General features: G+C 41.9%; 1 protein-coding gene across 5 annotated transcripts; it reads left to right on the top strand.

Annotated features, from left to right (window-relative positions):
* Positions 1-419: 419 nt before the first annotated feature.
* On the top strand, positions 420-46908 carry LOC134347875 (interferon-induced GTP-binding protein Mx3-like). Of its 5 annotated transcripts, XM_063050434.1 has the most exons (17): positions 420-472; positions 612-679; positions 1746-1810; positions 3749-3824; positions 9300-9494; positions 12973-13165; positions 19376-19513; positions 22738-22892; positions 23936-24074; positions 26168-26366; positions 29046-29124; positions 31010-31132; positions 36825-36969; positions 38441-38599; positions 41342-41418; positions 43846-44046; positions 44511-46908. In XM_063050434.1, exons 4-17 carry the CDS (start codon positions 3762-3764, stop codon positions 44736-44738), a joined length of 2094 nt encoding a protein of 697 aa, XP_062906504.1. In that variant the 5' UTR covers positions 420-472; positions 612-679; positions 1746-1810; positions 3749-3761; the 3' UTR covers positions 44739-46908. The 5 variants fall into 5 exon arrangements, with proteins under 5 accessions (XP_062906504.1, XP_062906502.1, XP_062906503.1 ...); XM_063050432.1 differs by lacking the exon at positions 420-472 and having other exon boundaries at positions 529-679; positions 1630-1810; XM_063050433.1 differs by lacking the exons at positions 420-472; positions 612-679 and adding an exon at positions 884-1227 and having other exon boundaries at positions 1630-1810.
* The last annotated feature ends 14040 nt before the right edge of the window (positions 46909-60948 follow it).

Raw genomic sequence — 60948 nt, 5'->3', positions numbered from 1 at the left:
AAATGGAGTCCAGGTAGGCAGATACAGTTCGGTGGGACAGGAGCAGGCAGAAACTATGGGTCTACCAGGACAGTCAGGCTTATGGATCTTGGGGAGGAGGTAAAACCGAGCAGTGCGTGTTGTGGGAGTTTAGTGGCTGAGGATGGAACGTCTCCGGAGTTGTTAGGGCAGTGATGGTACTGGAGACAATGGTTTGATGTTTTTTTGGTGGGGTCCTGTTCCAGAGGTAAGTAAGAGGAGGTGTCAGCTGCCGTTTGGCCTCGGTGAGGTAGGGGTCTGTCCGCCAGACTACTAGGGCACCACCTTTGACTGTGGGTTTGACGGTGAGGTTGGGATTAGTGCGGAGAGAGTGGAGGGCAGTGCGTTCAGAGGGAGTGAGGTTGGAACAGGAGAGAGGAGTGGTGATGTCTGGGCGACAGTTGGAGATGAAAAGATCGAGTGCAGTTAGAAGGCTGAGTTCCTCCAGCTTGTTGTGAGTGTTGTCTTACATCATTTAGTTTCAGTTTCGATTAACCAAAAGCAGAACACATTACTTTCCTATTCCGCGGATTTTCGTGGTATCTGTGTGCAATTAATTGGTTCGTTCTTGTTCCCGGATCGGCCACGTCCAGGTATTTAAAGACTCATTGGCTGAGAAAGGCGTTTTAGTGAGACGCGCATCCACATCGGCGAAATACAGGTACGTGCTTATTGCAACTAAGCGGATTCATTTAGGTTTTATTTTTATGACCGTTTCTCAATTATTTCCAAACCAACCCCCACAAAAAATATTTACTGTTATTTGCAATATTACATTGAGTTATATAATGCATTATATTATACGTTAATTTCCTTGTGATATCCACTTCTCTTGTTCTAGTATGTTCATTCGTGGTGAATCTCCAGCCAATGTTGACTCCGAGGGCAAGTTTTATTCCAGCAGGGGGTGTCTTTGATATAATTTGATTCCGGGAGATGTTTCTTATCCGTTCTCTTGGGGTTGGGGTGGTGATTTTTCAGTCGCGACAGAACTCCTGGGAAGTGATGTAGGGGGTGTTGTATTGAATTTGAGAGTTTGCAGAGAGACAATGGAGAGGGGAGTGTGCGTGTGCCGTTGGTGGCTGCTGTTCAAGTTCCAGTCTGGATTAGCAAACACGAAGAGATGGCTGTTAGAATCGTACAGCACACGGAACAGATTTTAAACTAATGGGTTACAGCCTCGCAGCCGGTACAGAACCCCTGGAGTAGGTCCGTGTTGAAATAGTGAGCCCACCTTGCCCGTGCTAGTGGGTGACAGGGTAGCGGTATGGAGAGGGGCCCGTAAGCTTGGGGCACAGGGGCAGTGTTTGTGAAATAGATAGCAGAGACCATTCATGAAGAACTGACGTGGGGTTGGTCTGGAGTTCAGAGATGTGGACTAAGGTTAGTCGGGCTTTGCTCCGGGGTACCTGAGGACATTTGCAGTGATGTGTGGGGTGAGGGTGCAGATTTTGATAGCTGGTTGATGTTGGGACCTCTTTCCTAATGAGAATTCACAACTTCCTTCTTGGAAGGAGCAAATGGCTGGGACTCAACAACATTCAGGGTCTTAATCTTCGTCCGGCAGCAGTACTTGTTCAAAGTGTAATGCGTCTTTCAACTTCCTTGCAGAATTCGGATGCGTGATTGACTTGTTTTTCTTTTAAAACGACTGCGCGAGAAGCCGACTCGTAAATCTTAAAAATATTATCAACAATTTTAGTTCTGATCTGAAAATGGTTCTTTAGGCGCAAAATCTGAAGACGCCCTCTTGTGTCGAAGATTGAACCCTCGCTCTTTGATTTGGTGTCAGGTTAGTTTACATCGATGAGTAGTCCGTTTGCCGGCCTCCAGTAGTACCAACACCATTTTAACTTCTGCGTTTACATAGAAACACCGGGTGTATGTCCATTGTCTTCTGCTGCTGTAGCCCATCCAATTCAAGGTTCGACATGTTGTACGTTCAGAGATGCTCTTCTATACTTAAAGCACCCCATCTGAATGTAATCATTCCACAGTCAAGGTCACATTTCTTCCCCACTCTGATGTTTGGTCTGAACAACTGATCTTCTTAACCATGCCTTCATGCTTTTATGCATTGACTTGCTGCCACGTGATTGGCTGATTAGATATTTGCATTAACGATCAGGGGTACAGGTGTACCTAATAAAGTGGCCACTGAGTGTACAGTAGCGGAATAATGATAAGGGAGTAGCAACCCAGCTGAAACTTGCCAAGTCATGGGGAGAATATGCAAATAACACCGGAGATAAGGATCAAACCCACATACCTGTATTTACAGGGGAAATAACAGCAACTGCTGTGTTACCATGCCACCCGATCACATGGTAAACAAAGCACAACAGCATTCTGCTTCAGCTGCGTGGGCATCTATTTACTAACATACAGCACGGAATAGGCGCTTCCGGCCCCTCGAGTCACACCGGCCAGCGATCCCCAATTTAACCCTAGCGTTGCTGGGCATGGGTGAGAGAGCACAAGTCCTGGTATTTTTAGCGTTTTTAAGGGGTACAGGGTTTTTTTTTATAGAATATGACGAATAAACAGGAATAGGATACTAGGATGGTCAAAGATGGGAGGGTGAAGTGTAGGTTTGTGTGTGTGTGTGTGTGTGTGTGATTGGGTGAAGGGATTTAGAATGTATGTATAGTGCACATTCTGGAGCAGAGGGTGGCGGTAATGCACCATTAAGCTGGATGCCAACCACCGTAAAACAAGATACAGACAGACAGACAGAATTTAACCCTAGCCTAATCACGGGACAATTTATAATGACCAATTAACCTACCGACCAGTATGCCTTTGGACTGTGGGAGGGAACTGGAGTACCCAAAGGAAACCTACGCGGTTACTGGGAAACCCATGCTACACCTCCAAGATGTACAAACTCTTTAAGCAAATCCTTGCCGCTTATGATCTTAAACTAAACTGCAGGGAGTGGGGATTTCTTTTCCTCATGTAATGTTCTGCTCTGGATTACTTTGCTAAAAATATATTAGCATTTTAACCGTATTAGCATTAGCAGAAAAAGGTTACTCAGTGCAACCTGCAACCTGCCTACGCTAGTGTTGATTCTCCACACAAGACTCCATCTGCCCTTCTTCACCTAATCCACTACCAGACTGATTTAGGGAGTGAGAAGGTCCTTCTATGAGGAGAGAGTAAATAAGATAGGTTTACATTCAATATAATATACCTGTCCTATTATTCAGAAATCTGAATGGTTCAGTGTTTGGCTCCCTGGATGATGTATCACAATTCCCTTTAAGAAGCTGATTTCTTTGCTTCCGTGAATTCACTGTGAATTCTGTGAATTCCAGTGAATTCACTGGAAAATTTGTAGTCCTGCAAAGTCATTTCTAAAAATCAAAGTGAATTAAAAGGTTGTTGTGTGATTAGGATGAACATCCATCAATGTCCTGAGCATTCTGAAGCTTTACTGTATATTAAAATGTATAAAATTCTTCAGTGAACTTGGGGCTAGGATAGAATATCATAGACAATGTGATGGCATGGAGAAGAAGTAAAATTCCTTCATTTGAGTAGGTTGTCAGCCTTTGGACTTTGCCATTTTGCTGAGCCTATTGAATACAATATACTGACAGTGTGTAAACATGACATTTTGTTTCTATTTAAATGATTGAATTAACTTAATAATGAACATCTTGTACACAAGATTATTTGTAATTTAGAAATGAAAACAGAACTGAAATATTTATAATTTCCATAGATACAACAGCAACATGTCCATGAATTCAAAGAATCAAAAATCCCATTCATCGAGAAGAGGTGCAGCAGTGCTGAAGGTACTTCATGTCCAATACACATAGAGGGCATCAAATGGGCAGAGATTGAATGTGGCATGGCAGGCAAACAATCTTTAGCAACCAATTCTGGCCTATTCCCCAGCATTTCACAATAGCATAGCTGAGAATGTTCCTGCCCCAAGTATTCTTGGGCTGTTTGGGAAAAGGGAAGATTAAAATCCAGGCTTAATGCTTTGTTCTCCTGATCTTTGAGGATTTTGGACTTTTACAGGAGGAATCCATTGACCATAAGACATAGGAGCAGAATTAGACCATTCCAGAATGTACTCTACCATTCCATCATCGCTGATTTATTATCCCTCCCAAATCCATTCTCCTGCTGCCTTCTCCACAATCTTTGATACCCTGACTAATCAAGAACACATCAATCTCCACTTTAAACATACCCTATGGCTTGGCCTTCACAGATGTCTTTGGAAATGAATTCCACAGATTCATTGTCCTCTGGCTAAAGAAATTCCTCCTCTCCTCCAATCTAAATGGATGTCCCTCTATTCTGAGGCTGTTCCCTCTGGTTTTAGATTCCCCCACTGTAGGAAACATTCTCTCAACATCCACTTTACTTAGGCCTTTCAATTTTTGATAGGTTTCAATCTAATCTAAACTTCAGGGAGTACAGCCCCAGAGCCATCAAGTGCTCCTCATATGCTTTTTCATTCTCAGAAGCATACTCAAGAACCACCTCTGCACCCTCTCCAATGCCAGCACATCTTGGCTCATATGGGGCCCAAAGATACTCACTATGCTCCAGGTGTGGTCTGACCAGTGCCTTATAAAGCCTCAGCATCACATCCCTGCGTTGTGTTATAATCCTCTTGAAATGAACGCTAACATCACATTTGCCTTCCCCACCACCGACTCAACCTGCAAGTTAGCCTTTGGAATCGGGTTACTAGCTGGTTTTCCTTAACATTTCCTTGAGAGGTAACAGAGTAGCGTTATATTTGTCTCCTAGCACCCTCCTGTCACTTCCTGCAACTGTTTGTGAGGAATTAGTGCAAACAGCAAATATTGGGAAACAAATGTGTTCTAAATTTTTAAAGTCACCTGATGCTTTACCCAAGTACCTTCTACCGTACAGGTAAGAGTGAATGTTGATGTGGCAAGTGCATCCATAGTTCCCTGAACAGGTTGATAGGGCATGCTTGACTTTATTAATCAGGCATTAAGTTCAAAAGTTGGAACTTTATATGCGTCTTTATAAGATGCTAGTTAGCCTGTGTCTGGAGTCTTGCGTTCATTTCTGGTTACGCCATTGTAGGAGGGATAGGGAGGTTTTAGAGAGGGTGCAGAAGAGGATAACCAGCATGAACATAGAACAGTACAGCACGGTACGAGCCTTTCAGTCACTTGTTTAATGCAAAAGTCATAGGCACATGTATGTAGCTGGAGTGCCTAAGACCTTTGCATTGTGCTGTATTTGTCAACGTGAGGTGGGACAGCAAGTTTGTGATCTGGATGGAGCAAAGGATGTTGGAAATGGTGAGGGTGAAGCGACGTGGGAAGGGTGTGGGACAGGTGGCAGAAAACGAGTGCCGGGGCAGTGGCTGGCCCTGATACAGACACCCCCAGTCCCGGGACACCAGGCAAGATCATTTGATTCCAAACAATTGGTTTATTGATAATTGCCAATGTCTCCTTGGTGCAGGGGTTCCCAACTTTTTTTGTGCCATGGACCCCGACCATTAACCAAGGGGTCTGTGAACCCCAGACTGGGAACCTCTGGTCTCATGCATCCCACTCCCTCCCCTCTCACTTCATCTTCTCCCAGCCATGATTCTCCTCTCCCTGCCCCCTTCTTGCTCTTAGTCCACAATAGAGACCCATATTAGAACTGGATTTATAGGTTTATCATCATTTACATATGTCATGAAATTAGTTTGTACTGCTGCCGCAAATAAACAGTGCATTATATAAAATTACTACAGTACTGTACAGTAGGCACCCTAGCTGAATACAGTATATGTGCCTACGACTTTTGTGCAGTACTGTACTTCAAGTTCAATCTAACGGTTCACTCCCACATAGCCCCCTCCGGTTTTGTTTCATCCACGTGTCTATCTACCAGTCTTATAAATGTCCCTAATTTATCTGCCTCACCCCACCACCCATAACAGCATGTTCCATGCACCCACATCTCTGCGGGTAAAAATAAAACAACCTCCGACACTCTTCCTCTACTTTCTTTTCAACATCTTAAACTTACGCCCCTTTGTATTAGCCATTACAGCCCCGGGGGGGGGGGGGGGAACTATGGCCATCCAATTGATCTATGCCACTTATCTTCTTGTACATCTCTATCAAGTCACCTCTCATCCTCATTCACTTCAAATTGAAAAGCCCTAGCTCACTCAACCTATCCTCATAAGACATGCTCTCTAATCCAGGCACCGTTCAAAACATCTCCTCTGCACCCTCCCTAATGCATCCACACCCTTCCTATAATGAGGTGACCAGATCTTAAAGCAATACTCCAAGTGAGGTCTAACCAGAGTTTTATAGAGCTGCAACATTGCCCCCTGGCTCTTCAACTTGGTCCCCCATCTAATGAAGGGCAACACACCCTCTCAGCCACCCTATCATCTTGTGCAGCAATTTGAGGTGTATATTGATGTGAACTCCAAGATCCCTTTGCTTCTCCACACTATTAAGAATCCTACCACTAACCCGATAATTTGCCTTCAATTTTGATCTTCCAAAGTGAATCACTTCACACTCTTCCAGCTTGAACACCATCTACCATTATCTCAGTGTACATCTTCATGCTGTCAACGTCCTGTTGCAACTTTCAATTACCTTCTAAACTCTCCACACCATCAACCTTCATGTCATCTGCAAACTTATTAACCCACTCTTCCATGTCCTTGTCCAAGTGGTTAGAAAAATGACAAAGAGCAGGGTTCCCAGAACAGATCCTTATGGAACACCATTTGTCACTGTCATCCAGGTAAAAAATGCTCCATCTACCACTACCCTCTGTCTTCTATGGGCAGGACAACTCAGAATCCATGAAGCCAATTTTCACAGCGTCCCATGCCTCCTAACTTTCTGAATGAGCCTGCCGTGGATAACCTTGGCAAGTGCTTATTAAAATCCATGAACACCACATCCACTGCTCTTCCTTCATTAATATGCTTTGTCACTTCCTCTAAGAATTCAATCAGGCCCATGAGGCATGTTTGCCCCTGTCAAAGTCATGTTGATTCCTAACCAGGCAATGCTTCTTCAAGCACTTGTAAATCTTGTCCCTAAGAATTCCCTCCAATAATTGCCCACAACTGATGTAAGCCTCACTAATCTAAAATTGCCACAGTCATCCTGGAGTTCTCCTTAATCTTACTCACCAAGGCCTTCTCAGGTCCCCATCTAGTTCTCCGATGTTCAATCTTAAGCTCCTTTCTGGCTACTTTATAATTCTCAAGAGCCCTCTCTGATCTGTGCTTCCAACACCTTAAGTATGTTTCCTCCTTCCTCTTGACTAGCTGTTCTGCATCTCTTGTCAACCATGGTTTCTTCACCCTACCATTCTTTCCTTGCTTCAACAAGGTGAGCTTACCCAGAACCCCACGCAAGTGTTCCCTAAACACCCTCAACATTTCCATTGTACATTCCCAATTAATGCTCCCAACTTCCTGCCTCGTAGTATTCTAATTCCCCTCCTGCAATTAAATACTTTCCTATACCACCTGCCCCTACCTCGCACCTTTCCAAAATCATCCTCCTGATCTGCACCTCAGTATCTCAGAGGGATCAGTACCCCATGATCCTCTCATATCCCCTTTACCAATCACCTGTCCAGCTCTTGGCTCCATCCCTCCCCCTCCTGCCTTCTATCATTTTGGATCTCCCCCTCCCCCTCCCACTTTCAAATTTCTTACTAACTCTTCCTTCAGTTAGCCCTGACGAAGGGTCTCGGCCTGAAATGTCGGCTGTATCTCTTCCTAGAGATGCTGCCCGGCCTGCTGCGTTCACCAGCAACTTTGATGTGTGTTGCTCTCAGTATCTCTTTTTTTTGCGGGTATATAGAAAGCTCCAAATAGAGTGGTTGCTCTTTTCCTTATTTTCACCTGCAATGACTCGGTCGACAATTCCTCCAGGATGTCCTTTTTTCAGCAGCTATGATACTATCCCCGATTTCCCCATCTCTTTTACCTCCTTCCTCGTCCCTTTTGAAACATCTAAACCCTGGAACATCTAGCAGCTACTCCTGCCCTTGTGACAGCCAAGTCTCTGCAATGGCCACAACATTATAGCTCCACATGCTGACCCATTGACCCATGCACCAAGTTCATTGGCCTTGTTGCTGATATTTCTCGCATCAAAACAAACACATTTCAACTCATTCAACTGCAAATATGCTCTTTCTACTGGCTGTCCTTCCTCACATTCTCTCTGAAAGCTGCATATAACTTTTGCAACATTGCTCCATCCTCTGACCTAATCACTCTGGTTCCCAAACCCCTGCCAAGCTAAATTAAACTCTGCCAGATGGCTTTAGCAAACCTGCCCACAAGGTTATTGGTCCCCCTTGAGTCAGGTATAACCCGAACCTTTTGTACAGGTCATTCCTTCCCCAGAAAAGTTCTCAGTAATCCACAAATCTGAAATCATACCCCCAACACTAATTTCTCAGCCACACATTCATCCTATTCATACCCGCATTGTTGTGTGGCACAGGCAGCAATTTAGAGATGGCCACCCTTGAGGTCCTGCTTTCCAGCTTCCCACCGGGCTACCTACATTCAGGACCTCGTCCCTTTATCCAGCTATGACGTTGGTACTAATATGTGCCATGACTTGTTGCTGCTCACTATCCTCCTCAAGAATGCTGTTGACCTGATCTGAACATCCTTAACCCTGGCGCCTGGGAGGCAATATATTAGGATGCTGCCTAGATTAGAGAGCATGTACTATGAGGAGAGCTTAGACAAACTTGAGTTCTTATTTTTGCAGTGGCAAAGGTTGAGGAGAGACCTTATAAGTTTATCAGAGGCATTGATAAAGTAGGCAGCTGGTATCTTCCCCCCTATCCCAAGATTGAAATACCTGATACTAGAGGGCATGAACGTAAGGTGAGATTGGTAAGTTCAAAGGAGATGTGTGGGTTAGTGGGGAGTGCCTGGAATGCATTGTGGAGCTGGTGGTAGAGGCAAATATGACTGAGGTATTTAAGATGCTGTTTGATAAGCACATGAATATACATAGAATGGAGGGGATATGGACATTGTGTCAGCAGAAGGGATTAGTTTAATTAGTCATTTAATTTCTAGTTTAATTTGATTGACAAAACATTGTAGACCGAAGAGCTTGATCCTGTACTTTACTGTTCTCCGTTCCAGGGTCTGTCTCAAAAACTGGAGCACAATACGGGCTAGACAATAGAACAACTGCTTGATGATCATTCAGCATCTGTGACTATCGTCGTGGAGCTAATGAGTTGCGTTTCTATTTTAGGAACAAAAGGATGTTGCATTCATGCCACAGTCAGAGAGTTTGTCCATTGAGCTGTTTGTACCAGATGAAACAGCCAATAACCTGATCCAAAATGGAGACACAAACAATGGGCCACAGAAGGAAGTCTGGTTCAATGCATTTGGTGTACCAGAGGCACGTCAGGCACGGAAAGAACAAAGAAGTATATCAGTTAAGGTCAGTCACCGTAATTTGTGAAAATCCCAATGAGATTATGCCCCTAAACTGCCTTGGAATTGTAACCTCGCTTGTTACCTTTTTCGGAACAAGTGCTACACATGCCCTTACACTTCCTCCCTTACCACCATTCAGGGCCCCAGACAGTCCTTCCAGGTGAGACAACACTTCACCTGTGAGTCGGCTGGGGTGATATACTGCGTCCGGTGCTCCCGGTGTGGCCTTCTATATATTGGCGAGACCCGACGCAGACCGGGAGACTGTTTTGCTGAACACCTACGCTCTGTCTGCCAGAGAAAGCAGGATCTCCCAGTGGCCACACATTTTAATTCCACATCCCATTCCCATTCTGACAAGTCTATCCACGGCCTCCTCTACTGTAAAAATGAAGTCACACTCAGGTTGGAGGAACATTTTTTTCTTTAGGAGTTCAGTGAAACCATCGTTACTTTTTTTCCTGATTTTTGTGGCCAGTGTGGTAAGTTAGGGGTCAGTTTAGGAGAGGACACAGGGATGAGGGGACTGAGAGGTCGGGGTAGTAAATGAAGAGTTAGGGGGAAGGAGTCGGAGGTCAGGTTGAGTACTCTTGAGGTTGAAGGCCAGCAATTCCTGAGGTTGGCGAGCCCTGGGGTCAGAGTTCTGAGGTCAGTGTATCCCGAGATTGGAAGCTCAAGGTCAGTCGGCAAGTCCTGATGTCGGAGTTCTGTGTTTGGTGACTCCTGGGGTTGAAGCCCATAGGTCGGTGAGTATGGAGGTTGAAGACCAGGGGTCGAAGCCCTCAGGGTAACGAGTCCTGAGGTTGAAGCCTTAAACTCATTGATTCTGGATATCAGGCCCTAAGTCTGTGAGCCCAGGGCTAGATGGGATGGCCTGTCCTGGGGTGGGGGTGTGTGTATGTATGTGTGTGTGTGTGTGTGTGTGTGGTGGAGTGATGGAAAAGGGTCTGTTTTGCTGCTGCTGCTTGTTGTACAGTTGCGTGTTGTTCTGCTGAGCATTTGGCACCAGAGATTGTGGCAACAAGTCTCAATTAAATTCACCCTGAGCTTCATTCGTTGCAAAGAAAGATCTTCCCTTCGTAAATACAGGTTTCCCCCGCCATCCTATGAAACGGTTCATAAGCCGGAATGTCGTAAAGTGAAGAAGCAATTGCCATTTATTTATATGGGAAAAAGTTGTGAGCGTTCACAAACCCAAAAATTAACCTACAAAATCATGCCAAATAACACATAAAACCTAAAATAACAGTAACATATAGTAAAAGCAGGAATGATTTGATAAATACACAGCCTATATAAAGTAGAAATACTTTTCTGCAATCATTGCAGCACTGTCCACTGTAGTGAAAATCTCACGCAAGCACTCTCGGCAGAAATACTCGGTGCAAGTGCTCTCGGCAGAAACACTTGGCAGAAGCACTCTCTCCAGTAACCTTTAAGCTATGAAGCTGCCAAATCATACCAAATAACACTTAAAAATACACAGCCTATATAAAGTAGAAATAATGTATGTACGGTGTATTATCACTTAGCAGAATCGGGAAGACAGCGAGCACACTAATGATGGTGTATTAGGCTGGGTCGTCGGAGGTTGGGGTGGTGGGATACTGGGGTGTCATCTCATCGTCATCTGTTTCCATCAGGGTAGGCAGGTCATCTCCTATTTCTGCCTGCCGCGATGTCGAAGGTCGAGGTTTGTCATCTGCTGTGGCTGATGTGGAAGGCTTGCTTGGCTGCTTAGCCTCGCACATTTTTCTATCATACAGTTCTTTGTAAGTACTCAAACCATCTTGCAAATATGCCCTAAACTGACGTACCTTTTCAAAATTAAAGTCGTACTTTAACATTGCAGTGAAAATCGCACGCAGTTGCTTCACGTTCAGTTCCTGGACGACTTCACTTTTGGTCTGTTCGCTACTGCATTCGGTTTCGATTGTTATCCTTTTCTCTTCCAATTGCACCAGCTCTTCATCTATCGGTTCTTGGTCATGGGATGCCAAAACCTCTTCAACATCATCTTCGTCAGCTTCCACAAGCCAAACTCACTTTGTCCTTACTTCGTTCACCATGATCAAAACGCTTGATTATGTCTAGTTTTACGCTAAGTGTAACACCCTTACGAGCTCTTTTAGGCTTTTTCAATACCTTAGAACTCATCTTGCTAACCGATGCTCAAAGTAAATCGACATGAAGAACAGATGCTCACAGGCACGTGTTTAAGCAATGCCGGCTAGCATGCAGTTCCGGGGGAGGAGCTTGGCTGTTCGGGGCACACGCTGCCTTTTTTATTACCTGTTTTTTAGCGAAAACAGGTAACTAATGTAGGTCTTTCATAACAGCGAGGTGTCATAAAGCGAACGTTCGAAAAGCCTGTATAATTTTCCAGACTGAGCATAATCTCTTTATGTATTCATTCTGATTATTCTATGCCATTTCACAGTCCTCCATCTTACTATTAATGCCATTATCACCTGTTATTTTTTTTCTCTGGAGACTGAACAAAGTATCCACTTGAAATAATGGAGACACAAAGACTGCAGATACTGTTACAGGGGGCGAAAAATCTGCTGGACGAACTCAGGGGGGTCAGGCACCATTGGTGGGGGCGGGGGTTGGTTGGAAGGTTCAGGCTGAAACACTGCATAAGATCTGATGCAAGGTCTCAGCTACTTGTAGAAACATAAACTGTCCACTCCCTTTCCAGATACAACCTGCCCTTTGAGTTCCTCCAATAGATTGCATTTTGCCCTTAGAATTATATAGTTCATATCTTTGCACACAGGCTGTAAATTTGGACATCAATTGCTGCTTTCTTTGCTTTGCTATCTCTTTGCTTTTTGGGTTTATAAATAAAATTCCACAACTTTCTTAATTTTACAGACCAATCTTTTGTCATGTACCCACATTGTCTTCCTAATTTTCTCCTTTACTTCACTTGAACTATGTGTGTGTGATGTGACTTTTTCAATGTACCTGTGCATACATGTACTTGCACATAATGACAATAAACTTGACTTTTGTCCTTCCACTCCCCTTCAGGCTGTTTATACTGTCGATCACAATAACTACATTGTAAACCTAACTTGTACTCTTGTCAATGTCAACACTGGCTTCGCTTTGAAAGTTCGCTTTTTTTTCTTTTTGGGAATATTTTTGGTCTGAATCCACACTAGTTCTCCTTAGAAATTTCCTAACTACTCAAATGTTCAAGTTTCCAGTTGGATTAATCATACTTTTAATTGGTAAAAGTGGTCTTGGTTCACTTTATTCCTGGTGTGCTTGGCCCATTGGCATAAATCCATTAAGTTTTATGGAAGGGGGATTTTTACCACCAAAATGGTCTCCATGGCCATTCTTTGCAATGACCCAGTTCAATCCTCAAACTGCTTTTTATTCTGTTAAAACAATGTAAAGTGCCATTTTTATTTTATTCTGAAGGCAGCTCTAGAAGATTACCTCTCTCTTTCTCCCTGTCTCTTTAGGCAATGGATACTCCATTGTCCAGTCAATATGAACAAGAGGTACGACCATGCATTGATCTCATTGACTCGCTGAGAGGATTTGGTGTGGACAGAGATCTAGGGCTTCCAGCCATTGCAGTGATTGGTGATCAGAGCTCTGGGAAGAGCTCAGTTTTGGAGGCCCTCTCTGGAGTGTCACTTCCCAGAGGGAGTGGTAAGAGACTGTTGGAGTCAATCACTAACTGTTTGTCTGTAGATTTATTTGTTGTATGTAGATGCCCAACTCATAGTTGTGAACTATATACTGTATGTTTGGATAGATGTGGTGCTACAAATGCATATTGAAGGAGGCTTGGGTGTCATAAGAGGCCAGCCTTCACCCTTCTAACTACTTTATTACTTTATGGTCGCCCAACAATTGATACTAGAGCGTACAATCATCACAGCGATATTTGATTCTGCGCTTCGCGCTCCCTGGAGTACAAATCGATAGTAAATATAATAAAAATTTAAATTATAAATCATAAATAGAAAAGTGAAAGTAAGGTACTGCAAAAAAAAAATGAGAGGCAGATCCAGATATTTGGAGGGTACAGCCCAGATCTGGGTTGGGATCCATTCAGTTGGAAAGAAGCTGTTCCCAAATCTGGCCGTATGAGTCTTCTAGCTCCTGAGCCTTCCCCGGAGGGAAGAGGGATGAAAAGTGTGTTGGCTGGGTGGGTGGTGTCCTTGATTATCCTGGCAGCACTGCTCCGACAGCGTGCGGTGTAAAATGAGTCCGAGGACGGAAGATTGGTTTGTGTGATGTGCTGGGCTGTGTTCACGATCTTCTGCAGCTTCTTCCGGTCGTAGACAGGACAACTTCCATACCAGGTTGTGATGCACCCTAGAAGAATGCTTTCTACTGTGTCTAATCTTCCATTAAGTGGAAGGGGGCTTTGAAGAAAATACCTTTCCCTCAAAGGCAGAAAGAAAGAACATCGAAATGAAAGAAACACTGGCTGGATCTTTGCCAATAAACATGTTCTTGGATCAAACTACAAGAAATTTGTAAACAATTGCAGAGATTATCTTTTAAGGGAAGGATTGACAAAGATTGGTCTGATCAACCACCCGTCTCTGTCTTGTGTTTTCACTAGCCCTGTAACAGCTAATGCCTTACCATATAGATTTTTCAAACCTGCCCAAAGAAATTGTTCACCCTGATCAATTGTTCCCAATACTCCACATTACAATCCTAGAATCACAAAGCATTTATAAACTTGCATGCCTAATAACGTAATCACATAGTTCACATGTGCATTGAATATTCCATTAGCTTCCATTATTTCTTCCAGTTACCTCAAAAGTATCTCCTTCCATTTTATGGTGTATTCTTCTGTTGAGTCTGTGCTGAATCCTAATCTATCCCAATCTCCCTTATCCCCACATTTCCTCACAACCCTGCAAATTGATCTCTCTCACGCACCTCTCTAGTTCCCTTGTGAAGCTACAACTGATTCCGTTTCCACTTCTCCTGCCACCAATGGGTTCCTGATCATTTGCTGAACCTCATATTTAAGAAATGTGTTCTCATTTTTGTTTGTCCAAAATTTTAATTATGTTCACATAGGCCTTTGAAGTATCTGCTAAAATGGGAAAAATCAAGGTGGTGGGAATGTCAGTTTTTGACACCCAGGAGGGGATCAGATGTATTGATCAGTTGTTAGAGAAGGCCATCACAGCAGCCAGTTGAAAAAAGGTTAAGAAGTAGGTGGACATCTTTCCGGAAAAAAGAAAGAAATGAAGGTATGTAGCCAGATGACGATGATTGTAATCAAGTCTAGCTGGGTATAATTTGATTCCTTAAATGTCTCTAAGGGAGAAATGTGTCTTGTGTGGTTACTCTAAGTCAGCAATATTCCATCAGCATCCTGTGTGCTCTACCCAAGAAACAGCACCTGCAGTGTTGGCCCTGCTATCCAAAACAAGTTCCTTCTTCCTGTGTTCCAGGCAATTGTCCTCCTAATAAACATTTGAGAGCAATCATATACAGAATTACATGATCAAATCTGGTTGAACCAACTCAATTGCTGAAGTGCAATAACAGCATCTAAAGTGGAAAATATTTCAGTCCTTCTATCTGCTATTCCTTTGCAGTACTAAAAGTGTCAATTAAAGAAATGTTATTAAATAGGAAGTTATTTTTAAGGTAATTGCTGGAAATAATGGTGGCGTGGCAAAGCAGTTAGCATAACACTACAGCAGTAGTGATCATGATCAGGATTCAATTCTTGCCACTGTCTGTACATTCTCCCCGTGAACGTATGGGTTTCCTTCCACATTCCAGAGACATGTAGTTTAGGGTTAGTAAGTTGTGGCCCTTCTATGCTACAGCTGGGAGCATGGTGAAACTTGTGGGCTGCCCTCATCACATTTTTGCACCGTGCTTGTCTTTGACAAAAGAGATGCATTTCAATGTATGTTTCGACATACATGTGACAAATAAAGCTAATCATTATCTTCTTCAAAGAATAAGTATCCAAGTTGTACATTTCTACTATCAGATGCATAGCAAGTAGGTTTAGTTTTTCTCAGTTCCTTTGCCTCCCCCACATCTGTTCCAGGATGCAGCTTCCCATTCCAGGACATCAGAGATGTCATCCTTCAAAAAATAGGGTTTCCCATCCTCCGCTATTGATGCTGCCCTCACCTCCATTTCCCAAGCATCCGTGCTCACCCCATCTTCCCGTTGCCTTTACAGCGATAGCGTTTCTCTTGTTCATACCTACCGCATCCAACACATCATCCTGTGCAGCTTCTGTCATCTCCAAAGGGATCCTACCACTCTGCATTTCTTTACCTCTAGCCACTCCCCCAGCTTTTCACAGGGATCACTCCCTCCATAATTCTCTCGTCCATTCATTCCCCCCAACCCACTAATCTCCCTTCTGGCACTTATCTCTGCAAGCGGCCTAAGTGCTACACCTGCCCATACACCTCCTCCCTCACCTCCATTCAGGGCCCCAAGCAGTCCTTCCAAGTGAGGCAACACTTCACCTGTGAATCTGCTGGGGTCGTCTGTTGTGTTCGGTGCCTCCAGTGTTCCCTGCTATACGTTGGTGAGACCTGTCGTAAGATTGGGGGACCGCTTGTGGGACTTGCTCGCGGCCAAATGTTTTAATTCCAATTTCTATTGCCATTCCGACATGTCAGTCCAAGGTCGCCTCTTGGACCAAGGTGAGGCCACACTCTGGGTGAATGAACAACATCTTATATTTCGTTTGGGTGGCCTCCAACCTGATGGCACGAGTATCAATTTTTTTTTTCCTTCTGGTAATGAAAAATTTGTCCCCTCATCCTCCCCTCTTCCTCTATTCCCCACTCTGGCATTTTACCTCTCCTCACTTCCCCCTGGCTCCCCTCCTCCTTTCCTTTTGCCAATGATCCACTCTTGTATCAGATTCCTTCTTCTCCAGCCCTTTACCTTTCCCATCCACCTGGCTTTCCCTAACACCTTCCAGCTGGCCTCTTTCCCCTTCCCCCACAGCTTTTTATTCTGGCATCTTCCCCCTGTTTTCAGTCCTGAAGAAGGATGACAGCCCAAAACATCAATTTAAAAAAAAATATTTTCTATAGATGCTGCCTGATCTGCTGAGTTCTCCCAGCATTTGGTGTGTGCTGCTTTGGATTTCCAACATCAGCAGACTTTCTCATGTTTAGATTAATGAGAGTACTGATCAGCCATAGTAGATCTGATTGGCCAATATCCCTGTCAATCAAGTATATTGACACATTTTTATTTGTTCTGAGAATATAGACCTCAGTGGCAGCCATGGCATTGAACTGGTTTATTGGGCATTTTCAATTAAGAGTCAAATATTTTGGCATATCTGGAGTCACATAGACATCAGGCTGAGAAAGGATAGCTGATTTTCTTTCCCAACTGTAAAGATTCAGTAGTTTCATGATCACCATTACTAATACCCATTTTATTTCCAGACTTGAATTTAAAATTTATTAGCAGCTATGGGAGTTCTGAGTCTCTGGTCAATATCCCACATGTTTTGGAATTTCATCCAGTAGTTAATTACTATGGTTCTACATTCTGATCTTATGAACATTTCTAATATAAACATTCCCCACCCGTGCATTTTGCAACAATAATTATCGTGGTTTTATGGGACGTTGTTTCAAAGGTACAATTTAATGTCCGAGAAATGTATACAATATACTTTGTAAATCCTGAAATGCTTTTTCTTTGCAACCATCCTCAAAAACAGAGGAGTGCCCCAAAGAATGAACAACAGTTAAATGTTAGAACCCAAAGTCCCCCCAGCTCCCCTCCCTCTCGTGCGTAAGCAGCAGTGAGCAATGATCCCCCTCTCCCACCTGCAAAAATAAACATCGGCACCTGCTACCGAGCACTCAAGCGTGATCAAAGCAACAGCAAAGTCACAGATTTGCAGTATGCCAAAGACTACTCATTCACCTGGTATTCACCATACCACAGGTTCTCTTTCTCCCTAATAAGGGAGAAAGAGTTGTCTCCATTTTCCCAGTTAGCGGGGAGACATAACAAACAACTTGCTGGTTTATGATGTTTAAAGTCCGTTACGTCACTTTTTTTCAAGCTCTGTTCCCAAAAATCTGGGCACACAGCCATAGCTATTCCAACTTCCTTGACGACACGAGTCTCCTGCCATGACACTGACCCTGGATCTGCCCGTCTCCAGAGCCCCGAGATCCTAGGCTTCCAAATCTGAGCCGGACTCTTAGGCCAAGCCCTTGGCGTGCGGAATAACAACGGCCAGTTATGAAACCCCGAGAGTGGGTCCCATTCCCGTAAAGAACCATAATCAGCGTGCAACTCCCGGTCAGGGACTTCAAAAGAAGCCTGAAAGGGAAAGATAAAGATATTAATGATGGGAATAGAGCTGTTTCTGAAGATGCAAGCAAAGGCGTTGCCATTTAGCGCCATCATCACTCTGCTCCACCTTCTACATTCTGGGCATTCTTGAGTCTTTGTTCGCAAAATATATGGACATGTTTCATACGCAATAGTTAGTTTGCTGTGAGTCTTATGCCCAGCCCATCTTGAACTCACTGATTGACGTGGTGTTGTCAACGCAATATGTTTAAAGGAATACGTTTTGTAAAAAGCTAATCTGAAGACAGTATCATTAGGTCCTCAAATCCCAATTAATTTTTCAGTTAAGATGGTTTTTGAGAAGTAAGTGGTATTCTGTTGACTATTTGTTGGACTGACTTGTTTTCAATAAGACCATAAGATCTAGGAGAGAAATTAGTCCATTTGGCCAGTCCGAGTCTCTCTGCTATTCCATCATGGATGATATATTATCAACCCTATTCTCCTGGCTTCTTCCTATAATCCTTGATGCCATAAGACATAGGAGCCGAATTAGGCCATTTGGCCATTGAATCCATTCCGCTGTTCCATTATGGTTAATTTATTATCCTCTCAACCCCATTCTTTTGCCCTTTCCCCATAACCTTCTATGCCCTGACTAATCAAGAACCTATCTTTAAATCTACCTATTGACTTGGCATCCACAGTTGCCTGTTGCAATGAATTCCACAGATTCACTACCCTCCAGTTGAAGAAATCCCTCCTCTTCTTTGTTCTAAATGGATATCCCTCTATTTTGAGGCTGTGCCCTTTGGTCCTAGATTCTCCCACTACAGGAAACACTCTCCAAAGATTCACTCGATCTAGGCCATTCAATATTCGGTAGGTTTCAGTGAGACTTCATTCTTCTAACCTCCAGTGAGCACACGGCCAGAACCATCAAATGCTCCTCATACTATATGTTAACATTTTCATTCCCAGAATTATTCTCCTGGACCCTCTCCAATGTCAGCGTCAGCACACCTTTTCTTAGATAAGGAGCCGGAAACTCTCACAATATTCCATTTGGTTTTCCAATACCTTATAAAGCCTCTGTATTACATACTTGCTTTTATATTCTGGTCCTCTCAAAATAAATACCACTGTTGCCTTTGCCTTCCTTTTCACCAACTCAATTTGTGATTTAACCTTCAGCGTATCCTGCACAAGGACTCCCAAGTCCCTTTGCACCTCAGATTTTTGAAATTACTCCCCATTTAGAAAATAGTCTGTCTCTATTCCTTCTACCAAAGTGCGTGACCATACACTTCCCCACACTGTTTCTCATTTGCCTCCTCTTTGCCTGTTCTTCTAATCTGACTGAGACCTTCTGCAGACTCCCTGCTTCCTCAATACTACCTGCCCCTTCACCTATTTTTGTTTTACTGTTTGCAAACCAGGCCACAAAGCCATCAATCCTATCATTTTCAAACCAGGCCACAAAGCCATTATTTTCACCACATTCCTCAAAAGCATTCCCTTCCATAATCACTTTTTAGTCCAAATTAATACCTTACAATGTCTTCCTTGAAACAGGAATTGTAACCAGATGTCCATTGGAACTGAAACTAAAAAGAGTTAAAAAGGAGAATGTTTGGAAGGGGAGAATCAGCTACAGGGATTATTCAAAGAAACTCAGCTGCACAGCTGAGGTTGAAGAAGAAATTGTCAAAGGTATGTTCCAAAACATTGCTCTTTAGGACCATTTGTGGATTAATGATGCATGATAAATTGGGGTTTAACATATTATCACAATACTATAAAGAGTAGTTTAAAGGAATTGCCAACAGTATCGTGAGAGCTAGCTAATTACCTTGTGTTTCAAAGTTACATTTTTACTTATTTTCCTAAATATGGAAAATACAGCTCTTCAGCCAATAGCAAGTTCACCATTTTCATTCAGAAAACATCAATAATGTCAGGAGAAATATAGTTTGGGGCGTTGATGTAAATTCCCTTTCACAGAGTCAGTCCATCAAATGCATCTTGTGGTAACCAGTTCCCAATATGATTGTCTCTCAAGATTCAAACGTTCAAGGTACTTTTATTATCAGGTACATATGCAGCATACAACCCAGAGATTTGTCTTCCCCACAGTCAGCCATGAAGCAAAGAAAACCATTCAAAGCAAGACATCAAGACCCCCCCAGCCCTGCAAAAAAAACAAATCGTGCAAACAGCGCCAAAAAGAAGAGCAAAAAATATAGAATATAAAACGCAAAATCAAAGTAAGAGTCCAAGCATATTCACTTTAGTTCAGGGTTCATTATCTGCAGACCGCCCTAATTCAAAGTCGTCCAAAATAGCAACAAAAGAAGGAGTGACCAGAAAAACATCATAATGTGAACTACAGTGGAATCCAGAAACCGCACTGATGAAACCTTGCCCAAGAGCCAGGTTTATGGTGTCATCCTCTGACAGTAGTAAGGGAGAAAGAGACCAGTCAAACGCCAGGACCTTCCTCCGGGAATTGTGAGCCAGAGGGGAAGAGAGAAACCGTCGCACGCAGACACCTTTTTCCGGTGAGCCAGAGGAGAAGAGAGAGACCGTCGCACGCAGACACCTTTTTCCGGGGCAGCAGCAAGCGAGAGGGTGGTAGACGGCGCTGAACACTTGCTCACCTTCCACACTCACCTCAATGATTTCAATCTTCCTCGGCACTTTAATCAGCGAGAGCAGATGGAGACAAACGTAGACTTGTGCCCCATCTCCAGGCTTCTTGGCCTTGAGGCCAAGCACCTCGTGGAACACCTTCGGAGATCGCGAAGAGCCAGACTGCTCAGTTGGCCCAGAAACACACTATCAAACCGTCATTCACGCAATCCAACAGTAGCAGAGCCACAATTGAAAGACAGAAAAAGGAGGTGTAAAAGAAGTGGAAAGAAGTTTTGTGAACCATCTGGAGGAAGTCATCCTTGGTTTTGGTGTACGTTGACGCCATCTCCATGACTAGTGTAAGGCTAACTGCTCTCTAAGAAAAGATAAGCTGAGGTAATATGAAAAAAAATGAAAGCACTATGACAAGGGTTTTTCTGGTCCGAACGTATCCCATAAACAATGAAGAACAGGAAAATTACCTCAATCATCCTGCTGTTTCACACAACTGCAGTATATGCAAGTATCTGGAAGATTGCCCCACATCATATGCAAATTTACTTCTCATCATCAACGTGGAGTGGTGAAAAAGTCGAGGGTAGCAGGAGGGAAATAATTTGGGAATTCTCCAGCCTTCTTAGAGATTGAAACCAGTCTAGCCCTCAAACTTCTACAAATATACTGTAGCAAGCAGTCTGACTGACTGGATCACTGTCTGGTATGGTGGGAGGGGGTTTGGGGGTGCTACTGCGCAAGATCGAAATAAGTTGCGAAGAGTTGTAAAATTAGTCAGCTTTATCATGCGTACCAGCCTCCATAGTATCCAAGACATCCTCAAGGAGCGGTGCCTAAGGAAGGCGATTTCCATCACTAAGATCCCCACCACCCAGGACATGCCCTCTTCTCATTGTTACCATCAAGGAGGTACAGAAGCCTGAAGGCACACACTCAATGATTCTGGAAGTTTCTTCCCCTCTGCCTTCTGATATTTAAATGAACACTGAACGCATGAATGCTACTTCAGTACTTTTAAAATTTTTTTTGCACTACCTATTTTAGTCTATTCAATAGACGTATATATACTTAATGTAACTCAGCTTTTTCTCTATCATTGTACTGCTGCTGCAAAGTTTCATGACATATGCCGGTGATACTAAATCTGATTCTGATACTGAATTCTGAATGCTCTCAATAGATTAGATTATGAAGACACGCAGTCCTCTTTTATTGTCATTTAGTAATGCATGCATGAAGAAATGATACAATATTCCTCCGGTGTGATATCACAGAAACACAGGACAGACCAAATCCGAAAAACTAACAAAAAACACATAATTATAACATATAGTTACAACAGTGCAACAATACCATAACTTGATGAAGAACAGGCCATGGCACAGTAAAAAAGTTCAAAGTCTCTCAAAAGTCCCACATCTCATGCAAACGGGGGAGAAGGAAGAAAACTCTCCCTGCCATGCCCGACCACAGTCTGACTCTGAGTCGTCCAAAAACTTCGAGCCTCCGATCAGCCCTCCAACACCGAGTACTGAGCACCATCTCTGCCGAACGCTTCAACCTCAGCATTGGTCGCCAGCAGCAGGCAAAGTGGGGTATTTTGGGGCCTTCCCTCCAGAGATTCTCCATCGCACAGTAGCAGTGGCAGCGAACCGGGCATTTCAGAAATTTCTCCAGATGTTCCTCTGTGCTTCTCACATCTGTCGCCATCAAATCAGAATTGTGCACAGCCCCTATTTAACAAATATGATATCATTTCACTGGAGAGCTGCGCACGCTGCGTCACGTCGTCATCTTCTCCTCCCGCCATATAGAACTATGAACTAGTAAATTCAAGAATATCAGTTGTAGTCATGTACTTAATATTAAACCCCATGTATAAAAAGTTTAGCTGAGGTGCTTTCTTGTAAATTTTTATATGTTAATCAATAGGATGTTAATTGCAATGAACAGCAACATGAACAGAAGGTCAGTACAGTCACCTTTGACTGTCATCACTGGGCCTTGCTGCTCACCAAAGACATTCTGTAAGTCTTTGCTCTGAGACTGTCCCTACAGTGGGCTCAGGCATACTGAAGAAATGGGAGTCAGTGCCCCTGCAGATAATGACACCAGGGATCACGCTGGAATGAACAACCATTCCCCTGGTTTTTGCTGTCAATGTCGGGGCAACACAAGATCTGTCTTCATTTTACAAGTTTAGTTTACAAGTCAAAGTGTCTTGATTATTGTCTCTAAGTTTGCTAATTGTTTATTTTTATTAAAATGAATGTGATTTGTAACTGCAGCCCAGAACAGTATTGCCGGGCAAGGAGTAGGAATCAGCGATGAATTGATCAGTCTGGAAATTGAGTCCACCATTGTCCCTGACCTGACCTTGATAGACTTGCCAGGAATTGCCCGAGTAGCAGTTGGTAACCAGCCAGTTGATATTGGAGAGCGGGTAATGAGGCCTGATTTCTATCTGATGTTTTGAAAAGTACCCCCAAGTTGTTTGTGGAATCTGTATCACAATTATCTTCTGTATTTCCTACTTACAAGTGAAATTGTTCCAAGAATATTTTTAATTGCCTCTAAACCACTTGAGAGTATCCTGAAGTTATGAAATTTTGGATTTCCTTTATATTTTGTGTATTCACTAGGCTTAATGACAAGACCATAAGCCCATGAGACAGTAGCAGAACTAACCATTCAGCCCATCGAGTCTGCTCTGTCATTCCACCATGGCTGATCCCAGATCCCACTCAACCCTGTACACCTGCCTGCTCACCATATCCCTTGATGTCCCAAGCAATCAGGAAATTATCAACTTCCTCTTTGAATATACCCACAGGCTTGGCCTGCAGTCTGTGGAAGCACATTCCACAGATTCACCGCTCTTTGAATTAAAAAAATTCCTCCTTACTTCTGCTGTAAAAGTTCACCCCTCAAATATTGAGGCTGAACCCTCTAGTTCTGGATACCCCCACCAGAGAAAACATCCTTTCCACATCCACCTTATCTGGTCCTTCTAACATTCGGTAAGTTTCAATGAGATCCCCACACATTCTTCAAAGTTCCAGTTGAGTACAGGCCCAAAGCTGCCTAACACTCCTCATATGCTAATCCCTTCATTCCTGAAATCATCCTCGTGAACCTTCTTTGGATTCGCTCCAATGATAAAGTATCCTTTCTGAGATAAGGGGCCCAAAACTGTTGGCAATACTCCAAGTGCATCCTGACTAGTATCTTATAAAGCCTCAGCATTAGGCTAAGTATAGCACAATAATTTCCTAGACCAAATCAACTTACCAGTATATTGATGCACCTTACATCATTGTACATCAGTCTGCACTGAGCGTGTCACTCTGTTTAACCTCGGAACTCCACTATGTTTTACTCATTGCCCTGTTGTCCATTGCACATTTACCTGAATTTGGTTACTTTAGAATGTGTCAATGTCAACCTTTTTATGATTACACAGTTTTGTGGTTTGTTTTATTCCAGATTAAGAAACTTATTAAAAAATTTATTCAGAAACAAGAGACAATTAATCTTGTAGTTGTGCCGTGTAATGTCGACATAGCAACCACAGAAGCACTGAAAATGGCTCAGGAAGTGGATCCTACCGGGGACAGAACTCTGGGTAATTACATATAAATATAGAAGGATTTTCTAACTTCCGACCATCGGGGAAAGTCTTAGCATCGATGGCGGAGATCCTCCTGGTCTCAATGCACTCTATAAGACATAGGAGTAGAATTAACCCATTCAGCCCATCAAATCTGCTCTGTCATTCCATTATCCTCCTCAAACCCATTCTCCCGCCTTCTCCTTGTAACCTTTGATGCTCACAATAGTCAAGATCCTATCAACCTCCATTTTAAATATACCCAATAGATGGCCTCCACAGGTATTCCACAGGTTCACCATCCTGTGGCTAAAGAAATTCCACCTCAGGTTCACCACCCATATGTTCCCAGAGCATAAAACACTCCACTCTCCCATCACCTTTTACACAGCCTGTGGACGGTAACATAAAGCAACCTGTCTTTGAGGTCATCTTAAGCAGTGTATTCAACGTCACTGTCCCTAATGCACCATGAAATATTACTTGCTATAACAGTCTTGTAGATTATAGTATTAAATAAAATTAAAAATCTACCTCCATCTAATTATCAAAAGTGCTTAGATTTGTTTATGAGCTTCAACCATACCTTGTGTTAGTCGCTTCCAATCCTTTCTCTCCATTCTTACTCTCCTTGTGGATTAGACTCAAACTATTCCAGTGAGCAGGAGACACGGTAATGAGCCTACAAGCACAACCAAAGTAGATGAAGCCAAATTTATTATCATAAAATAGAAAGCACAAAGAATCCACCCAAAATACTACATAGTAAGTCACAAAGATTTCAGGTCTCACAATACCTCATTGTTGTTGGGGGAACTCCCAACGTGAACGCAGCCTGGTTTCATACATTCAAACAACTCATTTTCTTTAACGTTGCTCAATAGTTCAATAGTTCAATTTAATATCCGACAAATGCACACAATATACAATCTGAAATTTTTCACAGATATCCATAAAAACAGACGAGTGCCCCAAAGGATGAATGACAGCCCCCCCACTCCCTCTCCCACGCACAAGCAGTAGCAAAGCAACAACCCTCCACCCACCAAGCAAGCAATAGCAACACTCCAATAAAGACCATGATCTACAGGACAACCAAAACTAATCGTTCACCTGCCAATTCAACATGCTACCGGCTCTCCCCCCCTCCCTAATAAAGGGAAAAGGAGGTGTCCCCTTTCACAGTGAGAGGGGAGACATAACAAAACAAAACATTGATTTACGGTGTTAAAAGTCTGTTAAAAGGGGCGGGGGGAGAGAGAGAGAGAGAGAAAAGAAAAAGAGAAAACAGCCTCCCACAGCTGGTCTGCTGTTCTGATGTTCCGTTCTCTTCCACAATGCTTCAGTTGGTGGCACCAGCTTAGAATAAGCCCATCCCCAGGGCCGCGAGACCTCGGAACCGCAAAGGCATGCTGGTCTTCAAGGCCCTATCCTCGGGATATTGAAAAGTGGCCAGTCATGAGCCCCACAGAGCGGTTCCCACGACCACAGTGAACCACAGTCTGATTATAACTCCAGGTCAGGGTCTTCAACAGAACTCTATCCACACTGAAAGGGAGAAGGAGAGATGTCAAAGGTGGAAATTAAGCTGCTTTCATAGATGAATGTGAAGGAATCACAATTCAGCACCATCATGACTCTGCCTCCACCTTCATTGTGCATATTATAAATCAATTGAACACTTTAATGGTCACTCCTTATCCATCAGTCCACTAATGTTTTCGGCTTAATATTTCTTTAGTTACAAAATAACGTTAATATTACATATAAGCGATAAGACTGAATCCAATAAAAGGATCCATCAAGCCAACTTGATGAAGTATCCATCACCCTAGCTCTCAAAGTGACCAACAGTTATTACAGACATTCTCATGTTAATAATGCCTGAGACTAAGAAAGAATCCAGCTGCTATCAGCGAACATTAGACAGTAACAAACTTGTGGTGTATGATTTGTACAACTACGATACATGCTGCAAGCTCACAGAGTTACATTCACCCAGTATTTTACAAAGTTTAATACAGCTCACTTCTCAAAGTCGATCTTAACACTCCATCAATCAAAACAAATTAATTGTATCACCTTTTCTCTTTCTTTACATTCTAAAGGCATTTTAACTAAACCTGACCTGGTTGACAAAGGAACAGAGATGAATGTGGTGGACATTATGGAGAACTTGGTGGTGGAACTGAGTAAAGGTTACATGATTGTTAAGTGTCGAGCCCAGAAAGATATCAATGACCAAATAGCACTCAGTGATGCTATTTTGAAGGAAAAAGCTTTTTTTGAAGACCATGAACAATTCAGGTAAACGATGGGAGACTCATTTTCAATTAATCTCTCAATATTTCTTATTAACTCCTCCATCTTGCTATTTGCTCACAGTCCTTTTTCATATTCTGATTTTATTGTTTATATTAGTGGATTTTTATAATGTCTTTCGTCTCCTTACTATCGGGAGGCAACTTTAGTTTCACATTGGAATGGTCAGAGGTTTAGAGTCAAATGTATGTTATTCCCTGGATTTGAACCATTTTGCACTAAGATGGATATTTGAGGCTCTTGGAAATAGTCTAAATTGACTTGGAATAATATTGATATTTCTCCAAAGTCTGACAAAAAAATCAGCCAATAACATGATTTCAAACCATATTTTAAAAAAATACAAATGGCATAATTTATACACAGCAGGTGAGGACAGTGTGGGCTAATGTTGAGTAATGAATTTGCTTGTCATTCAAAAGGAGCGTGGCAATGGTAGATAAACTCTCTGGGAAAACAAACAGTGGTTTTCAGGAATCAAAACCACTCAGTCTTTTCTATGTTACATTAATTTTTACTGCAAGGTCAGAGAAGTTTACAAACCAGAAACAGGCCCTTAAGACCAGCTTGTCCATTCTGGCCTGAACTGGTCCCATTTTCCTGCATTAAACCCATGTCCCTCAACTTTCCCTATCCAGCCATTTGTCCAAATATCATTCAAATTTTATAACTGTACCTGTCTCTACCACTTCCTCTGGCAGCTTGTTCTGTACACCCACTATTCCGTGTGGGAAGAATTGGCCCCTCAGATCTCTTTTAAATCTTTCCCGTCTCATCTTAAACTTCTGTCCTAAGACTTTGACTATCTACCATATCCATACCCGTCATGAATTGTAAACAAGGAATAAAGATACCCCTCAGCCTCCTTCACTCCACGGAAAGCAGTCCCAGCCTATTGGGTCACTCATTATAAGTCAAACTCTCCAGTCCTGGAAAAACCTTTGTGAATCTTTTTTCCACCTTTCCTAGCTTAGTCACATCTTTCCTGTAACACGACAAACAGAACTGCCCAGAGTACTCTTAAGTGTGTACTCTTAACCGAAGTTCAAAGTCAATTTAACATAAATGTCACCTGAGATTCATTTTCTCGTGTGCAATCACAGTAGATAAAAAGAAACAAAACAGGATCAATGAAAAACTACACACAAAGATGGATAAACAACCAATATGTGAAAGATGACAAAAAGTGCAAATACAAAAAGAAAAATAAATAATGATAAGTAATAAATAATATCGAGAGCATGAATTGTAGAGTCTTTGAAAGTGGGTTCATAGGCTTTGGAATCATTTCAGTGTTGTGGTGAGTGAAGTTATCCATGCTGGTTCAGGAGCCTGAAGGCTGAAGGATGATAATTGTTCCTGAATCTGGTGATGTGGGACCTCAGGCTCCTGTACCTCTTTCCCGATGGTAGCAGTGAGAAGAGACCATGGCCTGCATGGTTGGGTCTGTTGTATATTTAATATTTCAGTAATATTTGAGTAATCTGTGTGTGTATGTGTGTAAGTTGTGTGTTATGTGTGTTATATATATATATATACATTTGATTAAGTATTTCTGTCTGTTTAAATAATTAATTACAGGTTATATGTAAAAATACATTAATTGCATAAGTCATCACAATAAGTGGGCGCCTCTCTTTAAGTTAACTCAAATTTACACCCATATTTCAGACTCCTTGTACCTTTCTTTGAATTAGTTTAATGTCTTGAAGTTACAAAACATAACCGGGTCCTTGAGGGTTGAAAGTTGCTACATGACATCCCCACTCCCATTGTCAGTGTCCTCACCATTGAATGCAAGCTTGCCACGTGCCTCATTCACTGCTCTGTCTATCAGGCAGTACATGAGCTGGTTGACTAAGGAACAAAGTTGACATGGTGCAGAATGTGATGATGGAGCTGAGGAAGTGTTACTTACTGTGAGATGGGCAAAATGAAAGGTGTAGATTGCCCAAGTTTGTCAGTTTTCATGCACAGAGAATCAGAAGGAATACACTGGACCTTCCCAGTCATTTATTGCTGGTGGACAATGGGGAGAAAGTGAGGCAAGAACAAAGCAGCAGATGCTGGAAATGTGAAATCGAAACAGCAGATGATAGAGACACTCAGAGATGATCTGGTTGTCTCTCTTGCCAGGAAGAGAGAGAGAGACAAACAGAGCATCCCCAGTGGTTTCTGATTTGTGTAAATGGATTGTGTTCAGCCATAAAAGTAATGCTTGCTCTTCCATATCCTCCTTTTCTGTTGGAGTTCTGTGCTCCAATAGCTTACCCTTAGAAACTGGGAATATTGCATTACTGGTGCTGACTGATACAGAGTGATAATATTGACTATTGTATCCCACATCCGTAATAAATATCCTTCAGTTCAGAGTTTATGAGCAGCATGCGGAGGACTCTAAAATCAGTGCTAGGGTTGTCCAGAGTGGAGATGATCCAGAGTGAAGGAGATGCACAGATTTTTCCATGCCTTGTGGTATTACCTGGATCATGGGCGCCTGGCTTATGTTGTTAGCATATTATCATGAGGCTTGTTAGTACAGTCTCCACACTTCATAAACATAGCACTTCCAGTTAAAGCAAACAAAAATAGTTGGATTATTTTGCCATTATCTCATAAAATATCAGTCTTGACTATGACATTCTTTAAAATTTTATTAACTAGGCAATTTTTTGAAGAAGGAAAGGCTGGTATCTCAAATTTGGCTGTTCGGCTAACAAAGGAACTTGTTAACCACATTAATGTAAGTCTTATTCTGTAAACAATCTCAATTTTTGATAATATACATTATGCTCAATTGTATATTTAAGGTAATTCAGCGTCACTACCATGAATTTTATGGGGAACTTCGATGAGCCGAAAATCGGTTTTGTTTAACTGGAGCATATTTAGTCCAAGTCAAAGTTCAAGTTTATTGTCATTCAATCACATACATGTATACCACCAGATCAGTGTACAATGCAGTACATGTAACTTACACACAACACAGAAAGTAATATTACCACAAATAATAAGGTGCATTTCAGGAATTCTTTTGGATATATTGCAGTTTGAGATCATCTTTGGATTTCTGAACAGTAAGCCTGAATTTGTGGCATTTAGCTGATTAAGAGAATCTTTCTGCTGGTGAGTGTTATTCCCTCAGCTAGTGTGAGATAACAGGTTAGAAAAAAAAATTGAAGTAGAAGTGAAAGGTTAGTTTTATTTGTCACATGTACATCAAAGGGCGACACTGTAGCATAGTGGTTAGCACAACAATTTGCAGTACCGGAGTTGAGGAGTTAAAACCATGAGTTGAAAGTCAAAGGGCAAAAGTTTAGGGGTAACATGAGGGGGAACTTTTTTATTCAGAGAGTGGTAGCTGTGTGGAACGAGCTTCCAGCAGAAGTGGTTGAGGCAGGTTCGATGTTGTCATTTAAAGTTAAATTAGACAGCTATATGGACAGGCAAGGAATGGAGGGTTATGGGCTGAGTGCAGGTCGGTGGGACTAGGTGAGAGTAAGAGTTCGGCACGGACTAGAAGGGCCGAGATGGCCTGTTTCTGTGCAGTAATGGTTATATGGTTACCAGCAACAGGGGTTCAATTCCTGTCACTACCTGTAAGGAGCGGTGGGAATTGTATGTTCTTGCTGTGACCGCATGAGTTTCTCCCACAGTCCAAAGATGTACCAGTTGGTGGGTTAATTGGTCATTGTAAATTGTCTTGTGATTAGCCTGAGATTAAAACGTCAAAACATAGTGAAATGCATTGATTTGTGTCAGTGACCAAAACAGTCCACGTATGTGCTGGGGGGGGAGGGGGGAGCCTGCAGGTGTTAACATGCTTCTGTCGCCAACGTTGCATAACTTACTAACCATAATCTGTATGTCTTTGAATGTGGGAGGAAATTGGAGCACCTCAAGGAAACCCAAATGGCCATGGGTGGAACATACAAACTCCTTACAAACAATGCTGGGAGTTGAACCCTGATCTTACAGCTGCTGCTTCTTGATAGAGAAGTGGGAATAGCAAGTTCCTCTGAAAAGGAAGACCCAAGCATAGGACCAGGAATGTGGGATGGGTTAGTGGGATCAAGGGATGGCAGGAAGCGGAAGTTGACATAATCGTGCAGAGGTGCAAAGACTGAGAGTCAAAGATGAGTCATGCAAAAGTACACGTATGCTTAGGTGCAATGAAAAAAATTACTTACAGATCATCAGGTAAGTGGAATATTACTGGAGACGGTGGGCAAATTAGACAACATTAATGGACAGAGCAAGGTTTCTTCTCACTCTCTGTGCTATAGTGACAATAAAAGTTAGAGAATCAAGTGTCATATTAGAGGCTGGGGATCTGCACTGAGACACTACGGTAGAGTAGGAATGAAGTCATTCAGACGAGATGATAAAATATGCTCTCTCAAGTGGCTTGCCATTGTATGAAATTACCTATTTAATATTCAAGTTCAAAAATATTGCACTGCATCTCAAAACACTCTGGTGGCCATCAGCTCATGCTACAAGCTTCCCTTCAGAGAAGGGGATTGTGGAATAAGCTGGGAAGTAAAAGTGAGGAGTTAGTATGAGAACTGGCAGGCTCACCTTTCCACTTCACACATGGTGATCTTTGCGTAATCCGTCTTTCCAAGAAATCGCTGCCTCAGTTGCGACTGGACGTGGAGAGCAAACTGAACAAATCGTTGGAATCTATGAAGATGCACAACTCTGCGGTCCCCTCTTCTTACAGTGAGAAAATGACATTCATAATCGAGGTAAGGCTCCCTTTATTTAATGGCTACGTTTGGGCTGTTCAACAGCAACATTTGTGAAACACAGAACAGAAAAGCACGGTACAGTCTCTTCAGCTCACAATGAACTTTTAAACTACTCCAAGGTCAATCTAACCCTTCCCTCCCTCATAGCCCTCCATTTTTCTACCATTCATGTGCCTATCTAAATATCATAAATGCCCCTAATATATCTGCCTCTACCACCACCCCTGGCAGTGCAATCAATGTACTTGCACTCTCTGTAAAAAGAAAACTGTCTCTGACACTACCCCCGTACTTTCCTCCAATCACCTTAAAAGTGAGTCATCTCATGCTGGCTATTGCCACCCCGGGAGAAAGATGCTAGCTGTCTCTATCTATGCCTTTTATCATCTTAATCACTTCTATCAAGTTGTCTTTTACCCTAGTTCACTATAAAGACAAAACCCTAGCTCAGCCAACCTTTGATCAAAAGAGATTATTTAATCCAGACATGATTCCGGTAAATTTCCTCTGCACCCTCTCTGGAGCTTTCACATCTTTCCTATAATGAGGTGACCAGAACTAAATACAATAATCCATGAGTGGTCTAACCGGGGTTATAGAGCTGTAACATTACCCCATGGCCCTTAACTCAGTCCTCTGACTAATGAAGGCCAACACACCATGTGCCGTCCTATCAACTAGTGCAGCAACTCCGAGGGGGTCTATGGATGTGGACATCAAGCTCCTTCTATTCCTTCACACTACTAAGAACCTTGTACTCTTCCTTAAAGTACAACCTTCCACAGTGTATCATTTCATAATTTTACAGATTGAACTGCATCTGGAACTTTTCAGCCCAGTTATTAATGTCCCGCTGTAACCTGTGACAACTTTTTGCACTATCCACAACACCAGTGACATTCGTGTCACCTGCAGAAGTGCTAACCCATCATTACACTTCCTCATTTAAGTCATTCATAAAAATCACAAAAAACAGGGGTCCAAGAATAGATGTCTGTGGAACACCACTAGTCCCAGACCTCCAGGCAGAATATGCTCTATCTACTCGTACACTTTGCCTTGAATTCAAACAGTCAAGTGTCCCTGGATCTCATGCCCCCTGACTTTCTGAAAGAACCTACCATGATTAATCTTGTCAAACATTTCACTAAAATCCATATACACCACATCCACTGCTCTACCTTCATCTATCTCTTTGGCCACTCCCTCAAAGAATACAATCGGGCTTGTGAGGCACAGCCCACCCCTCACAAAGCCACACTGGCTCATAGATTCTGTCTCTATTCTCTCCAATCATCTCCCTACCACTGGCATAGTTTGATGTATAAACTTTCTTGATCGAAAGAATAACATTTGCCACTGTCCAATCTTCTGGTATTACTCCTGTGGTCAGTGAAGTCACAAAGATCAACTACTAAATTGTAGCAATCTCTTCCCTCACTTCCCATAGTAGCCCGGAGTACATCTCTTCCAGCCCCGGAGATTTATCTATCCTAATGCTTCTCAAATTTTCCAAGCCAACCTCTTTCTTAACTTCAACATAATAACCCCTCCATGCTGATCTCACATCCATCAACATCCACCTCACTGGTGAGTACCAAGGTAAATTTTTCATTAAGGACCTCTTTCTTATCTCCTCCAACTCATAACACATATTCTCTAATCCAGGTAAATAGTCTCTGCACCCTCTCTGAAGCTTGTACATCCTTACCGTAATGAGGTGATCAGAACTGAACATGATACTGATCACAGTGGGGTTTAACCGGAGTTCTATCGTGATGCAACATTACCTTAGGTATTGAACTTGATCCCCCAGCAAATGAAGGCCAGGTTCCAGTACATGAATCTGTTTTATACTGACCTCACATTTGTCAAAGACGTACACTGAAGCAAAGTATTCATTCAGGACCTCCTTACCTCCTCTAACTTCAAGCACATGGTTTCTGATCAGTTCTACCCTCACTCTAGTCTTCCTCCTGTTCCTCATGTATGTGTAGAATGCTCTGGGGGTTGCCATAATCCTACTCACCAAGGACGACTTATGTGCCCTTCTAGCTCTCCTAAGTTCTTCTTAAGCTCCTTCCTGGCTACCTCCCAAGAGCCCTCTCTGATTCGTGCTTCCTAAATCTTAAGTATGCTTGCTAAGGACTATTCATAGCCCCTCCTGATTTTCCTAATTCCCTCCTTTAGTTCCTTTCTGGCATTTACCCTTCATGTGCTTCATTTGATTCTAACTTCTGAAGCTTTACATACTTTTCCTTCCTTTTTGAATAAATTCATCACCTCTCTAGACATCCCAAGTCCAAGGTTCTCTTATCTTTCCATCCCCATCCTTCCTTCTAACAGGAGCATACCTTTCACATACTCTGTGCAATTGATCAATAAACACCCTCCACATGTCTGATATGGACTTGCCAGAGAAAGGTGTTCCCAATTAATGCTTCTTAATTCCTGTCTAATGCCCTCGTAATTTTGTCTGACTCCAATTTAAAACTATCCCACTAGGACCATTCTTGTCCTTATCTGTAACTATCCTGAAAGATAAGGAATTGTGCTCTCTGCTCCCTAATTGTTCACCTATTGAAAAGTCAGTTACCCAGCCGGGCTCATTACCTGACACCAGGTCCAGTCTCTTTGGACCATCAACAGATTGATTTAAGAAACCTTCTATGATATACTTAACAAATTCTGCCCCATCTAAACTCCTTGCACTAAGACGGTTCCAGTTTAAATTAGGGAAATTGAAATCTTCCATGACAACAACCCTGTTATTTTTATACATTTCCTTCATCTGATTACTTATCTATTCCTCAATGTCCCGGTGGCTATTTGGGGTCTGTAGTACAATCCCATCAGTGTGATTGCACCCTTCCTGTTCCTGAGTTCCACCCAAATGGACTCAGTGTCTGACCCCTCCATTATGTCTCCCCTGAGAGCAGCTGTGAAATTGTCCCTGATTCGTAGTGAAACTCCACCTCCCACTTCTCTTACTTCCTCCTCTATCTTTTATAAAACTTTGAAAACCTGCTACATTAATTACCCGTTCCTCAACCAAGTTTCAGTAATGGCTACAGTGTCATAGTTCAATGTACTGATCCATGCTCTAAGTTCATTACCCTCATCCATTAATATTCATAGTATTAAAATATGCACACTTCAAACTATTGGACACTTCATACCTGTTATTTCGATTTTGGCTTTCAATACTTCCCCTGACATCTACCTTCTGGTCCGATCCTTCCCTTACTGACCTGGGCTCCAGTTTCTAGACAGCTGCAAAACTAGATTAAATTCTCCCGAGTAGCATCAGCAAACCTCCCGGCCAGGGTTTTGGTTCCCCTCAAGTTCAGGTGTAACCTGTCTCTCTTATACAGGTCACCCCCTTCCCCAGAAAATGCTCCAATGATCCAAGAAGTTGAAACACTGCCCCCGCACCATTTTTACAGCCACTAAGTGCAACTAAGCTAAAAATGCTTTGTTGATGATTTTCGTTTGTACTCAGTGCCTGAGGCTGCTCACTTAAAGTGTCCAACAAAAATCAGCCAGCTTTGATGGATTCGAGTTGCCCTGATACCGTTCCTCCATGACTGCAATGTCCTGGCAAAACCTTTCACCACGCTCGTCACTGACAGCTCCAAGATTTTCAGGGAAGAAGTCTAAATGGGAATGCAGAAAATAAATCTTCAGTGAATGTTGCACTTCATGGTTTTTATATGTTGTACATAGTGGAACCAACTGCATGTGGTTTGGTGCTCTGTAGACGCTAAGAAAATTTTCAACAGCATCCTTGAACACCTTCCATGTGATTTTCTGTGGTTCCACTAGAAATTCTTTGAATTGCCTATCATTGATGAACTGTTTTAATTTGTGGACCAACAAAAGTGCCTTCCTTAATCTTGGCATCAGTTATTCTGACTTGAATTATAAATTGAAATAACAAATATGGGCAATTTCAAAAAAAGGATGCATGTTGGGGAAATTCCATGTTGATTTTCATGATCAGTGGCCCAAAATCCATGTATTCAAAGAAATAAGAGGCTTACTGTCCAGTGGGCTTGTATACACCGGAATTTAGAAGGCTGAGAGGGGATCTTATTGAAACATATAAGATTATTAAGGGATTGGATATGCTGGAGGCTGGAAGCATGTTCCCGCTGATGGGGGAGTCCAGAACCAGAGGCCAAAGTTTAAGAATAAGGGGTAGGCCATTTAGAACAGAGTTCAGGAAAAACTTTTTCACCCAGAGAGTGGTGAATATGTGGAATGCTCTGCCCCAGAAGGCTATGGAGGCCGAGTCTCTGGATGTTTTCAAGAAAGAGATGGATAGAGCTCTTAAAGATAGTGGAATCAAAGGTTATGGGGATAAGGCAGGAACTGGATACTGATTGTGGATGATCAGCCATGATCACAGTGAATGGCGGTGCTGGCTCGAAGGGTCAAATGGCCTACTCCTGCACCTATTGTCTATTGTCAATGTTATCAGTTACTCCAGCCCTTTTGGTCTTGCCCTACTTTGGAAACTTTTTGGAGAGATATTTTCAATATTATTTCTAAGGTATTAAATATAGATATCTCTCCTCACCCTATTACTGCTATCTTTGGACTACCTAAAATTTCTAGTAATCTTTCTCCTTCAGCCCGTAGAATGATTGCATTTCTTACTTTAATGGCGAAAAGATGTATTTTACAACATTGGAAAGAGCTTAATGCTCCAACTACCTTTTTTTGGTTTTCTCAGACGATTTTATGTTTGAATCTGGAGAAAATTAGAAGTAACCTTTATGATTCTTCATTTAAATTTGAACAGATTTGGGGACCTTTTATTCGATATTTTCATTTAATGTAATATTTACCCTTCTTGTTTTTTTTCACTGTTTTTAATGGAGGTCGGGATTGAGGACGTGATTTTAAGTTTAACTCTGTTTGGTTTCAAGTTAGCCCATTGCTTTGCCTTGCTTTTAATTAGTTGCACGGTGGGTTTTTTTTTGGGGTTTTTTTTTTCTTTTTTTTCCATTGATATATATAAAATTTAGTATACTATTATGTTATCTTGGTTTCTTATGTTTAAATTACATTGTTTGTAGTATTGTTTTTGGTATTGATACCTTTTGGAATTTTATTATACTTTAACATTGTATTAATGTTTATATGGCTTACCTTTTTTGTATACTTACTCAATAAAAAGATTTAAAGTTACTCCAGCCCAATGCTCTTGAGCAGAGCCACTGATGTCCCCGGGTACGATAGGGTCTTTTAAAAGACTTTTGGATAGGTACATGGAGCTTAGAAAAATAAGGGGCTATAGGTAAGCCTAGTAATTTCTAAGGTAGGAACATGTTCGGCACAACTCTGTGGGCTGAAGGGCCTGTATCGTGCTGTAGGTTTTCTATGTTTCTATGAAATTCTCCCTCTGGGTACCAAACTACCCTCTCCACCCCACTTTTCTCTACCCATAATCCATTAACACAACCTATCCTCATTAAATTGCATGTACTAGTCACACAATGAATCTCCCACCATTGGTCAGCCTGCAGTCTGAAAGCCAATGATCTCCGGACATTCAAGTCTTAAAAGTTTCACTTGGAAAAGGAGTTCTGGGTACAACAATGCCTTGCAGTGGTCTTTTTTGTTTTATTCTTTCCTTAATGGTTATGCCAGTAATTTTACAAACCTTGTCATTTCATCACAGAAAATCAATGATTTCTGCAACCATGTAAAAAGTTTGACTTCAGGGGAGGAGCCACATGACCAGACAAAAGGAGAAAGGTACATCACCAAAGTGCGGAAGGAGTTTGCGACATGGAATTCATTCCTGGCAAAGAGAATGTCAGACTGTGAGTAGAATAATCACTGGAGTTACCTTGTTTAATTGACTATTGTGGCTGTATGATCTAGTTTTCTGATTAAATGTAATCTAACGGGCTAATGTTGAAAGGTATCTCACACAATATGCTGGAGGAATTCAGCAGGCCAGTCAATATCTATGGAAAAGATTAAACAGTTGATGTTTTGGGCTGAGACCCTTCATCAGGACTGGGGAAAAAAGATGAGAAGTTAGAGCAAGAAGGTGGGGGGAGGAGAGGAAGAAGTACAAGGTGGTAGGTGAACTGGGAGGGGGGAGGGGTGGAGTGAAGAGCTGAGAAGTTGGTTGGTGAAAGAGGTAAAGGGCTGGAGAAGGGGGAATCTGATAGGAGAGGGTAGAAGACCATGGAAGAAAGGGAAGGGGGAGGAGCACCAGAGAGAGGTGATGGGCAGGCAAGAAGATGAGGTGAGAGAGGGGAACAGGAATGGGAATGGTGAAGGAGGAGGCAATTACCAGAGGTTTGAGAAATCAATGTTCATGCCATCAGTCTGGAAGCTACCCAGATGGAATAGAAGGTGTTGCTCCTCCAACCTGAGTGTGGCCTCATTGTGGCAGTAGAGGAGGCCACGGACTGACATCTTCCTGCTTCTGGTTATTTGTGTTGCAAGGGTCATTTGGAAAAAGGTCAGGGGGAGAGACATTCTGTATCAATCATTAGGAAAAACAGGGAGGCGCCTTACCTATGCTTGTTTCTGTCTGGCTTACCCTGCCCTGAGGCGCTACCTAGTACTCTGTTAACCAGGGCAGCTCGTTCCGTGCCTGAATCATCAGTGAGTAAATCAGTGCCCTCTCAGGGTAAGGAAGGAATGTACACACACAGATGCAAGTGATTCTGCAGGCATTGGAAATCAGGAGCAACACACACAAAGCGCTGGAGGAGCTCAGCAGGTCAGATTCAGATTATTATATATGTTGAAACATACAACATATGTGTCATTTGTGTTAACCATCACAACCTAGGGATGTGCTGGGGGCAGCCTCCACGTGTCGCCACACATTCCAGCACTGAGGTCAGTATTTTTAATGAGGGGTTTTGCCCGAAATGTGGACTGTTCACTTCCACCCATTGACCTTCTGAATTCCTCCAGCACTGATTTTTGACAATCCTGCCTCTGTAGGTAGTTGATGAAAATTGTTTTTACTGTAATTACAGAAATTAAAGAAATAATTTTATTTGTAGCTTTAAATAGTTTTAATTTTTTTTTGCAATTATTTGTCACTGCTTTGAATTTGCTGTCCCTATTTTCTTTCACTGTGCACCGTAAATCAAAATTCATTATAATTTTTATGTAATGACCGGAAAAGGAGAGGGGATGCTGAGTAAGTGGTCTGCTGCCAAGGGGCAGTGGCCAAAAAAAGTTTGGGAACCACTGATCTATATATTGCCTTTTGAATGGAATATTGTAAAAGAATATGAGTCTTACATCTTCTTTCGCTGTCAGTCCGAGACTATGTCCGTGACGAAGTTCTCCAATATGAAGATCTTTACCGTGGAAGAGAGCTGCCTGGATTCATCAACTACAAAACCTTTGAATCTCTTATGAAGAAAGAGATTGCACAACTGGAAGATCCAGCGATTAGAAAAATGAGGCGTATTACTGGTATGTGACTGCTATGCATGAGGTGCACAACTTTGAACTGTAAGAATACTGGCTATTCTAATGAGAATATTCATCAAAGGTTTTGGTAATTGCTTCATTCTTGTCACATGTACCAAGAAATAGTGAAAAGCTGTTGCTTGGATGCACTTCAGTCAGGCCAGTCCATGGATCAAGGCAGTACAAAAGTAAATGATATAACAATGCGGAATATAGCATTATAATTTTCCAGAAAATGCAGTGCAGATAGAGAAAGCACATGGGCCATGATGAGGTGGACTGAGGGATCAAGAGCTTATCATGCAAGAGATCCTTTATCATTCAAGAGTCTTTTAACAGGGTAGAACCTGTTCTTCAGGCTGATGCACTGTGTTCTCAGCTTTTGTCTCTTCTCTCCAATGAGAGAGGGGAGAAGAGAGAATGAGCAGGGTGGAGGGGTCCTTGATTATGTTGTCCACTTTCCCAAGACAGTGGAAAAAGCAGACTTAGTCAATGGAGAGGAGGTGGATGTCACCACCTAAATTCACCAGTGGTAGGTGTACCTGGGCTGAAATTTACCTTCCTGTCTACGTATTGACCTCATTGGAAACAAATGTGGGAGTGACGAAAACCAGTGGCTAAACTTCTCATAGTTTTTTAACGTTAGTGGCCAAAGACCCCTCCCCCCAGAATCATATTAAGAAGGAGCCTAAGATTTCTTCAACTCCTTAAAGGAGCTTTCCAGCACATTTCATCTTCCTCTCTCCAGCAGATCCACTAGCTTCAGTCTTAGTTCATTTATTCTTGCTGAGATTGTTATACTGAAGTAGTTGAACCTGTCTTGTAGACCAATATCATCTCAGTCTTGTGTTCCTTCTCTGTCTCTACTGGGATCTCTACAGCGATATACCCTTGTGCAGTTGACCTTTGAATGTCCACGGAGAGCCCAGAGTAATAATAAAATATTCAATGATATGGTCATAAGACATAAGAGCAGAATTAGCCCATTTGCCCCATTTGTCTGTTCTGCCATTCTATTATGGCAATTTTATTATCCCTCTCAACCTCATTTTTCTGCCTTCTCCCAGTAACCTTTGATGCCCATATTAACAAGGACTTAGCCACCTCCACTTTAAACATACCCAATGCCTTGATCTCCAGAGCCGCTTGTGGCAATGAATTCCACAGATTCGCTACCCTTTGGCAAGAAATTCCTCTTCATCCCTGTTCTAAAGGGGTATCCTTCTATTCCTAATCTGTGCCCTTTGGTCCTAGACTACCCCACTATAGGAAACATCCTCTCCACATCCACTTTATCTAGGCCTTTCAATGTTCAACAGGTTTCAATGGAAGCCCCCTCATTCTTCAGAACTCCAGCAAGTACAGGCCTAGAGCATCTGACACCCCTCTTACATTACCTCTTTTATTCCTGGGATTAATCTTGTGAACCTCCTTTGGACATTCTCCAATGTCCACTCATCCTTTCTTTGAAGAGGACCCCAAAATTGCTCTCAGTACTCCCAAGTGTGAGTAATATCAACATTAATGTCATTTTTTTAAACTAAACACAAAATAATCTGCAGATGCTGGGGTCAAAGCAACACTCACAACACGCTGGAGGAACTCAGCAGGTTGGGCAGCATCCGTGGAAAAGATCGGTCAACGTTTTGGGCCGGAACCCTTTGTCAGGACTGTAGGGGGAAGGGGCAGAGGCCCTATAAAGAAGGTAGGGGGGAGGGTGGGAAGGAGAAGGCTGGTAGGTTCCAGGTGAAGAACCAGTAAGGGGAAAGATAAAGGGGTGAGGGAAGGGAGGCAGGGAGGTGATAGGCAAAAGGTGAAGAAAGAATAGGGAAACACAATGGGTAGTAGAAGGAGGCGGAACTAAGAGGGAGGAGGTTGGCAGCTGGGGGAGGGGGCAGAAACCCGACGCAGATTGGGGGACTGCTTCGTCGAGCACCTCCGCTCCGTCCGCCAAAAGAGACAGGATCTCCCGGTTGCCACCCACTTCAACTCTGCTTCCCAATCCCATTCAGATATGTCCATACATGGCCTCCTCTACTGCCATAATGAGGCTAAACTCAGGTTGGAGGAGCAACACCTCATATACCGTCAAGGTAGTCTCCAGTTCCTTGGTATGAACATAGAATTCTCCAACTTCCGGTAATTCCCTCCCCCTCCCTTCCCCTATCCCTATGTCACTCTGCCCCCTCCTCCAGCTGCCTACCTCCTCCCTCTTGGTTCCGCCTCCTTCTACTACCCATTGTGTTTTCACTATTCTTTCTTCAACTTTCCTGCCTATCACCTCCCTGCTTCCCCTCCCCCACCCCTTTATCTTTCCCCTTACTGGTTCTTCACCTGGAATCTACCAGCCTTCTCCTTCCCACCCTCCCCCCACCTTCTTTATAGGGCCTCTGCCCCTTCCCCCTACAGTCCTGACAAAGGGTTCTGGCCCAAAACGTCGACTGATCTTTTCCATGGATGCTGCCCGACCTGCTGAGTTCCTCCAGCGTGTTGTGGGTGTTATTTTTTTAAACTAACCATTTGTTAGAATCAATTAACCTGTCGCTATGAACAAGGGAGGGTGTACAGAAGAAAAAACGTGAGAAAGAGTTTTGTAAGGGAAATGCATTCAAATTGCTATTTTAAGCCTTTACTCGCATCATTTGCCAAAGCAACTAAAACAAAATGGTGACATTTTCTTTTAGTTGATTCAGGATAACTTGGCGGTGGGTTTGAAAGTGACTTTTGTCCTCTGTTCTGTTCTAGAGATCACAAGGGAAGCTCTTTTACATGTCGCTGAGCAACATTTCAGTGCCTTCTACAACCTTTACAAAGTTGCCAAGGTACAGTATTTATGTACACGTACCTTCTGCCTACTGTTAGCCAGAGAAACAGGGGAGAATTTGAGGAATGGGTAGGAGGGTGGTAGAAGTTCCTGCCAATTGCAAACCATTTCTTGCCCAATTACATTCCCATTGTTTTCTCCATAGGAACATTGGAACAAACACAGGCCATTCATCCCATTGTTACTGGCCCCCTTTTCTAATGCTTCAGTCAAGTCAATGACAAAATAAGATGAATGGCTTCCCCCATGTCATAAATTTCTATGATTCGATGGCTGTTCTCTACCACAACTCCATATACTGCCCATGCTTCCATATCTGTCAATAATGCTACCCAACAAATTTCAAATCATCTTGATGACATGCCCTCATTTTATTATCATGCGTGAATCAATCTCTCTCTCTCTCTGTCTCTCTCTTGCTCTCGCTCTCTCTCATACCACATGCTCATCACATGCCAACCACACACACTGCAGGAAAGAGTAGAATTTCTCAATGCATGTTACAATTGCATAGAGATGCTGGGCTTGATTTTTCATTTTGGCACTTTTGGCAATATGCATGAAGACTTCAAAATACAAAATAGAGTTTTTGCATTCTGATCCTCAACCAAATCATTGAAAAGATGAGGCACCATTATGGGTCCCTAGAGATCAGCTAGTGCCACCCCTGCACCCTCAATCATACTGTAAATTCCTTAACCGTGAATCAAGTACATCTTCAGTGTTGAGTATTTGTATTATGGAAAATGGGCTGAGGTGTTGGAAGCTGAAGGCTCACACATACTTTAAGAACAGCTTCTTCTTACCATCTGCCGTCAGATTTCTGAAGGGTCCATGAACCCACAAACATCACCCTGCTTTTCCTTTGACACGAAGAAATCTGCAGATGCTGGAAATTCAAGCAACACACAAAAAATGCTGGTGAACGCAGGAGGCCAGGCAGCATCTATAGGAAGCGGTACAGTCGACGTTTAGGGCCGGGACCCTTCGTCAGAACTAACTGAAAGAACTAACTGTTAGTCCTGATGAAGGGTCTCGGCCCGAAACGTCGACTGTACCTCTTCCTATAGATGCTGCCTGGCCTGCTGCGTTCACCAGCATTTTTTGTGTGTGCTGCTTTTCTTTTCCTTTTTTTTTGGTGCATTATTTATTTATTTATTTTGTCATTTATAGTAATTTTGTCTTTGCACTGTACTGCTGCCGTAAAATAACAAATTTAATGTCATTTTAGTTAGTGATAAGAAATCTAATTCTGATTTTAAACTCTTTTGCTCATCCTATTTGGATGTAATTGGGCCAAAGGCTTCCATGTCTGGCGAATATATGTGTCTGTCCAAATGCCTGTTAAATGTGCTAATTGTATCTGATATCACCATTGAATTTTCCATCGGCAGGTAATGTATATTCTCTTGTGTTCTCTTTCAACACATTCAGCTATCCACCTAGATTTCTTGTCCTTTTCTTTTCCCATCCTCTCCTCACAACCACCCCCTGCTTTGTTCCTTCTGCTCATCACCCTCCCTACATCTGGTTCCACCTGTCATCTGCTCTTTTCTTGTACTGCTAAATTCTGGCAATCTTTCCTGTTTCCTCAGTGCCTGTGGAGATTCTCAACTTGAAACATCAACCTGTACATTAGGGCTCCAGGAATGCTGTATGACCTTAAGAGTTGTTAACGGCATTCGGCGTTTCTTCTTAATCCCTAATCAGTGGTTCCTTTTCTAAATAAACTTAGATCCTGTTCCTTACAACTTCCTCCAACTGTCACTGGTCTCAGGAGCCTGTCATTTCATCTTCTGGTACCTCACCTGTAGTTAATGAAGATGCAAAAATCTGTATCAGGGATCTAGTTATCATGTTCCTCTTCCCGCATGGCATTTTGGGATAGATCTTACTTGGTCCTGGGGGTTTGTCCAACCTTGTGTGTGTTCCCAGACCTTTAATGCCTCCATCTTCTAAATTTCCTGTTCTTAAGTATTCTTTCCTTCTCGGTCACAAGTTGCTTTTCAGTATTGATTTTTCAGTACCTGCACCTTGCTATCAAGGTCCTTGAGCAGGTCGTAGAGAGTTACCTTATTAAAACTGTACATTGTTTCTGGTGAGGGTTCCCCCCACCCAACTCACTGCCACCTTCCCATGGTGGTGTTATGACAGGAATTCCAGGATTTACGATGCTGTCCAACTCAGAATGGGAACTGTAAGCAGCAGTGTTAACCTACACCCCTGGTCCTTGTTCCTCTTGGTGATAGAGATGGTGGGAAAGGGGAGGAGCTGTTGGAGTGGGCTGGACAGGTAACTGTGATGCATTGTGTTGATGGTGGTTTTCCAGTTTCGTAGAGCATAAAACTGTTTTAGACACTAAATTTTCCTGCTGGAAAGTGGGCCTTGAGCTGACTATTTCTGCTATTTTTGTCTTTGCGTACAGGTCAAAATTGCAATTCTCAGCTATGAGCAAGAACATGAAGCAGAGAAGTTTCTGCATGCCCAGTTTAAGGTCGAGAGCACGGTGTACTCTCAGGATAGTCTCTATAGCGAAGGCCTGAGTAAATTGAAAGGCAACCAACTATGGGGCCATGGAAATATCAGCCTTAAAGAAATGTCATTTCATTTAGAAACATATTACAAGGTAAACATAGCATAATAATAATGAAGCACATTTGTAACTGTTCAGTGTGTTCTAGCTACTGGTGGGCTATTTCCTCCTTGCTCACAGTAATACATTGTTGAAAGAGCTTGCTGTGACATGAGGAAACAGTTGCATTCTACACAGTGAGTTGAATTTTCTTGCATTGATCTGCTTAGAGGTTAACAGCAGATTCACAGGAACATAGGAAGAGACTCCCAACTCTGTTCCAACTGCAGCTTGTGGTCTCCTACTCACCTCTGACCCACATGCCCTAACACCATCCTTTATAAAGAACTATCAATGCCATCCACAAAAGGAAGCTCCAGATTATATTAGCCCCTTTGTAGGAAAACTCACTCTTGAAAACTTTAGCTCTGAATTTAGGACTCGCTAATCTGTAAGAGTGCACAGGGAAGTTTTGCTTCATTTTCATTTTTCCATTATTTTTATTCTCAACTCCCTAGATTGCCTCAAATCGACTGGCTGACCAGGTTCCCATGGTCATACTTTGCTACATTTTAAATGAAATGGCGAATAAGGTACGGATGGCGATGCTACGGCTCATCCAAGAGAGGGATCACATCAATGAATATCTGATGGAAGATCAAGACGTACAGAGAAAGAGAGACGACCTTAAATGCAGAATAGAGCGATTGAGAAAAGCCCAGAAGATATTGCTTGAATTTGGTTAAATAATTTGAATGCAGTCATTACCACGAAAATGCATACATATTTCATTTGCTAATTTCTTCCTTCTGTTTGGTCCTGAAGTCAAAAGTCACACCATATTACAATCCTGTGTAACTGTAAATATTGTCAACCTATTCACTTAAATTAGAAGAATTTAAGGATCTTCCTCGCCCAATTTCAATACACCTGATCTTCCTTCTGGATAATTTCCTCTTCCTTGTTCTGACTGAAGTTAGCTGACCCAGGAAGTCATAGATTGAATTTCCATTAACTGCATATTGAGCTGCTCAATGTATAAACTAGTTTAAGCTGCCTAGAAACTTTTAGTTATCTTTAATACACCAGATGTAATATCACAGAGTATTCCAAGTATTTACATTCTGTATAATATTTCAGATGTTGCATTGAGGTAAAGACTGAACTTAAAGCAAATAGATAATTATCAGTTATGTTCAGAAGGATATATAGAAGGAGAGTGGGAATTAGTGCTTGACTTGTTTTCTTCATTGCACTATTAGATTTACTGTGGTGTGGTCCCTCTCGATGGGTCGGTAAGCTACTTCTTTAGACCATGATTCAATGTTGCACAAAGCGCTTTACATTTTTGCTAAGTTATAACCGAACATACTTCAATTTCATAATTGGTAATTTTTGTATGTTCAGTGATAAATTGATAAATCCTTGGATCTTCAAGATCAAAAGAAATCAATGTACATTGGGGTTGTGCTGTTTCTTTTTAAGGTCTGTTCAAGGGTGTCAAAATGTCTTTCATCACCAATGTAAACTGTTAGAATCAGGATTAATATCACCGACATATGTCATGAAATTTGTTAACTTTGCGGCAGCAGTACAATGCAATACATAATAAATGTGTGTAAGATAGAGGTCACTTGCAGCACTTACTTCTGCACGTTCAGTTAAACGTGGACAAAGAGTACCACAGGGGACTGGTGAACTTGCACAGATTTGATGACCAAAGATGTATTGTTCATCCACTGACTTATAAAGTACCCACCTGGTACAACATTTATCTAATAGGAGACGGTGTTAAAGAACATTTGCAGTGCAGTTTTAAAAGAGGAAAAAAAAATCTCACTATCTCCAACCTTAAATTTCTGTAACTGGCCAAGTCTTTGCTTCCACATAGGATTCAACATCACCAGATTCAGAAACAGTTATTACCCTACAAACGTCCGCCTCCTGAACCAGCATGAAGATTTTTTGACCTATGCTTAGTAGATCAATCTTTCATGATATGGTGAGACTCTACACATGACTCATTTTGTGATAAACATGGCTATTAATATGTAGTATAGCCAGAACCTTTCAAAAGTTGCATTTAAATAGCATCCATTCTACATCGTAATGTGGCCAGTTTGTACTTTGAGATAGTTGCTTACTGTGCAATTTAAGTCTGTCTTAAATGTCGCACTGGTGATCATAACTGCGTGTGGTCTTGGGAAGAGTAAGATCATGGCCTGCCCTTGAAGCAGGATGAAAGGGAGGTAGGAGAGGGTGAAAGAAATTGGAGAGATGAAAGCACCAACTGATAGGCTATCCTTGACAAGTTATTTGGGGGACAATTTTTTCACCTGGCCCATATGGAGAAATCTCAGGTGTTCTAATGCAAAAAGTGGTCACTGAGTTGTGTTACCTGTGCCAGTCACAATTAGAACAATATAGCATAGTACAGACCATTCAGCCCACAATATTGTGCCAACCTTTTAGCCTGCTTCAAGAGCAATCTAATCCTTCTCTCCAATATAGCTCTGCATGTATCTGTCTTCCATGTGCCTATATAAGAGTCTCTTAAATATCCTTAAATGTATCTGCTTTCACCATCACCCCTGGCAGGGCATTCCATGCACTCACAACTCTGTGTAAAACAGCTTACCTCTGACATCCCCCTTATACTTCCCTCCAATCACCTTAAATTATGCCCCCTCATATTAGTTGTTCCCATCCTAGGAAAAAAATCTCTGGTTGTTCACTGGATCTATGTCTCTTTATTGTACAAATTTCTCAAGTCACCTCTCATTCGCCTTCATTCCAAAGAAAAAAGCCCTAACTCACTTAACCTATTCTCATAAGGGATGCTCTCCAATTTTCAGTAAATATATTTAAGACAAGGTTGGATAGATTTTTGCATAGTAGGGGAATTAAGGGCTATGGGGAAAAGGCAGGTAGGTGGAAATGAGTCCATGGCCAGATCAGCCATGATCTTATTGAATGGAAGAACAGGCTGGATGGGCTTGTATTTCTTATGTTCTAGTCCAGGCAACATTCAATGAACGTGAAAAAGACACTTGAGGGTACTTTGCCTCCCAGGGTCAGGGATGTTTCAGATGAGGCCCATAGCATTCTAAGCGGGGGGGGGGGGGAGTGACCAGAAGTTGTGGTACATATTGGTACTAATGACATAGGTAGGAAATGGGAGGAGGTCCTGAAGAGAGGATATAGAAAACTGTAAAGCAGGACCTACGGGGTAGTAATCTCTGAATTGTTGCTTGCACCACATGCCAGTTAGGGTAGGAATAGAATGAATTGGCAGATGAATGTGTGGCTGAGGAGTTGGTGCAGGGGGCAGGGTTTCTGATGTGCTTATTGGATCTCTTCGGGAGAAGGTATGACCTGTTTAAAAAGGTTATACCTTTGCTAGGGTCTCTTTTAGGGTGTGATTCATTCTCTCAAACATGCCAGAACTCTGAAGTAGGCATGGAATGTAAAACTTACGCTTGGCCCCTAACAAAGAACAAGCCTTCTCGATCACCTTTCCAGTAAAGTGTTTTCCCTGATCCAAATCAAGGCTGGCCGGTACTGCCCACCTGGGGTATTATGCCTCTGCTACTATACAGGATATTGTCTCAACAGAGCGATTCCAACATGGCAATGCTTCTACACACCTGGTGAAGAAATCAACATTTACCAAGCAATACCGTTTACTGGTAAACCAGGTTAACGGCCCTGCAAAATCCGTTTGAAGTTGCCTCCATGTGTCTTTGGGTCATGCCTGATGTCCTAGTTGGATTTTAACTGCTTTTCCTGGGTCTCACCAGTTGTAGGCAGAATTTAGCAATAACTCTCTTCTTCCCTGGCCAACACCAGCTGCATCCTCATTTTAGCCCACCTTCTGTGGGCTAAACTATGGTTGGTTTTAAACAAGGTGTGTCTGATGTATTCTGGGGCTAAAAGCAGAGCTTCACTCCAGTTTTCTCTGAGTTGGACAATCCACATCAGGGGTGCATAAAAAGAGCTACCTTTTAATCAGGAGGGCAATCAAGACTTTAAAGGCAGAGTTTCACGGCAGTTTCTCTGATTTGAGGAGTGACCAATCAGCAAGAAGGATCCATTAGAAGGGGCCAATAAAGATGATTCACATGCAAGTGGAGCGATCACTCATTTGGAATGTGTCAGTATGGCTTTGGTTCATCAGGCGAGATCAGGTTTGGGTGAGGTACATTGTCTTGTAAATTACTCTCTCTGTACTTATTTGTTCACTCCTCATCTGTGAGGCCATAGTAGAGTAGTGAGAATGGTTCCAGGGGCTGTGTGAGGGATCTGGGAAGTCCGTGAGACCTCCTGTCGCCCATATAAACACATCTGCACCAGATGCACTGAGTTTCAGCTCCTGAGAGAATGTATTAAGGAAATGGAGATGCAGCTCGATGACCTTCGACTCATATGGGAGAATGAGGAGGTGATAAACAGGAGCTACAGGGAGGTAGTCACCCCTAGGTTGCAGGAGACGGGTAAATGGGAAACCATGATGACTATGGCCCATTTTATCATGTGCCTCCAAATTCCCTGAAACCATATCCTTAACAATTAACTCCAACATCTTCCCAACCACTGAAGTTAGGCTAAATGGCTTATAATTTCCTTTTCTTCTGCCTCTCTCCCTTCCTGAAGAGTGGAGTGACACTTGTAATTTTCCAGTCTTCTGGAACCATTCCAGAATCTAGTGATTCTTTAAAGATCATTGCTAATGCCTCTTCAGCTACCTCTTTCAGAATCCTGATGTGTACACGATCTGGTCCAGGTGACTCATCTACCTTCAGACTTTTTCCAGTTTCCCAATCACCTTAACTCTAGTAACTTCCATCATACTGCTGGTGTCTTCCACGGTGAAGACTGATGCAAAATTCTGTTTTCACTAGCTCAATACAGCTGATGCCTTCCCATACTGACTTTCAAACTTACTTAAGGGAATTGTTCATGCTGATGAATTGTTCCAAGTACTCATTACAATCATAAAATCGATGACGAGTCCTCCGCTGGTCAGGGTCGAGTATGGATGATGCTTCCTAGCTGTCTAGATAAGCAGAGTCAGGGCAGTATGATATGGAGAGCAAGCTGTTGTCCATGTAGCAAGCTCCCCCTCTCCATGCATCTGATGAATCCAAAGGAACAGCAGAGACTGATATAGTTCGGTACCAGTAGTGTTGTAGGAGTTGCCAGTCTGCGTTGAACTCAATGAAGGGCTGCCCTTGGGACTCCAGCTCCAGATTTTTCCCTCTGGGTTAACTCCCAACCCCTTCCCCATGATTTGGTATAGCTGCAAGGCAGCGGAGGTTTGAGATCCGTTTTTCTTCTCTTAGATGAGCTGCCAACCACGGCTGACAAGCCCCATCAGCCCAATCGCGAAGCACTTATAATTGCATGCCTAGCAATGTAACCACATAGGTTACTTGTGCATCATATAATCTTCCATTATTTCTTGCAGTTACCTCAAAAGTATCTCCTTCCATTTTATGGCATATTCTTCTGCTGTCTGTGCTGAATCCTAATCTATCCCAATCTCCTTTATCCCCACGTTTCCTCACAACCCTGCAAATTGATCTCTCTCTTGCGCCTCTCTAGTTCCCCTGTGAAGGCACAACTGTTCTGTTTCCACTTCCCTTTCCACCAATGGGCTCCAGATCATTTCCTGAACCTCATATTTAAGAAATGTGTTCTCATATTTGGTTGTCCAAAATTTTAAATATGTTCACATAGGTCTTTGAAGTATCTGCTAAAATGGGAAAAATTAAGAAGCTGGGAATGTCAGGTGTGTTTTTGACACTCAGGAGGGGATCAGATGTATTGATCAGTTGTTAGAGAAGGCCATCACAGCAGCCAGTTGAAAAAAGGTTAAGAAGTAGGTGGACATCTTGCCGGAAAAAAAGAAATAAATGAAGGTATGTAGCCAGATGATGATGATTCTAATCAAAAATGGAGTCTAGTAGGGTATAATTTGATTCCTTAAATGTCTCTAAGGGAGAAATGTGTCCTGTGTAGTTACTGTAAGTCAGCAATATTCCATCAGCACCTTGTGTGCTTTACCCAACAAACAGCACCTGCAGTATTGGCCCTGCTATCCAAAACAAGTTTCTTCTTCCTGTGTTCCAGGCAATTGTCCTCCTAATAAACATTTGAGAGCAATCATATACAGAATTACATTTCTTTATTGAACTAACTCAATTGCCTAAGCTGCTGTCATTGCACTCAAGGGGCAAGTCCTTCTATCTGCTATTCCCTGGCAGTACTAATAGTGTCAATTAAAAATGTTATTAAATAGGAAGTTATTTTTAAGGTAATTGCTGGAAATAACTGTAGCATAGCAAAGCAGTTAGCGTAGCACCTCACAGCTCTAGCGATCACGACTGGGATTCAGTTCTTGCCACTGTCTGTACATTCTCCTCGTGAACGTATGGGTTTCCTTCCACATTCCAAAGATGTGTAGTTTAGGGTTAGTAAGTTATGGCCCTGCTATGCCGTAGCTGGGAGCATGGTGAAACTTGTGGGCTGCCCTCATCACATTATTGCACTGTTTGCCGTTGATACAAATTACACATTTCACTGAATATTCCAATGTACAAGTGACAAATAAAAGCTAATCTTTACCTTCTTTTCTTCATATAATAAGTATCCAAGTTATATGTTTCAATTATCGGATGAGTTGCAGATAAGTTTAGAAAGGCCTCGTTTAATCAGAACACCGCGACCAGCCAGAGTAGACCTGATTGGCCTATATCTCTGTCAATCAAGCTTAGTGACATTTCTTTATTTGTTCTGGGAATGTAGACCTCAAAGGCAACCATGGCATTTTATCAGGCATTTTCATTTTTCGTTTATCAGGCATTTTCTGTTAAGGGTCAAACACTTTGGTGTATCTGGAGTCACACAGACAACAGTCTGAGAAAGGATAGTTGATTTCCTTTCCAAAACAGTAAAGATTCAGTAGTTTGATGGTCACAATTATTAATGCCCATTTTGATTCTAGACTTGAATTTAAAATTCATCAGCAGCACTGGAGAGGTTTGAACATTTGTCTCTGACCAGGTTTTGGCCCTAATTGATATCTGGCAGTGTCTTCCCAGTGACAGCAGACATCCCACCCTGCAAAAACTCATTTCAGGGAGGTACCACCCTTAACCCCCCCCTCCCCGCAACACCATACCTACCCCCCACCCGTCGACCTCCAAGGGTGTATGTAATACTTTGTTTAGTGATTTTGTCTGATCTGTAAACCAAGTTGGGTATATGCAGCAAATATGACATTAAAATATGTACTTATATTATCATGTTTATTCTATTACAACTTTAAGCAAGTCTACAGGGAGTTTGGCCTCATCACGTAGGACATCAATAGCGTAGCTCCTTAGCAGCTAGCCAGCTAGTTTAAATAACGTTAGCTATGCTGTAATGACACCTGTTAAACTCACCTCAACATGTCTTTTACATTTTAACCCACCATGGGCAATAGAAAAGTCACTGTTGCAAACAGTGCAACGAGCAACACTGTCATTATTTTTGAGGTCGACTGTAAAGCTCGCCCACACAGAAAACTGATAGGTCTACTTAGCAGAGGTCCCCAACCTTTTTTTGCACCGCAGACCGGTTTAATATTGACAATATTCTTACGGACCGGCCGACCGGGGGTGGGGGGGGGGTTAATCACGACCGGAATGTAGGTGATAAATCAATAGCACCATAACATTATTGGCGGTAATGCACCATTAAGCTAGATGCCAACCGCCATAAAACAAGTTACAGACAGACCGATCATAACATTTTAAGTAACGTTTGGGTACTAAACACACAGCGCATACTTTTATATCGCTGAATCAGTGCGAGCCCTGGGCTTGATTTCCTGCAATAAGACGGTCCCATTGAGGGGTGATGGGAGACAGTGATACTCGAAGGGGGTTCCAGTCTATTCCGCAATTTAGTTTTCGTTGCATTCATTGCAGAAAACTCTGCTTCACCGCGATATAATGTTGGAAATGGAAGCAACGTTTTCAGTGCTTTCGTGGCTATCTCAGGATATTTAGCCTTGACTTTGATCCAGAATGCTGGCAGAGATGTTATGTAAAACAAACTTTTCAGCCAGCCGCCACTTACAAGCTCGAGGAAGTTGATCTCCTTCCCGCGCTGACACGGATGACGCGCGGTTAATGACCTCGCGTGCGTAACGGTTCAACAGTGAGCGTGACAGGGAATGAGGAAATGTGCAGCTGACTCATATTGTTTCATATTGCCAAATCATACTGTTTCCTCACGGCCCGGTGGTTGGGGACCACTCTTAGCACGAAGAGACGTGCTCGCTCTCCCTCTCCCGCTCAAAAAAATCTATTTCTGGGATATTGTACATCATTTCCGGGCGTCAGGGAGCCACTATCGATATGCGGGAGGCTCCCGGATCTTCCGGGAGAGGTGGGATGTCTGTGACGGGAATTGTAACCAGATGCCCATTGGAACTGAAGCAAAAAAAGAATTATAAAGGAGAATATTTGGAAGGGGGAAATCAGTTACAGGGATTATTCAAAGAAACTCAGCAGTGTAGGTCAAGTCAAAGATGAAATTCTCAAAGGTATGTTCCAAAGCATTGCTGTGTAAGACAGACTGTAAATTTAAGATGCATTATAAGTTGGGGTTTAACATATCATGCACCATAAAGATTAGTTTAAAAAGATTGCCAACAGTATTGTGAGAGCCAGATACTTGTTTTTCAAAGTTACATTTTTACCTATCTTCTGAAACGTGGCAAATTCACGTCTTCAGCCAATGGCAAACCATTAATAAGAGGTCAGGAAAAATACAGTTTGGAGCTCTGATGTAAGCCTTTTTGATATATGAGTCTTTCCATCAAATGCGTCTTCTGGTAAGCAATTCCCAACTTGATTGTCTCTCCGTGACTAATGTCCACTTTAGAGTAAAGCTAATTGTTCTCTAAGAAAAAATACTGTTAAGCAGAAATAATCTCTTCTTGGGTGTCCAGCCGGGTACAGATAAAGCCCAAGAAGAGTTTATTCATCATATACACTGGGAAAACACTAGATCCTTAACGGTTAAGTAATTTGGAAAAAAAAATGAAAGCACCATGAGCTTCTCTGCTCCAAACGTATCCCATGAACAATGAAGAATAGGAAAAATATCCTCTGATTCATCTCGCTAGTCCCTCACAACTACAGTGCCTTACACCTCACATCATATACACGTTTTCTTCACTTACATACTTCTTGTTGTTACCTAGGAGAGCTGAAAAGGCCTAGAGCAGCATGAGGGAAGTAGTTTGCAAAATTCTCCAACCTTTTTCGATATTAAAACTAGCCTGGAGGATCACACCAACAAAGAGAATACAATGCAACATATACCGATATTGAACTTCTACTGCTCTCAAAGTAACTCAGGACTAGTGAACTTCAGAGTATTAATTGGTAATCAAATACTAGATATTAAACAGCTTGTATAAAGAGTTTGGTTGCACTGCTTTCTTGTAATTTTTGATCTCTCACTCATCCGAAATCATTCAGTTCAAACTAAAGATACTAACCAAATACAAATATAAATATTTCTATAAGTGTATCAAAACATGTCGCCTCTAACAATTAGCATATTCTCGTAAGTTGGGCGTTCTAGCTCCTGCTTCTTCACCCAGCAGGTAGAAGAGAGAAAAGGGATTGGTCAGAGTGGTGGGCATCTTCAACGATACTATGAGACTTCATGAAGCAATGCACTGGTTGGTAGGAAGTGACGAGCCTGTTGATAGACTAGGGAGTGTTTCCAGCATTGGACTGTGCCTAAATCAATGGCCCCTGCCCCAGTAGGTTGTTGTCATCTCATTTAATGGAAATTCCATCTGGTTTGCCAGCAACCTGCCCGATGTCCCTCAGCCAATGTAAATCTGGCTTTAGTGTGGCAGTTCCATTTAAATGAATAGGAACAACCAACTCGGTGAGCGTACCAAGTAGTTTCAGTGATTTTCTTTAAATTTTTAATGTGTGGATTTTCAAATATTAATCACTGGAATGTTAGTCACAGTGAACGGCAACATTAACAAAAAGTCAATGCAGTCACCTTTGACTGTCATCACTGGGCCTTGCTGCTCGTCAAAGGCATTCTGTAAGTCTTTGCTCTGAGACTGTCCCTGGAGTGGGCTCAGGCACACTGAAGAAATGGGAGTCAGTGTCCCTGCAGATAATGACACCAGGGATCACGCTGGAATGAACAACCATTCCCCTGGTTTTTGCTGTCAATGTCGGGGCAACACAAGATCTGTCTTCACTTGTTTTCACTTGTTTCCTTTACAAGTTTATTTGCTAGTTAGTTTAAAAGTTTAAGTGACTGATTATTGTCTCTAAATACTAAAAATATTCTTATTAATGTAATTTATAACTGTTTGCAGCCAGGACAGTGTTACCAGGCAAGGAGTGGGAATCAGTAATGAATTAATCAGTTTTGAAATTGAATTCACCATTATCCTTGACCTGACCTTGATAGCCAATTAATAATAGAGAGCAGGTAATGGGGCGTGATTTCTATCTGATGCTTTGAATTAACAACTTATAGGGAAAATTACCCCCAGATTTTTTGTGGAAACTGTATCACATTTATAGAACCATAGAACCATAGAAACTACAGCACAGAAACAGGCCCTTTGGCCCTTCTTGGCTGTGCCGAACCATTTTCTGCCTAGTCCCACTGACCTGCACACGGACCATATCCCTCCATATACCTCCCATCCATGTATCTGTCCAATTTATTCTTAAATGTTAAAAAAGAACCCGCATTTACCACCTCATCTGGCAGCTCATTCCATACTCCCACCACTCTCTGTGTGAAGAAGCCCCCCCTAATGTTCCCTTTAAACATTTCCCCCCTCACCCTTAACCCATGTCCTCTGGTTTTTTTCTCCCCTTGCCTCAGTGGAAAAAGCCTGCTTGCATTCACTCTATCTATACCCATCATAATTTTATATACCTCTATCAAATCTCCCCTCATTCTTCTACGCTCCAGGGAATAAAGTCCTAACCTATTCAACCTTTCTCTGTAACTGAGTTTCTCAAGTCCCGGCAACATCCTTGTAAACCTTCTCTGCACTCTTTCAACCTTATTTATATCCTTCCTGTAATTTGGTGACCAAAACTGAACACAATACTCCAGATTCGGCCTCACCAGTGCCTTATACAACCTCATCATAACATTCCAGCTCTTATACTCAATACTTCGATTAATAAAGGCCAATGTACCAAAAGCTCTCTTTACGACCCTATCTACTTGTGACGACACTTTTAGGGAATTTTGAATCTGTATTCCCAGATCCCTCTGTTCCACTGCACTCCTCAGTGCCTTACCATTAACCCTGTATGTTCTATGCTGGTTTGTCCTTCCAACGTGCAATACCTCACACTTGTCAGTATTGATCTCCATCTGCCATTTTTCAGCCCATTTTTCCAGCTGGTCCAAGTCCCTCTGCAGGCTCTGAAAACCTTCCTCACTGTCTACTACACCTCCAATCTTTGTATCATCAGCAAACTTGCTGATCCAATTTACCACATTATCATCCAGATCATTGATATAGAAGACAAATAACAATGGACCCAGCACTGATCCCTGTGGCACACCACTAGTCACAGGCCTCCACTCAGAGAAGCAATTCTCTACCACCACTCTCTGGCTTCTTCCATCAAGCCAATGTCTAATCCAATTTACCACCTCTCCATGTATACCTAGCGACTGAATTTTCCTAACTAACCTCCCATGCGGGACCTTGTCAAAGGCCTTACTGAAGTCCATGTAGACAATATCCACTGCCTTCCATTCATCCACTTTCCTGGTAACCTCCTCGAAAAACTCCAACAGATTGGTCAAACATGACCTACCACGCACAAAGCCATGTTGACTCTCCCTAATAAGCCCCTGTCTATCCAAATGCTTGTAGATTCTGTCACTTAGTACTCCCTCCAATAACTTACCTACTACTGACGTTAAACTTACCGGCCTATAATTTCCCGGATTACTTTTCGATCCTTTTTTAAACAACGGAACAACATGAGCCACTCTCCAATCCTCCAGCACTTCACCTGTAGACAGCGACATTTTAAATATTTCTGCCAGGGCCCCCGCAATTTCAACACTAGTCTCCTTCAAGGTCCGAGGGAACACTCTGTCAGGTCCCGGGGATTTATCCACTTTAATTTTCCTCAAGACAGCAAGCACCTCCTCCTTTTCAATCTGTACAGTTTCCATGGTCTCACTACTTGATTCCCTCAATTCCATAGATTTCATGCCAGCTTCCTTAGTAGATACAGACAGTAAAAGAATATTTTTAATCGCCTCTAAGCCACTCGAGATGGTCCTAAAGTTATGAAATTTTGGATTCCTCAAGGCATTTTAACTAAACCTGATCTGGTTAACAGAGAAAAATGTGGTGGACATTGTGAAGAACTTGGTGGTGAGGATGAGTAAGGGTTACGTGGTTGTTAAGTGCAGAGGCCAGAAAGATATTATTGTCCCAATATCGCTGGGTGATATGATCATGAAAGAAAGGCCATTTCTTGAAGACCATGAACAATTCAGGTAAATGATGGAAAGTTATTTTCAATTAATCTCTCAATATTTTTATTAACATATTGACATACTTATTATTCTTATTAACATATTTTATGTCTGGAGGCATAAACAGCATCAGCAATTATTCTGTGGTTTCAGGTTTTATGTTCTATGTTTTTCACTCGTTGGCAAGATTTATTCCTTTTTTTGTGAATTGGGTGTTTGATTTTTCTTTGAATGGGTTCCATAATCTTTCTCTGTTTCGTGGCTGTCCGTGGGAAGACAAATCTCAGGGTTGTATACCGCATACATACTTTGATAATAAAGGTAATTTGAACTTTGAACTTTAACCCCTCTAACCCACTATTTGCTCACAGTCCTTTTTCATGTGTTGATTTCTTTGTTTATATTCTTTTTTTTTGATTTCTTTGATCTTATTAATATCAGGAGGCAAGTTCAGCTTCACATTGGAATAGCTGAAAGTTCTTCGTCAAATGTATGTCATTCTCTAGATTTGAACTAGTGTGGACTAATAAGGATTCTTGAGGCTTGTTGGATTCTGATGTTTTTCATTTTATTTTTAAATCTTTTTTATTAATTAGATTTAGATTATGAAGACGCGTAGTCCTCTTATTATTGAAAATCAACAAAAAATACATTAAAGCAACATACATCAAAGTTGCTGGTGAACGCAGCAGGCCAAGCAGCATCTATAGGAAGAGGCGCAGTCATCTTCCTAAAAATACATTAATCAAGTCAACATGTCAATATGTACAATAAGAATTAAATTATCAATTAACTGATTAACAAAACTAAACAATATATCAATAATAATAAGAAGAAGAAAAAATAAAATGTTAAAACTACTTTTTTTTGGAAAAAAAAGAAGGAAAAAAGAGCCCCTACTAACTAAAACAAAAAACCCCTACTAACAGAAAAAAAACAAAAAAAAAAACCCATTGGGAACACAACCCCGGAGCTATACGCCATACAAGCTTCCATAAAAGAAAAACATCAATCTGCCAACCAAATCCATTTAAACAAGAATCAGAAGGGGACCATCTTAATTAACTCAAATCAAATGATAGTAGCGGGCAAAAGAAAGTCAAATCGAGGATCAAAAGTTTGACTTCTGATTTTCTCCAAACTAAGACGTAACATCACCTGAGAGAACCATTGCATCAAAGTGGGAGCAGAGGCATCTTTCCATTTCAATAAAATCACCCTTCTGGCCAATAATGTAACAAATGCAATTACATGTTGGTCTGATATAGAAATACCATGAATATATTGAGGGATTACACTGAACAAAACTGTCAATTTATTAAGTTGTAAATTAATTTTTAAAGCTTTAGAAATTGTAGAGAAAATAGATTTCCAAAACTCTTTCAATACAGAACACAACCAAAACATATGCGTTAGTGTAGCTGGCTCGGTTTTACATCTATCACACTGACTATCAACATTAGGAAATATTTTAGACAGTCTCTCCTTTGTCAAATAGTAACAATGTACAATTTTAAATTGAATTAATGAGTGACTGGCACAAATCGAAGAAGAGTTAACCAACTTCAAAATTCGCAACCAATCCTCTGTTATCAAGGTCATGTTAAGCTCTCTTTCCTAATCTTGCTTAATCTTAAGTAAAGAATAATTGTACTGTTGTGTAAATTATAAATTTTCCCAATAAAACCTTTCACTAAAGGATTCATTTTTAAAATAATGTCTAACAGGTCAGAATCATGTATATATGGAAACTTACTTAAAAATTCTTGTAAGAAATGTCTGACCTGAAGATATTGCAAGAAATGTGAGTACAAGAGGGAGTATTCTGATGTTTTTAATCAAAGGTTCTTTCAGAAGTCAGGAAAGAGGCACAAAACTTGTTGCTTCATGGTCGTTTTATTAAGTGTTAAGGAAACAAAGAAAATTGAAAACAGAGTAAAAGGAGCAGAAAGGAGAGAAGCAAAAGGGAGAAGGAACTGCCATGTGGTCAGCTCTTTTTATAGTCCAGAGATAAGAAACATTCCATTCAAATCTGCAGACAAGAGTCAGCCAATCAGATAGCTGTGATAGACTGGCAACCTATTGGGGGGCGGGGGGGGAGTCTCGTACTCTCAGTCGCTTCACGCCACAGAAACCAGCATAAGCGCTGGCCTGATGGGCCACAAGGCTCGTGACAGACTTTAATCTTTAATCAGATAGCCCCTATTCAAATAATGCAACACCAGACAAGCTTCCAGAGTTTTCCAACATAACAGAAATGTAACTACAAGGGGACTCACTGAACAACCGCATTTACGTATGCTGTCACCAGCAAACATACTAAACAGTTACATGTATAATAGTAGCTATATAAAATACAAGCATGTAATTATTAAGATACAAAGAAAATTAAAAAAATTAGACAGTCTAATCCAACAGTCCCCATGTTTGATTCTAAATAGCTCACTTAGAATCATTACTTCTGAAAATTCAGAGGCTGAAGAATTTGTGGTATCTACATTAAGTATAAAATAATCAAAAAGTTATGAAATGTTGAAGGGTATACAGTATATTCTTCAAAGTATTCATAGGATTATGTCATGATTAGACAGACATGTAAGTGCTCTGACACGAGTTTGAACTATTCTATTAATAATCAGTCTTAAACAACTAAAAAAAGATGCAAATTATGATAAGGCATAACGTTAACATCATCATTACTCGAATGCTTAATAAAGAAGACAGATGTTCATTCTGGATCTGCAGGAATGCTTGGCATTGGTGAATATTTTGAAATGTGCAGTATATATTGACATAGCTCACAGCCAGAGGCATAAACAACATTAGCAAATTCATGTGATACTCGCAAAAAAAGTCATCTCAATTAACACTTCGTGTGTAGAGAAAACTGGCAAAAATATAATAGCAACTAATAATATTGAAATAAATTTCATAATATCGAGTAGTTGTTGACTTAGTTGAAGTTTTTTGGTTTGTTAGTGATTTGCTCACTGCAGCCCAGCAGCACAGGCACTGTGTCAGAAGTTACTAGCATGTTAACCACAGTGCTTGTTGTCCTCACCAGGTGGCTAGCAGGTTTCCAATTATTTTTACCTTCTATTTTCACTGCTGAGTTGGTAATTAGCAGCACTTGATAAGGACCTTCCCATCAAGCTCCCAGTGGTTTCTCCTGCCATTTTTTAAGCAGGACCCATTCACCAGGAATCAGTGTGCATTCTTCTTCTGCTGGTTTACTCCAAGCAGCTGAAACATGTTGAGAAGCAGACTGGATACACAACAGTTAATGAAACTGTCTGCCATAATGTGTATACCAGCTTCTTTGTGATCAAGGGCTCTTGGCAGTGACATTGGATGCCTGTTACTATTTTGAATGGATTTAAATTTCTTGTTTGGAATTGCTTTGATGCTACACAAGACTATAGGATGAGCCATAGGCCAAGGCACACATTCCTCAGATACTTAGTAATTGTTTGATGGTTCCATTCATTCATTCAACTTGTCTTGATGACTTTGGATGATGTGGACAGTGGAAAGATCATTCAATGTTCATCAGACAACATAATGCCTGACAGACATGTCTAGTGAAATGTGTACCTTGATCACAATCAATGTGACATGGCAATCCCCATCTAACAAAGTAGTCTTTTGTCAGAATTTTTTGCGTGTGTCTGTCCATCCATTCATCTAACTTGTCCATCCATCCATCCATCCATACAACTTGTCCATCCATCCATCCATCCATACAACTTGTCCATCCATTCATTCGTCCATCTGTTCATTCATCCATCCATCCATCCAACTTTTCCATTATTACCAGTACATCTGAGTATCTTTGACACCAGTAAAGAAATGTAGTCCACTTGAAAGTGTAAAAATGGACCAGGTGAGGAAGGAGCACTTAAATGTTGTCGCTTTTCCACTGATCCAGGATTTGTATTTGGGCATGACATGCATTTTTCAAACGTTTGTCAAATCTGTGCCCTGAACTTTGGATTTCTCCACCAATGGGGGAATCTGTCAATCATCTTTTGCATTCCTATGGAGTGTATCTGCTGTGCCAGATAAAGAAGCAATGTAGTTGGACCTAGGAGTAAATGACTAATGTCATACCTCTGTACTCCATCACTATTTAACCTCTTGCCATTCTCCATCCAGAACTACTTTTCCTCGTTAGAGCTCTGAGCTTGCATCACTCGAATAACTTGTGTGTTCATAGAAATATAGATAAACTATAGCACAATACAGGCCCTTCGGCCCACAATACTGTGCTGAACATGTACTTACTTTAGAAATTACCTTGGATTACCCAGAGCCCTCTATTTTTATAAACTCCATGTATCTATCCAGGAGTTTCTTAAAAGGCGCTATCGTATCTGCCTCCCCCACCATTGC

The sequence above is a fragment of the Mobula hypostoma genome, chromosome 6 (genome assembly GCF_963921235.1).
Source record: "Mobula hypostoma chromosome 6, sMobHyp1.1, whole genome shotgun sequence".
In the NCBI taxonomy this organism is placed as follows: Eukaryota; Metazoa; Chordata; class Chondrichthyes; order Myliobatiformes; family Myliobatidae; genus Mobula; species Mobula hypostoma.
Note: the sequence above shows the minus strand (reverse complement) of the source record. Positions and strands in the feature narration are given on the sequence as shown.

Bases quoted from the DNA above. Each gene is read 5' to 3' on its own strand.
- LOC134347875 (XM_063050434.1), top strand. From the start codon at position 3,762: ATGTCCATGAATTCAAAGAATCAAAAATCCCATTCATCGAGAAGAGGT. The intron at 19,514-22,737 runs GTATGTTCCAAA...TTGTAACTGCAG, and splicing joins TGAAGAAGAAATTGTCAAAG to CCCAGAACAGTATTGCCGGG. The intron at 36,970-38,440 runs GTGAGTAGAATA...TTTCGCTGTCAG, and splicing joins GGCAAAGAGAATGTCAGACT to TCCGAGACTATGTCCGTGAC.